A 72,089-nucleotide genomic window follows, 5' to 3' on the forward strand; every position below is an offset into this window, starting at 1 on the left:
TATATAATTAATCTTTACGACATATTTTGTTATCTGGGATTCCATAATAAAATTTGCAACAAAACGTCCATTAAATGCGAAGCGATGTTTTTTTTATTATAGCTAAAAAAAAATGCATAAATAGAGATAAAAATAGAAATAATAAAATTTTAAAACAGTATAATACTCGCCTATTTATGTAATAATTCTATCTTTCTTTCTTTATTTCTATCTCTTTTATCTCTAATAGGTAAGTAGGGGAGGGGGGGAGGGGGTGCGGAAGACAACCCCCTCACTTTCAATTGTAGTTTAAAAAAAAAGATTTCGGCACCCTTGTACGAACAGAAGTTCATTAAGTCATACAGTGGCTCCACCTAATGGCACTTCAAAATATTTTTGATATTTCTTTCTAGAGAACGATTTCTTTTAAGGGGATAGTGGTACCCTCCCCCATTATAGTCAATAACCTTCCCAGGACCTATGACAAGATACACTGTTAGCAAGATCCTTTGGTACAGACAGGCATCATATAACTTTTATATAAAGATTACTTATTTTTGATTGAAAGAAGAAAAAAAAGAATGGCAACATCCATAAAAAACAAAAATATAAAATGGAAAGCCAAACTAACATTAACACTTGTGTAATGTAGGAACTAAATAAACAGCAGACAAACAATTTTAAGAACTTAAATAGTTACATTTTAAGACTTTAATATAGATATGCTTTGCTTATAAAATTGCAGCTTATACCAATAACGAAATTAATTCGGAAAAAAATCACGAAACCTATACGTATTTTTCAGCTGTCGTTGGGGGGCAACACATCGTAAAATTGACGACCTCTCCATTCGCCCCCCCCCCCCAAATATTATTTTAGATTCATTTCGCTTGTTGGTTATACCTTATACCTAATACAATTGTAGCTTTTTTCTAAGAATCATTATTCCTAAAATCATATTAAGTGGATAATTACAAATATCATACAAAAAAAAAAAATGCTTTGAATGGACGTATGAACTTTCTGGTAACGAATATAGAGTTGCTATGCTCTCTATATCGTGTCAGAGAGGGAGGGAAACATGGGATGTTTATTACACTAGTCCCCAAAGTCTTATAATAATGTTTTCTTATTTGTTTGCTTAACAGCCTTGGGGACTATGATTGAAATTTTGAATGGTTGGTCCATTAAATTGAGTGTCCTAACGTTTTTACCACTAATTGTAACCTACAGAAGGGGTAATTTCGTGTATCATAATTGAGTATGTACGTAAATTTATCGGCCATTGTCTTATCCTTTCGATCCCTCTTATCGTGTACATAATTGAGACAGGATTCTCATTCATACTTGATTTTGAAATCTATAGGACAATTCTAACATGCCTATATCAACGATAAGAAATATCCGGACGTACAATCGGACGAACGAACCAACCCTAATCAGAGGAAAGCTACGCTCTTAATGTAGAACAGAACAAGGAAAACAATATCCATAAGCTAAGAATAAAATAAATCATGGAATAGTTAAAAGGACAAAGTAAGTTATAGATAAGTTATTTAAGTTATAATAATAAAGAAACAGGATGTCTGTTTGTGTGTCTATCTGTACCATAGTATCTCGTTAACCGCTGAACCGATCGGATTCTCCTTAACAGGGTAGCTTCTCATAGGTCCTGGGAAGGTTTATAACTATTTTGGGGTAGGGACAGGGTACCACCACCCTCCAAATATTTTTTTAAAACTTTTACTTTTAAGATTGGCCGTTGGAATTCAACTTCCCTCTTCAGTAGTTCCTCTAGAGGCCCCTAGGGGCTTAGCCGCTAGTAGAGAAAAGAAAGAGATAGAATGTGAAAAAACTGCTTTAATATTCTTAAGAATATGCATATTAAAATTAAGGTTTATGTCGTCTAAGCATGACTGACAGACCTACGGACAAGTTACAAATAGTGTTACAAACAGTCTGACTGACGGACATACGGACGGACAGCCAAAGTGAATTATAGAGTAGCTTCGCTAAAAAAGATCTTGGAATCTAGAGGCATCTAGCGGAACGCAAAATGTTTTCTTTTAAATCTATGTTAAGATCAGCTCTTTACCCGCTAAGCAGCACTAGTTTCGTAGAATATGATATTTTGACGATTTATCTTGGAAAGGTGGTGGCACTCTCCCCAAAATTAATCATTAATCTTACCATTACCTATGAGAAGCTAAGCTTTAAAGGAGAACCATATCGGTTCGCCAGTTAGCAAGATCATTCGGTACATACGGACATACACAGATCATGTTATTTAAAATTGAGATGTTTTTTCCCTAGTAACCGTGATTATACTATTGATACATATGATGCAGTTTCCTAGTAAACTAACGGGAAATGAAAAATAATGATTCCAATTTGAAAAGAATCTCCTTTTTTAACTTTGGACAATGCCCCCCCCCCCGCAAGCACTTTCCACTTACAAGGCTAACCAAAAACTAGGTATTTAAAGGGAAAAGACAATGGTCGAAAAGTTAATACCTTTTCGGTAGAAAAAGTTATGCGTGGAAATCTTTGGACACTTTTAGTTTGAACCAACTAATTAAAGTCCAAAATGTTTTTAGCTATGCCAAACCAGACTATCGTGTGCTAAACTATTCATTCATGACTAGCGGCTATGCCCCTAGAGGCCTCGGGGTGCAATGAGGTGGGAAGGAAATCAACCCCCCACCCCAATTTAATTTTTTGTTATCAAAAAAGTAAAAAATTATGAAGGGCCTTTTTTCCCTAGGGGCGATTTCTCTTAGGCGGGTGTTGGTACCCCTCCCAAAATAGCTATAAACCTTTAAGAACCTATGAGACCCTACACTGAGAAGACGAAACCATATCGGTTCAGCGGTTAAAGAGATCTACCATGGAACTGAGACTATTGTTCAACTGGAAAGGTTCTTTCACGCATAGAACCAACAATTTAATGTATCAGCAGTAGATTTTTAAATCTCTCTTGTATGACGCAGTGTGTGTCGGACTTGAAGCTGACACTTGTCTATTCTCCCCCCCCCCCCAATCCTAATTTTTGAAAGTAAGTACTGTAGAGGAGGGCTGCTAAAAGTGATTCACTTTTAAATATATGGATTTATCTAAATTTAGTTCCCACGTATTATAACAATTTCTGACATAATACATAATAACCCTATATGTACTTAATATCCATAGAAAAACAGGAATAGACAGGAAGCCGGAGTTACAATCCTTGTATAAAAGTAAGGGGATGTAACATGTTTGTTTGTCTTAATGCACAGAAGGATCTTTATAACCGTTAAACTAATATGGTTCTCCTTCACAGTTTCTCATAGGTCCTGGAAAGGTATATAAATGTTTTTGGAAAGGGTATCACCACCTTTCGAAAAGAAATCGCTTCTAGAAAAAGATGACCACCCACTGAATTTTTCTTTTTCTTTTTAAAACTAAAATTGAAAAAGGGGGGTGATTGTTCGACAGCACCTCCCTTCCCCCCCTCTCCCCACCAACCTCAAGTGCCTCTTGAGGCTTCTAGTGGCGTATCCGCATTTAATCAAGATTTTTTGGCTGTTGTTACTTATCTAAACTTAAAATTCCATGTAAAAATACACTTTACATTTTTGTGGTCATTATGTGCAACTGTTTGTTTATTTAGTTACTGACCTTTTTAAAAGCGAAGCTTTTCTATAATTAGGGTCGGTCCGTCCGTAATTCCGAGACGGATAGCTTTTTTCGTTAATTTAGGCATGTTAGAATTCTCCTATCAATTTCAAACTTTGCATGGTGATTCCTGTAGTAGTTAGGCACGATTTAGAAAGCGTAGCAACTCTATAATCATTATCAGAATGTCCGTACGTCTATTCTAAACATGTTGATTTTTTACTTTTTTAACAACAAATTTTTATGTGATCTAGTTATCCGATTGTTCTAATTTTGGGTATAATGATTCCTGGGAGAACAAATTACAATACTATGAGGAAAGCAACTCTATAATTAAGTAAAAATGTAAGCATGTCCATAAAAATTATCCTATATCAAGAAGTTTTTCAACAAATTTACTCACAATTTGGCCTTTATTTATATTCTGATTATTCAGTTCTGACACTATACAAGTGTTAATGTCCGTTTGTCCTACTGTTTCATAAATAAATTTATTGTTTCATAGATAAACTTTTATGGATGTTCCCATTCTTGTAATGGTAGACTTTTATTAACAAAACAATTATTTGATCATTTTATTGATATTATTATATAAAAGTAACAGGATGTCTAGTGTGTTTGTATATGTGTAGGCTAAGTATATCTTTTACCTGGGAAGGTTTATAACTATTTTTGGGGAGGGTACCATCACCTTCGAAAAGACATCACCTCCACCCTCCCAAAAGATGTCTTTCCCAGAAAAAAGTCCCCTCATTAATTTAAAAAAAAACTTAACAAGAATGACAATATCCATAAAAGCGAAGCTCTAAAATGTAAGGACAAACGAACACTTGTAGAGTGTCAGAACTAAATAAGTAGAATATTAATGCTTAATACATAATACTGTTTATGGACATACTTACATTTTTAGGACTTGATTGTAGAGATGCTTTACTTATAACCCTGTACCAGTGTTTTAAAAATCTTAGAATAGGATGGTTTTAATATATAAAAATTTGTTGTAAAAAAAGTTAAAAATCAGCATGTTTTAAATGGACGTACTCCTATCTTGTAACGCGATTATAGGTTTAAAAGTTTAAAATCGATAGGAAATTTCTAACCTGTTTAAATTAACGAAAGGATCTAACCGTTAAGGCCGTACAGACGGTCAGACGGCTTCGCTTTGAATAAAAAAATCATTGTGAAAGCGTAGCCGTTAGTCATTAAATAGTTCCCTAACATTACTTAACTTCCTCATTTATTGACCAACTTAAAAAATTTATCTCTTGCCGACCGAGAAATGTTTTATTACAGGCAGCTGCAGCTGCTTTTATCAAATGTAGCAGTTGTGGTGGCAGCTTACTTATATAAACTAAGCCGCTCTTTTTTTCTTCAATCGTTGGGAAAATTTTTATCATTATCGCATTTCCTTAACAATAATGTACAGTTAAAAAGGAGGGAGGGATGGGGACATTGGCCTGTTTATTACACTAGTCTCCAAATTTTTGTAATAATGCTTTATTATTCGTTGGCTTTACAACTTTGGAGATTATTAATGAATTAATTAGTTGGTTCATTAAGTTTTAAGTGTCCAAACGTTGCTACCACTAATTGTAATGATGTTTATCATCATTGTGGATGTATATCAGTTTATTTTTCATTGGCTTATACCTTTGAATCCCTGTATAATAACACTTTAATTGTTAGAATTAAATTTAGTTTCCGTAAAATAAATTCTTTAATTCTGAAACTAGTGGCGATATTGGATTGACGAGAGTATACTAAAGCACTGTATTTACATTTTTATATATCCCACACAAGAGCTTGTTGATTATTTTGAAAAATTGGAGCTTTTATATTTTTTTTAAATTTATAAGTTTTTTTTAAATAACTTTATTAAATCTTTTTTTAAAGGTTCAGGGAGGGGGGGGGGGTTTAGGACTCATAATTTGTAGTGATTTAGTGTAACTATTTTATATGCTATAGCACTAATATTTTTTTAGGCATGTTTGAATTGTCCCATTAATTTTAAACTTAGTAAAATGATTTCTCTACAATAAAATTTTTCTTTAATATACTTTGTAATATTTTTTTGTGCATAAATTAAAAAAAGGAATATGTATATTTAAAAGCCCTCATCGTTTAAAACGAATGGAAGTTGAGAAGAACTAACTATACCCTAATCAACCTAAGGTCCTCACTATGGAAATAACAATCAACTATGTTCTTATTGAAAAGAACACGCAAAATTTTATTCAATCATTTTTTTATTGTAAGAAGTTTTTAAGTACTTTATATCCGTAAAGGGGCATTAGAGATTGGGGGGGAGGAAGGGGGATTCGACCCCCATTTCAATTTCATTTGTAGTTTTAAATAATTTTTTTTTTTTTTTGGGGGGGGGGGGTTGAGCGTCCGAAGGCCCCGGCTAACAAAACTGGTACTAATTTTATGGTTTTATTTTAATATGCGTAGAATATTGTCAGTAATACGATGCTAAACATGAAGATGATTAAAGTTCCTCCACAGATTATGACGTCAAACGATAAAAGAATCAATGAGATGCCAGCATAAATTTAACCATTGGTCAATACAGTGTATACTGGCCTCTCATTGGCTATTTTATCGTATGACGTCATAATCTGTGGAGGGACTTTAATCATCTTCCTAAACATGATTTTTCAGTATGGCTGGGAACATCTTCTAATCAAGAAGATATTAATCGTTTTCGAAGCCTTACTGGAAATTATTTAAATGAATCAGATAAAATTTTATTCAGCTCGTCATGACAATGTTAGATTTGTTAATGGTATGTAAAGGACAATTCTTTTTCTGCATATAAGCAAATTTAAGGGTTTGCAAGTGCCAAATTTTTAGATCTGCACATTTTTAGTCTGCCTCTAAATATCCCGCAGAATAATCATAAATGATAGGGTGCCTGCTTGCCGCGGTGATGGGTTAGATTCTTGACGACTGCAACGCGTCATGCTAGATATGTTATAAATGGTACTTACAACCAGGGATCTAAAGGGATAAGACAATGGCCGATAGATTGAAGAACATTCCCAATGATGATACACAGAATTAGCCCATCTCTAAATTATAAATATTGGCTGAAATATTTGAACACTCAATCAAAATTCCAAAGTCTCCAAAGTTGTTGAGCCAACAAATAAGAAAATGTTATTTTAAAGCTTTGGGGACAAGTGTGAAAAATAGCCGAATGTCCCCTCCCTCAATGGCAGTAAGGACTGCCAGATACTGATTGTCGAATAATATGGCTGATCGTTGGATGCGTATTTCTTTAACAAATACTAGTTGCTTCGCTCCTAGCCTTTAGGTAAGGGTAAGGACTGGCAGGAAAATTGCTTAAAACCACCAAAAGACATTTCTAGAGCTTCACTGAAAAGTATATCCAGTTATTGTCTGGACCAAAAACATTAAAGCTTTTTGCCCCCCCCCCCCCTTAATGTGTTTATGAGTTACCCTCCCCCCACCCTCCAAAACAAGAATTTTTTAGGGGGGTTAAAACCCACATTTTTATGTAAACTGACCAAAAATTTACCTTTTACTTTCGAACTGAATTTTAGCAAAGATCTGTTGTTAAAAGATAAATTAATTAGCACCAAGAAGGTGTTGACTATAGAGATTTATATCTATTGTATATACAAAGATAGAGATAAACTAATTCAAGGATACTATGTGTAAAAAAAACTTATGTTTCCACCATGAAACATATGACTCAATAGCAAGGTAAATTCACTAGAGTGCAACAATAGATATTTATCGCTTCGTATTATACACAGCTTTTTACGGATACAAAAATGTACAATTATTTAAGATGGAAACAAGTTTTGTTAGCCCCGAAATGCCTAAGGCGAGGTCTAACAAAACTGGTTTTAATAAAATGATTGTTTATTTTTATATTCGTTGAAAACTGGAGGTTACACGATACGATACATTATTTTTCAGTGTGACATAGAACCTGTTCCTATCCATCGGATATTAATCAGTTTCGAAGTTTTCATAGTATTCATTGTAAATATATTTGGGTGAACATTACCCTCTTTAGTCTATTGCAGCTTAGCTAAATGTTAAAACCATGGGGGTATCGTAACTTATCTATATTACCCTTAACTTATACAACTTAACCTAACCTAAGGGCTATTTTATGATATCAATTGCTGTTTAATTGCATAATTAGAAAAGAGTTTAACTATTAAAATTATTAATAGCTTTCTCACCAAAGTAAAGCTTTAAACAAAATGTTTGAACATCTGAAAAAAGTGATTACACTGCACATGCCTTTGTCAAACCAACTCTATCAAACCATTAGAGTTATACTAGAGATAGATGACTCCTCACTCCCACAAACATACGCTATTTACTCTAATGACATAACAACTCTTATTTTTGTTTTTCTATAACTCATGGCAACTCTTATTCTTCTTATTCTATAAATATTTACTTTAATGCCATGACAACTCTTATTCTTCTTATTCTATAACTATTTCATCTAATGACATGACAACTTTTATTCTTCTTATTCTATAACTCTTTACTCTAATGTCATGACAACCCTTATTCTTCTTATTCTATAACTCTTTACTCTAATGTCTTGGCAACTCTTATTCTTTTTATTCTATAACGAAATTACTCTATTGTCATGGCAACTCTTATTCTATAACTATTTACTTTAATGCCATGCCAACTCTTATTCTTCTTATTCTGTAACTATTTCATCTAATGACATGACAACTCTTATTCTTCTTATTCTATAACTCTTTACTCTAATGTCATGACAACCCTTATTCTTCTTATTCCATAACTCTTTACTCTAATGTCATGACAACTCTTATTCTTTTTATTTTATAACGAAATTACTCTATTGTCATGACAACTTTTTCTCTTCTTATTCTATGACTATTTACTCTAATGTCATGACAACTCTTATTCTTCTTATTCTATAAATATTTACTCTAATGTCATGACAACTCTTATTCTTCTTATTCTATAACTTTTTACTCTAATGTCATGACAACTCTTATTCTTCTTTTCTATGTATAACTATTTACTCTAATGTCATGACAACTCTTATTCTTCTTATTCTATAACTATTTACTCTAATGTCATGACAACTCTTATTCTTCTTATTCTATAACTATTTACTCTAATGTCATGACAACTCTTATTCTTCTTATTCTATAACGAATTACTCTATTGTCATGACAACTCTTATTCTTCTTATTCTATAACTAATTACTCTATTGTCATGACAACTCTTATTCTATAACTTAACTATTTACTCTAATGTCATGACAGCTCTTATTCTTCTTATTTTATAACTATTTAAACTAATCATGACAACTCATATTCTATAACTATTTACTCTAATGTCATGACAACTCTAATTCTTCTTATTCTATATCTATTTACTCTAATGTCATGACAACTCTTATTCTTCTTATTCGCACTTGAATTTAAAGAATGAAAAGACTAAATTTATAGACAAACAAGGAAAAAGCTCTAAAAATGTAGCGCGGCAATAACAAGAATAAAATCTAAAGCAATAGATACAGTAAAATAGTCTAAAACCATCCCGTGATTTATATACAATTAAGAAGTTAGCGAAGTGTTGACATTAAAGTAAAACAACAGAGGGGAAATGGGTTAAATAACTGTATATCCCCACCCCGTTGACCCTGTGCCGACTTTCAATTGGGTCTTTGAATTTCAACCAGTAGCTTTAGAAATATTACTACAGCTAAGTGGCTACAAAAGAGGATTTTCTAGCAGACGCAAAAGCTCCCCAAAACTGGATCCATATATATGTAGTTATTAGGATTTTATATCTATAATTATAATTAGTGAATATTATAGTCACTGAATGTATAAAAAAGAACAAGGATGAAGTGACATCATCCATAAAGGCGAAGCCCTGAATCCATAACAATGAATTGGTATGAATATTTGTAGAGCAACACAACATAATATAAGCAGAATATTCATTGTAAAACATAATGAGCAGTAAATTAATTCAAAAGTATCAATATAAATTATAAACAAAATTGCCTTAATAAGAATACTGTTTAAAAAAAACATTATATTAGGACTTAGCTTATAATATTGTACTTTGTTGTCCTATGAATCAGTGTTTCAAAAATCAGCATGTTTTAAATGGACGTAAATGCTTTGTGATTAAATAGTTGTTTTAAAAAAACATACTTGTTATGGGAATCATTATCCAAAGTTTGAAATCACGAGGAAAATTACAGCATGCTTTAAATCAAAGAAAGTGCTAACCGTTACGCACGGACGGAAGCCAAGACCCTAATTATAGAGAAGCTTCGCTTTAAATAAAAAGAAAATGTAAGATTAAAAGGAAAGTCCCAATCTTTAGTTCGCAATGAAACTTTTTTTTATATCTTATAGTACCAAGTAAAACGTTTTCTGTCTGTTTGTTTTTACCGAAGAATCTCGCTAACCGCTGAACCGATCGGATTCTCCTCAACTGGGTAGCTTCTCATAGGTCTCGGAAAGGTTTACAACTATTTTGGGGGAGGGTACTACCACCCTCCCAAGAGAAATTGCCCCTAGAAAGAATAACCCCCTCCAAAAAAAAATTAAAAATTGCTGGGGGGGGGGGGGGCACTTAAAAATATTTTTTAATTACTTTTATAAGGATGATTTATCTTGGGAGGCTGGTGGTACCCACCACTATAATAGTTTTAAACCTTCCTTGGACCAATGAGAAGTTACTTAGTAAAGGAGATCCATACCAGTCAAGCTTCTAGGGATATCCTCTGTTATAGAAAGACACACACCTGTACATACAGACATCATGTTACTTTTATATAAGGATAGTTGCTAGTATAAAACTTGGCCAAGGAATGTCCCGCTATTATAAGGGTGGGAAGTGAATTAAAAGTAAGTAAGTCATGCAGTTCACATTTTCAATTAACAAGGTTAAACAAGGATGAGCCAACATCAATTCAAGCACAGCAACAACAAGAATAATTAAGACTAACAGTAGCGAAGCTGTTTGATATTATAAGATAAACACTAAGTCATGCCAGGAAGGGAGGGGACATTGGGCTGTTTATTACACTAGTCCCAAAAGTTTTTATATTAACGATTTCTTATCCGTTTACAGAGGGGGCAATTTTGGTGATGTTCATCAATTTATCAAACATTGTCTTATTCCTTTAGATCCTTGAAAGCATACATTAATAGAACGATACAAAGTTAAAAAGAAAAAAAAATGATAATTTGAGATTTCTCATGAGATGACCATACCTTGTCTCAGGCTCAGTTTTCTCCTTAGTATGCAAAGATCTAAAGTGATAAAAAAATGGCCGATAAATTGTTGTACATCCATAAAAAAGATTCACAAAATTAACCCTGCTGGTGATTACAATTAGTGGTTGAAACGTTTGGACACTCAACTTAACTAACTAACCAAATAAAATTTAATAAAAGTCCCCAAAGACGCTATGCTAACTAATAAGAAAACGATATTATAAAACTTTGGGGACAAGTTTAATAAACTGCCCTATGTCCCATCTTCTGCTGCCTTTTATGAGTAGTGAATATTTATAGTGCAAGCTTATTATAATTCTGATCTGACGAAAGGGTAGGAAATGTATGTACATCCATGCCCTAGTTATTGAGTAGCTCCGCTTCTATCAAGAAATAAATGACAGCCGTATTTTTTTTCATTATCATCATTTCTTTTTATATTTACTAGTGGCTACGCCCCTAGTGGCCTCTGAGGGAAGCTAAATCCTAAAACTTAGTTTTTATTTATATTTTTCTGGTGGGGGGGTCGAACCCCCACCCCCCTTCCCCATTGTCTTATTCCTTTAGATCCCTTAATATATATAGCAACAGCGCATTTAATATTCAACAATATTTTCTTGGGATGATTTCTCTTAGGAGGGTGATGGTACCCTTCCCGAAATTAGTTATAAACCTTAAACAGTCAGCAAGATCCTTCAGTACACAGACAGACAAACATTTTGTTACTTTTAAACATCTTTGCTAATTATAATAAATATTATGCCTAGTAGTCCTAGGAATCAATATTCAGAAACTCAAGTGAATAGGATGATTATATAAAATAAAATATCGGTTTTTAATATATAAAAATCATAATGGTCAACAAAGACATTCAAACTTTCAAGTATAGTCCCTTTCGTGGCAACGCCTCTATCTATAGTGGCGTTTCTTCGTAATTACACAGTACTTTTTGATAGGTAATTTTAGGTTAGGTTAGGTTAAGTTAAGTTAAGGTGATCCCGCAGAGTTATAGGCAGCTGGCCCCGCAGGGTTAGAGCACCCGCAAGGCTAGGAATAGGAGACAATCTACTGTGAAATTACGCCGAAACGCCCCTTAAGAGGCGTTGCGCTTTCTACTTTGTATTTAAATGTTACAGGAATCCTGTCAGCATGCCAAGTTTAATCGACATAGAGCTATCTGTTATTGGTGGTACGGATCGGCCCTAACTGTACAGCAGCTTTACAACCAAAATATGTGAAATAGTCTTGTAATTAATTACCTTTGTCTAGATTAGATAAGTAAATAATTACCACGGAAATACGTGCTTCTATGTGTGTGTGTGTGTGTGTGTGGTGTGTATAAAAATAATGATTTGAGAAATAGTTCAATTATTTTGCAAAATTCCACTGATATAATTATCAGATAAAAAAGCTCTGAATTGAAACGAAAATTAACACTTGTAAAGTGTCAAAACTGAATAATCAAAATATAAATGTATAAAAGTATAAACAAAACTGTAAGTAAATTTGTTACAAAACTGCTTAAATAAGGTTATTTTTGAGGATATGCTTACATTTTTTAACTTGATTATAGAGATGCTTCGCTTATGATATTGTCCCAGGAATCAGTGTTTTAAAAATCAGATCATTTGGATAATTATGTCACATTAAAATTTGTTATAAAATAAGTTAAAAATCAACATTAAATGAATTTTCTGATAACTATTACATAGTTGCTACGCTTTCTAAATCTTATCTACTATTGTTTGAAATTGATAGGACAATTCTAACATACCTAAAATAAATAAAACAGCTATCCATTCCAAACGGACGGACGTACAGACCGACCCTAATAACTCTATCTGGACTAAGGAGAACTATATCAGTCCAACGATTAGCAAGATCAGAAGCTACACAAACACACATCCTGTAACTTTTATACAAAGATTTTAATTTTAAATGACTTAACTCTCCCCTCCTTAAGTGCTCCTAAAGGCCTCTAGTGGTGTATCTGCTACTAACTACATACCCAATAAGTTCATGATTTATCTTCAATTAATAAGTTGTTAAAATTGATAACAATTCTGCCTTACTGTTCATTGACTTAGACGGGTTACAACTTTCATGGTTTCCATTTGTATGACTAACATTTAAAAAAAATCTTTTTAACCTCCTAAATACCTAATTCACTCCTTAACTGTAAGTTTTTTACTTGTAACTAGCGACTATTACTAAAGAGGCCTCAAGGGACATTTTAGGAAATGAGGGAAGGTAAGTTAACCCTCCTCGTTTCATTGTAGGAAAAAAGAAAAACTGAAGAAAAAAATACTTTTTTAAGGGGTGATATATAACGTACATCAAAAAAGCTAGCCTCAAAACTTTGGGTAATTTAGTCCCCAAACTTTTCAATCAATTATTTTAGTTTACAAAAGAGGTCATTTTTTTTTACTTTGGGTACGAATATAAATTTATTGTATATTATCTTATCCATTCAGATCCCTGAATAGTTTTGTAGATATTAGTTCTGGTCTAAAATTTAGTCGGCAACCGTTATTAACATTTGTTTTGTAAGCAAGAATTATTATTATTTCAATAGTTTTTGGGTGATTAAATCTCTAGTAATTTAATAATCTTTACAAATTTGATTATTTTCAATTATTTATTTGTTTATATTTTAAAAAATATTTGGATCATGGAAAGAAAACCAAGTAGCGGGTTTCACAGTAGCTTTTCTCCTATTTCTAGTCCTTGTGGGGAGGGGGGGGGGATCTAACCTTGCGGGGAGTACTGCAGGGCATAATATTTACCTTATTATTTACTTTACCTAACCTTACCTAAAATAACCTATCAAAAGTTACGGTGAAAATACGACGAAACCAGCTTCTTCGTTTTCTTTCCAGATCCAAAGATCTAAATATTGTACGGAAGCTACATTATAATTTCATATTGTATGTCCGTCAGTACGTCCTTCAGAAACGCTATAGGGAAAATGTGATTTTCTCGGCTTCTATTTAAGATACACCTTATTGAATGGTCCGTCGATCTGTCGTTCATGCAACGAACGCCGTATGATTTTAAAAAGGTTTTGTGAGCTTATATTGTATATACTAGTCAAATATTCTCTCTCTTTCTCCATCTTTTTTTTATAAATACTGAACATCTGCGCTTTGATGCATTTTGTCCGTTTTTCCATGATCCATCTTTGATTTTTTGGTGCTTTACTATCTATCTATGTTTTATTTACTTCAAAATTTTTAGATTTAAGTTGTTTTAACTTGAATTTTCCCCCCAACCGACGACGAGTAAAGCACAGAACCCCCCCCCCCCCCTTCATATTTATAGCGAAGGTACTCTATGATTCGAAATGTCCGTCCGTTTATCCGTGGTGATTTCTAGACATCTTTTAATGTTTTTGTGCTTCGCTACATATGGACGTTGTCATCCTTGTTTTTTTAACTTTAAACCATTTTTTGTAGGAAGAATGAAATTAAAATGGTCTGTTTGGAATATTTTTATTTTCTTATGTTTTCAAAGTAAGTTATATTGTCAAAATCGTTAAATCGTACGTCCGTCCGTTACAGATAGCTTTTTTCATTAATTTAGGCATGTTAGAGTTGTCCTATCGATTTCAAAATTTGCATGGTGATTCCTGTAGTAGTTATGTACGATTTAGAAAGCGTAGCAACTCTATAATCACTACCAAAATGTCCGTACGTCCAATTTTTACTTTTTTAACAACAAATTTGCATGTGATCTAATTATCCGAAGCATACTTTATAATCAAGTCCTAAAAATGTAAGTATGTCCATGCAAATATTATCCTGTATCAAGCAGTTATTCAACAAAATTTGGCTTCGACTCTTATACATTTATATTAAGGTTATTCAGTTCTGACACTATACAAGTGTTAATGGCCGTTTGTTCTACAGTTTCAGAGCTTCGCTTTTATGGATGTTTTCATCCTTGTTTTTACTGATTTTTTTATAGCAAATATACTCAACTTAATCTTCCAGTCTGTCTGTGATTTTCTAGGGGCACATGAGGAGGATGGTGGTAGGTCTATTTTATCTAAATCGAACAAAAACTTGGAAAAGTAACGGCTGTTAGTCGTTTTTTGCTTATTTTCAGGGTAAATCCATCATCAATTACGTAGGAATCAACTTTTTAAAACATATTTTTGGTTTAATTCATGTTAAATAATAGCAACAACCATTTTTAAAACTTCTAGTACCAACAGCTACCGTCTAGAACCATTTGATAGCGCTTTGGAGTGGAAAGAGCATATGTGGAGATAGGTTTCTTGACTAATTTGCAATATAGATATCCAAAAAATGACAAAACGGATGAGCCGCCAGCCGTTAGCCGTTTCTTTTCCAACTTTTTGTTCGATTTAGGGAAAATAGATCTACCAAGGATTACTCATGCAAAATTTCAGATGGAAATTCGAATTCTAAGTGCCATTTGCTCACTGATTACGAGATGGTTGCATTAAACCCCCACCCCCTTGTAATCTATATAAGGGGTAATTTTGTGTATCATCATTGGGGATGTACAAAATTTCTTTGGCAAAACGGGGCAATTTTCAACATTTAGGGGGGGGGGCAGGGGGCGTTTTGGTCGTTGGGGGGGGGGGGTTGCCCCAAATGCCCCCTTAGGTTCGCACGCCACTGAGCGAGATCCTTCTGTACAAACATAAACACAGACAAACAGACAGACATTCTGTTACTTTGTTATAAGGTTTTTATCCATCTATCTTTCAGTAATGTCAGTTATTTCATTTTACACTAGCGGCAACGTCCCTAGAGGCCTCTTGGAGCTCTACTTTAATTACTTTAATTTAGATTTTTTAGAGAAGTATAAAAAAAATTTAGGGTTAAGTTTTTTTTTTTAATCTAATTTAATTTTTTTGTGGGAGGGGTAATTTTTTTCTAGGGCGATTTCTCTTGGCAGGGTGGTGGTACCCTCTCCCAAAATAGTTATAAACATTCCCGAAACCTATGAGAAGCTACTTTGTAAAGGAGAACCCGATCGGTTCAGCGGTTAGCGAGATCCTTCGGTACAGACAACAGACACATAGAAGACTAACATCCTGTAACTTTATTATAGGGATAATGATACGAGATAATTATAAATTTATATTAAGATTTGAAAGCAGAAAAACCTACGTCCAAGCCAAATATTATCATTATGAACATGGATGATTTAGGTAAAGTAATTTTAAGCAGGCAAGCTTCTATATATTTCACTTTGTCTGTCCGTTCGGCCGTCAGGAATGTCCGTATAGACAGGGTGTATTTTAACAGGGAAGAAGGGGACAATGGGCTGTTAATTACACTAGTCCCGAAACTTTACAATGACGTTTTCTTATTCGTTAGCTTTAAATACTTTGAAGACTTTTAATGATTTTTGATTTTTTGATTCATAAAGTTTAGTTGCCAAACATTTCAACCGCTAATTCTAATCTACAGAAGGGATAATTTTGTAACATTATTTGGGATGCGCATCAATTTATCGCCCATTGTCTTATCCCTTCAGATCCCTGGTATTTTACAAACCTAATATATCCTACAAACCCAGGGATCTAAAGGGATAAGACAATCGCAAATAAATTTATGTACATCCCCAATACACAAAATTACCCCTTCTATATATTACAATCAGTGGTTGAAATGTTTGGGCACTCAACTTTATAAGCCAACCAATTAAAATTTAATAAAGGCCCCCAAAGTTGTAAAGCCAACGAATAAGAAAACTCTATTACATAACTTTGGGGACTAGAGTAATGAATAGACCAATGTCCCCTCCATCCCTGGACAGAACAGGGTTTTGCCAGGGGTGTTTTTTCTTGAGGGGAAGGAGATAAGGGGGTGTTGAATATACCCTTAACACATTTCTCTACTTGAAATGTATAAAAATATTCTTCTATCATCTATAAACACATTGTCTTATTTGTTAGCTGAAAACTTTGGGTACTTTATTATGTTAACTAGCGGCTTCGCCCCTAGCCTCTAGGGGCTTTTTTTCGTCAAGGTTCAGGAGAGAATTTTAAAAATTTTGTTAACATTTTTTAGATATTTTCTGTATTTTATTACTTTTTAGATCTTTATAACTTTTTATATTCATTTATATTGATTTATATTTTTTAAAAACTTAGAATTTTTTTTCTTTTTTATGTTTTTGAAAATTTCTTTACCATTAGCCTGTTTAAGGCTTCGCCCCTTCAGGAGAAGTAAGGTTTCACGATCCTTTTGAATTTGATAAAGCAAAGAAGAAAAAAAAATCAAAAAGAAGAAAAAAATTTAAAAATATAAAAAAGTACAAAAAATATAAAAAAAACATTTAAATTAGAAAAAAATAACAATTTCTTTTTTTTTGGGGGGGGGGGGGTGTCCCAACCCCCCCAAGAAAATAGCCTAAAACCACCGCAGAACCAATAGGTATATTCCCTGAAGAGTAGGATCCAATCGGTTTAGTGGTTACCAAGATCTTAAGTTTCAGACGGATAGACACCAAGCTACTTTATATGATAGATATCTTATTGATCGTTATAAACTTTTCCACCAATATTTTTAATTTATAAAATCTAGGTTGGGGAGATCTTGGAGTTACAGGAAATCCAGCAAAGTAAGAATATTTACAGTATCGCCTCGAAACAGATTAATATACGGTGGATTAGAACCGGTTCTCACCAATACAGAAAAAAATTATGCATATCATCGTGATTAAAGACAATTTTCCACGACTATTAAAATAAAATACCAGTTTTGTTAGCTCAGGCTGAAAAAAAACAAGCTAACAAAACTTGTGTTATTCTGATAATTCTACATTTTTATATAAGCGCAAAATTGTTTATGCGAAAAATAACTATTCCAAAACTAGGCAGCAACAGCAACATTTAAATTGCCTCCACTAAAATTTTTGAAAGATCCTTTTAATAAGAAACAGCTTTTATCCGATAAATTTGGCATAGTTTTTTTTACTGTAATTAAGAGGTTTCGCGATTATTAAAATAAAATAAAGAGCAATTTCATGTTAAATTAAAATATATCCTTTTATAAAAGTTACAGGATGTCTATTAATCTTCCTGTTTTATTTGTAAGATTTCATTAACTGAAGTTTTATAGGTTTAGTTTCTTTATATATTTTAGGAGAGAGCACCTCCATCCTCCCTACAAAAATTACCCCTAGAAAAATGTCAACTTACAAATTTTTTACTTTTTCATTATAAAACTAAAATCTAAAGTTTAGAGCTGATGCCTAACCCCCTCCCCTTTGCACCAAGAGCCTCTAGAGGCAAGTGTATATTTCTAATAGGACTGTCATACTTAAATTAAATACTGCGCAAGTCAATCTTTCTTTTAAATTTCCAAGAAACATTTAGGGTTTTTTATTCTATACTTTATCTTCTGTATACATTTTTATGCTCTAAACAAATTTCATTATAGAGAGACACCAAATTTGGACGCTATGGCTGCAGAAGGACTGTTCCATTCAGATTTCTATTCATCAGCCGCCATTTGTTCACCATCGAGGATCATACAAACAAAAGCTGCTCAATAAAAGAATAAATATGGAAAGCAGCTACTAATGCCTAATAAAAAATGACGTCATACATTACAAATGACCAATGAGGGGCCAGTATATATATATTGACATTGGTTAATTGTATTGTAGGAAGTCATTTTTAATAAGAACTATATAAGCTGCTTCTAGATATGGATACAGGGATCAAACGTATAAAACATGGAACGATAAATTGTTATAAATCCCCAATTATGTTAAACAAAATTACCTTTCATGTAGAATAAAACTATGGTTGAAAAGTTTAGAACCAACAATTCAAAAATACCCAACGTTTTTGAGCCAACAAATAAAGCTTGGTTACCAGTGTAATTTACAATTAAAAATCACCCAACCTTGCTTGACAAAATTTTGTACTGAAATGAATATTAATTTGCGTGAACAATTCTGACAAACAATTCTAAGCGAAAATTTCCCCACAATCTACTTTCCTCTCCCCCCCCCCTTTTATCCACTTCCGTTGGGTTGCAGAACAAAAATACACAAAAATATCCAAATCTTAGGCAATTTCAATTAAAATTAATTCACTGAATCTGCACGGCTCCTGATAATTTTGTATTATATTGATTCAGGGCCTCACTGTTGACAGGACGGCTACCAATAAGGTCAGTTCACCCTAAGATATGAAAGGGGTGGGGGCGAGGGGGGATGCCCACCTCTCTTCTGTTTTAATGTCCTATTATTTTTTTGTGAAAGATAAATAGATAGCTCTAGATTTGGATTTAGGATTTTAACATCCCCGTAAACCAAAAATGAGAGGACTCGACTGTAAAGGGTTGTGAAACAAGCCTCCTTTGATTTTTTTGACATTCCACTTAAATTTGAAGGGAGCATGACTCTTTTAATTGGACACCACAACCCTTTGGCTGTTTTAGGGTAAAATATAACCTTTTTAAGGGAATCTAATAGAGGGGTTTATTGGGTGAACACCTTAACTTTGCAAGGGGGGGGGGGGGGGATTAGGACACCCTCTTTTGTGCACGCTTCCTTACATTGTAGTGTAGTGGAATAAGTTCTATAGAAACCTAAGGCCAAACGAGTGCGAATTATACCTTAGTTACCCAAATTAGGGTGGTTTTAGTTGGGTAACTAGGCAGATTCATTCTATTTTGTAATTTCAAAAGAAATCATTACATTTCTCTACAATAGATTTATAGTAGAGATGTATATGCAGACAATTACCCCCCTTCCTTTTTAAAAGACCTCTTTCGTCTGCTTATAAATTATTTTCTGCTACTTGGCTGTGTTAATATAAGCGACACCATTGGTTGATTTTCAATGACCTAATACAAAGGTTGCTGCACAAGGTGGTTGCGATGGGGAGATACAGTTATTTAACCCTTTCTCTCTCTAGTGTTTTACTCTAATTTCTACACAATAAATAAATAATCAACATTGGCATATTGTTTAACAAGGAATATACATTAAGAGGGAGCGCAGCTAGCCAAGAATTAGGTCTGGTCACTACAACATTACCAACCATGTTTTATTTAGAAATGGTTTTTACCAGAACACGTATCCTGGCAGAAATGCTTACACTCCACAAGAAATTATGGGGGGTATAGCAGACAATGAGCTGTTGATACCAGAACTACTTGAACAATCAGGATTTGAAAGATTATCAAATTATAAAGGATCTTAAAGGATAAAACAATCTATAATACAAAGTAGTACGATGTCTGTGTGTCTGTTTGTCTGTTTGTTTGTTTGTAGCAAAGGATCTCGCTAACCGCTGAACCGATCGGGTTCTCCTTTACAGGGTAGCTTCTCATAGGTCCCGGGAAGGTTTATAACTATTTTCTTGGGGGGTGGGACACCCCCAACCCCCCCCCTAAATTTTTTTTTCTTAAAACTAAAATTAAAATAGTGGGGTTGACTACCCCCACCCCCCATGAAAAAAAATTCCTCCCCCCCCAAAGAAAATATTTTTTTAGATTTATTTTTAAAAATCTAAATTACGAAAAATTGGTTTGATCAAACCTCTAGATGCAAAGCCCCTAGAGGCTAGGGGCGAAGCCGCTAGTTGATTATAAATTGATATACATCCCAAATGATGATAAACAAAATTTACCCTTATTTAGATTAAATTATTGGTTAAAAAGTTTCTTAGCCAAGTTTTTGCGCCAACAAATTACGTGTTTAAAAACCTTGGGTACCAATGCAATGTAATGTTCAGTCCAATGTCTCTACCCTTCCTGCAAATATAGATTGCACATTTTAAACAAGGACAATTATGTCCACAACAATAACTGACTAAAAAAAATTTTTGTTAAGCTATAAAATAAATATCAAAAATAGTTTTAAATCACCAAACCTTTACTTGTTTGCTATTTAAAGTCCTTCTACGACATTCAAAATTACGATCATTTTAGCTATTGTAATATGTATATATATATATATATATATATATATATGTTGAAGCTTAGTTTTATCATAAAGGGAGAGGGACATTGGTCTGTAAATTACACTGGTACCCAAAAATATATAAGAAAACTATCTTATTCATTGGTACAAAAACCTTGGGTACTTTTACTGAATTTTATTAAGTTTTAAACTAACTTGTGCAATAAAAATACACAATAGAAGTAATTTGTTTATCATCATTGTAAATCTATATCATTTTATCGTCCATTGCAATTGTCTAATCTCTTACAATCCAAGAGTTTTATTTAGATTGTAATTCATAAAATCTATGGAGCAACGAAACTAGCAAAAGCTTTACCAGAATGTCAGTTTGTTTATAGGCCATGTTCTTTAAATGACTTAGGTTAGTCTATAGAACGAGTTAGGATATCCCTAACCTTTACTTTACATATGAATAAAGGAATACTACAAAAATATATAATTGTTACAACATACAAAAACTTATTCATAAGGTTTCGTTATTTTTCCCAATAAATTTAGTTTTTATTTATCACTTTTTACATCTGCTATTTAAATTACTTTGTCTCTAGTAACATTCAATTTTTTTGTGCTTTGCTACTTGTGAATATTGGCATCCTTATTTCTGTTCTACTTGATAATATTTTTCTATGAAATCAGGCTACAGAACTAAGATTGTGGGTAAATGGCATCTAGGACACAGGGTAGGTATCATAATTATTCTTTGAAATCAGGCTACAGAACTATGATTGTTGGTAAATAGTATCTAGGACACAGGGTAGGTATCATAATTATTCTTTGAAATCAGGCTACAGAACTAAAATTGTAAGTAAATGGCATCTAGGACACAGAGTAGGTATCATAATTATTCTTTGAAATCAGGCTACAGAACTATGATTGTTGGTAAATAGTATCTAGGACACAGGGTAGGTATCATAATTATTCTTTGAAATCAGGCTACAGAACTAAGATAGTGGGGATATAGTATCTAGGACAAAGGGTAGGTATCATAATTATTCTTTGAAATCAGGCTACAGAACTAAGATTGTTGGTAAATGGCATCTAGGGCACAGGGTAGGTATCATAATTATTCTTTGAAATCAGGCTACAGAACTATGATTGTTGGTAAATAGTATCTAGGACACAGGGTAGGTATCATAATTATTCTTTGAAATCAGGCTACAGAACTAAGATTGTGGGTAAATAGTACCTAGGATACAGGGTAGGTATCATAATTATTCTTTGAAATCAGGCTACAGAACTATGATTGTGGGGATATAGTATTTAGGACACAGGGTAGGTTTCATAATTATTCTTTGAAATCAAGCTACAGAACTAAGATTGTCTAACACATTTACTCACAATTTTGTTTTGACTTATGCATTAATATTTTGCTTATTCAGTTATGACAACCTACAAGCTTAAATGTTCGTTTGTCTAATCATTTTAGATATTTGCTTTTATGGATCCTTATCTAAATATATTTAATTTTAAATTAAAATACTAATTTAGGAACAGTTTCTACCATTACAGCATGGGTTTCAGGAATGGTTTGGAGCACCTAATTGTCATTTTCAGGTAAAAAAATGCAAATTTATTACCCCTTTTAATATCCTTTCATTATAAATTATGACTTTGCTTAATAGTCTACCTAATATGTTGATGAAGGATTGACCTTTTTGGTGATCCACCGAAACACGTGACAACTATTAGTAGCTACTCTATAACCAACTTTGTCTTTCAGTCAGTCTAAAACTCTCTGTGGGGAAAATGTTTTTTTTTTTATCACTATTATTTTTCCCCAAGCAGGGAAAAGGGAATGTAATTCTGACAAACAATTCTAAAGGAAAATTATCCCACAACCCCCTTCCCATTTTCTTCCCCCTTCTTACCCACCCCTCTTCAATTACATAAAAAAATATACTTCTACCTTACTTTTAGAGGTTTCGTGATTATTTGTGGAATTGATTGTTAGAATAGCTACCCATGTGCCCAAGGGAATAAAGGATGGAGCAATATGAAGATTTTTAAGACTGAGAAAAAATATTTACTACAAAATTTAGGGGTGTTTATATGGGAATATGACTTTCCTGGGAGTCAAGATAGAAGTCTAATTTTTTTGTAAAGAAATCTTATACCAATGAGCATCCATTATTTAATTTGTTTGAAACTTTGGTTGGTCTGTCAGTTATGGTACAACAACATAAACATTGTAGATAATACATATATCAATCATCTGATAGGTTTTCTGAATTACTAAAATTTTATTTTGATTTTTGATCACTGAACAAATAATTCATATAACGAAGACGAAGAAAGTCCCTCAATGACGGCATAAAAATTGTGGATGAGGAGAGGAGGTGTGGGAAAGAAAACCCATAAAAAGAGATGGATAATCCCTCTTTTTTATGACGTAACATGCTGATTTTTTGAGGGACTTTCATCGTCTTCTATAAAACTCAATGTCCGTTTGTCTATAGTTAGTTTCTTATTGCTTCGCTACTTATGGATGTTGTCCTCCTTGTTTTTCTTTTTAGTATAATGTTACATGGAGGCAAGGACCTAATATACCAGTGTACAATAATTCTCTCATAATTGGGAGGTAAGCAATGTAAAGTAATTATGTATCAATCACCAGGGATCTAAAGAAATAAGACAATGGCCGGAAAATTTATGACATCACCAATGATAATACACTAAATTACCCCTTATGTAGATTACAATTTTTGGTTAAAACGCTTGGACAACCAACTTAATGAATTAAACAATTAATCAATATGGAATAAATGTCCCCAAAGTTGATATTTCAATTAATAAGAAACCATTATTATAATACTTTGGGGACTCGTGTTATAAACTGCCCAATGTCCCTTCCCGCCCTGATAATAATAACACATTAAAGTATAAGACCAAGCAAAAGCTTACATCCGCCACGCAGCCTTCAGAAGCGCAACCGTCAGCCACGCGGCTTACTCATCACTCATTACTCAGCGAAAGTCACCAAAATATTTAATCAGACAACCTCAGCCACCTTAAGCTTGATCAGCTATAGCCACCCATAACAAAATCCTTTTTTGGTCAGTAGCCGCTATAGAAATTTTTCAAACAACTAAGACAAACTAAAGAATCAACCAAATTTGACCTTGCGAATTTGAGAAAACTGTCCTCTTGCAGGAAGAATAAGCGACTGTCAGCCACAGCCACCCTAAGCCTACTATCATTCTCTAAAACTCTTTTGTCCGTTTGTCCATCCTTAATTTAATTTGCTTCGCTACTTATTGATGTTGTCGTCCTTGTTTTTGTTTATTTTCAGGTATTATGAGGATATAAAAATTGACAGAGGACTAGGTTTATCAAACTATACACAAATAATGGTGGAACAGGCCTTAGAATATATCAATAGGTAATTTTTTGTGTGTTAAACTTTATTATCTTAAAAACCCTCTTTCTATGGGGCTTCAAAAATATGTTTCTATTTTAAGAGGATTATGATATTCTCGGATCCTATTCATGAAAAATTTGGGAGGATTTTCTATGTATAAGCAACCATGATTTACATGATTTAATTCAACAAAAAATTAAAGTATAATTATTTATAGAGATTTGGTGATTGTATATTTTTTTTAGCGTACTTTCCTATTTGTCCAGCCAGGTTTTTTCTGTGCTACTCATGTATGCATATTATTTTTTTTGCTATTTTAGAGATACTGAAGAGCCATATTTCTTATATTGGGCCCCAGATTCAACTCATGCACCATCTTATTCTTCTAAGAAATATCTACATTCTAGTATAAGGTAACTCCAGGGCCCCAGATTCAACACATGCACCATCTTATTCTTCCAAAAATTATCTACATTCTAGTATAAGGTAACTCCAGGGCCCCAGATTCAACACATGCACCATCTTATTCTTCTAAGAAATATCTACATTCTAGTATAAGGTAACTCTAGGGATCTTAAAGGATAAGACATTTTTTCATTCACAAGGATGAAAAAAAATATTATGTAGATTAAAAAACAGAGGGTTATTTTTTGCGTATTTCTGGAACACAGTAATAGTGTCTGACTGATTATGACGTAACAAAATAAATTAGCCAATGAGAGGCCACTATAAATTTTACCATTGGTCAATTACGGCCTCTCATTGGCTAATTTTTTTTATTACGTCATAATTAGTCAGACACTATTACTGTGTTCGTATTTCTGTAAAGTTTGAAGTTGGGTTGTGGTCAAACGTTCTTATTAAGTCCAGCTGTTATTATATATATATTTGGTTATAATTAAGAACTCTTTGACTTAATGAGAGCATTTGACTAAAACCCAACTTCCAATTTTACGTAATAATGTTAAACATGACTCTCTTGTTCAAAGCTCTTGTTTCTTATAAATCAGGTAAATTTTGACACCATTTAGGGGGAGGTGGGACAAAAAAATAATAGGCTTTACATGTCATTTTACGCACCAATAAGATAAAAAGCTTAAACATCTTTTAAAATCTAACATTGAAAAAATTAACATAAAATTATACTTTTGTAGATTATAATTTGTGTTAAAACATTTGGAAACTCAATTTAAGGAACCAAACGATCAAAATTTGAAAGTCCTCAAAGATGTTAAGCCAACGAAAAAGAAAATGTTATTATAAAACTTTGGGAACTAATTTAATATCAGCCCAATGATCATCCCTGAAAGTTAATTTACTGTTTTCTTCAAAATATGATTTAAGATTTAATTTCAGAGATTCATATTATGGAGATGCGGTGAGAGAAATAGACGGTGGTATTGGTCAGATATTAAAGTGAGATTTTTTGTTGCGAATTTGATCTTAAAGTTTTAAAATTAGTCATATCAGCAATGGTCTAAAGGGATAAAGCAATAGGCGATAAATTGATGTATATTTCTTATTATGGTAAACAAAATAACTCTTCTTTTGCTTACAATCAATGATTGAACAGTTTGGAGACTCAACTAATTGAATCAAGCATTAAAATTAATAAAAGTCTTTAAAGTTGTTGAGTCATCGAATATGAAAACGTTATTATAAAACTTTGGGGACTAGTGTCATAAACATCCCAACGTACTCTCTATTCGTACACATTAAGGCTAGTTGGTAATGATCAATTCTACTCGTTCTGGCTAATAATTTCTTTTTGATAATTGAGATATTAGAGGGAGGAAGTGGTTCAAATGCCATAGAAAATGATTATATAATGTTTAATTTTAGAGCTGCAAAAAAGGATAAGTCAAGAGATACTCTAGTTGTTTTTACCTCCGATAACGGAGCTGCTCTAGTTTCTAAGGTAAACAATAAACACACTAGCAGCTTCGCCCCTAGCATCTAGCCGCTCTGTATTCAAAGGTCTAAAGAATGGGGGGAAAATAGCCTAAAACCAACCACTGCACTGGCTTAAATAAAAAAGAGCCTAAAACCATTCTGGAACCTAAGTGAAGCTAACCTAAAATGATAAAACCGATCGGTTCAGTAGTTATCGAAATCTTAAAAAACTTACTAAAATACGGATCATTAGGTCCTAGATCCAGGGGCGTCCAAGCTTTTAATTTTGGGGAGGTAAAATTTTTTTAAGGGGGGGGGGGGGGGGGGGTAAAATGGCGCGCGAAACGCGCCGCAAATTTTTTTTACCCCCCCCAAAATTTTTACCCCGGGGGTAAAATTTGCTTGGGGGGGGGTAATTACCCCCCCTGAAATCTGTTGGCAGGGGTAAAATTTGTTTATCTCCCCCAAAATTTACCCCCGGGGTAAATTTTTTTGGGGGGGAATTTAAATTTTTTGAAAAGTTTTGTATAAAAAATGCGCGCGGAGCGCTCAAAAATTTTTTTTTATAGAGATTTTTATTTTGGGGGGGGTATTTACCCCCCCTTAAAATTGCTTGGGGGGGGTAAATACCCCCTTCTAAATGGTTGGGGGTGCCTACGGCACCCCCAAGGTAGGGGTGAATTTTAAATGGGGGGGGGGGGGTAAAATGAAAAAAATTTTGGGGGTGCCTATGGCACCCCCAAATTCGTTTATGGGGGGTAATCGCTCCATTACCCCCCCCCCCCTTGGACGTCTATGCCTAGATCCTTTCAATAAACGGTGAGCAAAAAAAATGCGTCGATTTTTAAAATTCAAATTGCGCGGCTTGTTTTAATAGAACGATGTCTGTCTGTCGGTCTGAATGAAGCTTAAAATCTCGCTAACCGCTGAACCAATTGGGTTCTACGCTTCAGGGATTATACCAACTGGTCCTGTGGTGGTTTTAGACCATTTTGTTGGACCAACCTACCCACAAAAAATTTTTTTCAGGGGATAAGAAGTTTTTAATATTATTTTTTTATTCTCAAAAAATCAAACCCACTATATTACTCTTGGGGCAAAGAACCTAGAGGATAGGAGTTAAGCCGCTAGTATGTCTATAAAATGATACATATGTCACTGTAAAGATTAACTCTATTCCGTTTTAACGGTAAATAACGGTGCCACGGCGGTAAAACTGATTTCAATCTTTCTGAATTTTAGAAATCAACAACTTTGCTTTTTATTTGTGTCTTGATATCTCATATAGTTTCTGAGATAGATGGGAGAGGGAGCGTTTTAAGCACACTCTCATAAAAATATCTATCTGGACGCCCCCCGGAGTAGGGTTAAATATGAATTCTTTAGGACCTTGCTGGTTCAAATGGACCTTTACTCTGTGGGAAACAAACTACATTTGAGGTGAAAAAAAAACGATACTAATAAAATTTACTTGTACTTCATATTAATTTTTCAGACTAAATTAAATTTTTTGGATTACAACATCGGTAAATTATGTTTTAAAATGAACATTTGGACTTTCTCTCAAAGTGCCCAACGAGCTCAGAAACCCAAGATCTTATTTTTAAAATCTATCGACAAATTAGGAGCGGGGGGGAGGAGTTTACTTTTATTTATGCCTGAACCCTGCGGGACTTTGAGGGAAACCGCCCGCATAAGTGGATAAGAGAGGCAGGGAATTAAAAAGCGATACAGACTAAGCACGAGCATGTGATTTTTAGCACCTTCCAGCAGTGATTCTATATGTTTTTTTTTTGGTGAATATTCTAGGGTTATGTTTATATTTAAATATATAAATATATTTTTAAAAGAAATGCGTAACATTTCAAAGTTTTATTAATAGAAACCATGATGAAACTTAATTTTTTTAGTCGGTATAACAATATCAAACATAACCCTAGTATATTCACAAAAAAAGATATTTAAAATCACTGCTGGAAGGTGCTTTCTTGATTTAATGAGCTAGTTATGTTCAAACTAAAAAAAACTTAATAATAAAATGATGTAGTCAGTAGATCTGACTAGCGGATACGCCCATAAAGGCCTCTAGGGACACTTGAGATGGGAGGTGTGTGAAGGGGGGGGGGGGATATGATGACTACATACCGACAGTTCCCTTATTATTAGACCCAATTGTCCTAGTAATCCTTGTATTTTTCAGGGTGGATTTAGAGTACCAACCATTTCCTGGTGGGCTCATGGAGGTCCAAGGTAAAACCTCTTAGGTAACTGTGTTTAGTGCCGTAGGGAAATGGGGATAGATGTCACCCCTTTTGTACTACCTATTCTATTGACATCATAGTAGAGGGAAAGAGAAAGGGAAGGGGGAAAGAAATCCCTAGAAAAGAGATGGGGTATATGGTATTTCCTGACGTCAATAGAATAGGTAGGCCAAAGGCAGTGACATCTATCCCCATTTTGCTAGGACACTAAACACAGCCACCTTATAAGTAGCGAAACTATTCTATAATTCACCATAAATACAATGGGGTTTGCTTTTTAAGGTATATGACTGATAATTTTGGTATTGGTTCCCTGTATCAATCAGCTCTGGATTATTTTTGTGCTTCGTTACTTGTAGATGTTTTTATTCTTGGTTTTAATTTTAATAAATTTTAAATAAAACAAGAATACTTATGTCAAAATACAAAGTTTTTTAAATTTATATCCATACAGTAAAGTAGGTTTAACTCTTTCCCTTAACAAAAGATAAGTTATTACAGACAAACCAATGAGAATTTAAGAATTATAGGTAAGCCACTTGACCATAACCAATAAGATCGATTTTTGACCATTGGTATATTAGAACAAAGCTGACTTTTAAAATAAATTTTAAATGCTCCCATTAATAATTTTAGTCATTTCCACATCAAATAAATGTATCATTTTTTCGTACAATCAAAGTGGCTATGCCATTAATTGCAGTATGACTTTGAAAACGAGTAATATCTGCTGGATTAGAACTGATTCAAATCATAATGGAAAAACATGTATCATATCATATTGTACCTAGTTTTCTATCAATATAAAACTTTACAATCATAATATTAAAACCAGTTTTGTTAGCTAGTGTCTTCGGCATTCGGGGATAACAAAACTGGTTTTAATCTTATAATTGTACAGTTTTGTATCCGCGGAAAGCTGTTTATAATACGGTGAGATAGATAATTGTTAATGTATTTCCATACAGGGGGGTATCATCCGAGGCTGGTAGCCACATGGACCTGCTCCAAACTATTGCTCACATGGTTGGCTATAACCTGCCAAGTTCTATAGGTAAACAATTAGGATATTTAGGTGCTTTTAAAGAAATTGAGCAATGATATCCCTTTTATTTTTGGCGTTAGTTCTTTTAAATTGCTAAGTCAAACAGCAAATTAATGGCTAAAAAACTTTTCCTCTTCCATTTATTTTTACTTTATTTCGAGGGAGGTGGGGGGGCTTTTAGCGTTTAACAAGGCATTTTGTGGTAAAGCACAAATATATATTTATCAAATACAGTCAAAGCTAGAAATATTGATAATGTGTTTATAGTTTTTTTTTGTTATCCTTTGAAGTAGGGCTTAAGCGAACCCGCGACTGTGGCTTAAAATGTAGCGTATCTGATCATAGGGGAGGTGATAGGTTCGAATCTCTGCCGCGTCACAACTTAAGATGTGTTAAAAATGGTTCTTACAACTTTTATGTCAGGTGCGCGACATTAATAGTCAGAGCAGGGGGAATGTCTTAGCCCATAAACAGCGCAACTCATTACCATGCACAGTTAAGACTGTTCAGTAAGTGCAGTCAATAATTTTTTTTGGGTGGAAAATGGTTGCAGCTACTTTAAAAAAGGTAGTTAAATAATAATTAGTTTATGAAAAAGTAATTTTATGGTAAAAGGTCCATCTAAATCACATTTGTAGTTCAAAAATTTTCTTAGAGTAAAATTTTCATTTCGAAGACGACATTATTATATTTATAATATACGCAGCATTTATAACAACTTTAAAATCATCGTTACGTGACAACCAGTGGACGGATTTTAGATTGGTCAACGGATTTGAATTTATTACAACCAGGACTATTTTTTTGCCACCTTGGCCGACTAAATCGGCCAAGGAATAACCGGCTACGGTATTTTTAAATTTTACTTCTATTTTATGCAATTATTATCATGTCTACAACTTTAAAAACATCGTTACGCGACAACCAGTGGACGGATTTTAGATTGGTTAACAGATTTGAATTTATTACGACCAGGACTATTTTTTTGCCACCTTGGCCGACTAAATCGGCCAAGGAATAACCGGCTACGGTATTTTTAAATTTTACTTCTATTTTATGCAATTATTATCATGTCTACAACTTTAAAATCACTATTACGCAACAACCAGTGGACGGATTTTAGATTGGTCAACGGATTTGAATTTATTACAACCAGGACTATTTTTTTGCCACCTTGGCCGACTAAATCGGCCAAGGAATAACCGGCTACGGTATTTTTAAATTTTACTTCTATTTTATGCAATTATTATCATGTCTACAACTTTAAAAACATCGTTACGCGACAACCAGTGGACAGATTTTAGATTGGTCAACGGATTTGAATTTATTACGACCAGGACTATTTTTTTGCCACCTTAGATGACTAAATTGGCTGAGGAATAGCCGAATACGATATTTTTAAACTTAACATGAAGAAAATTTGGGCAGATTATGTTAATAGGCCGAATCCGGCCGAAGTCGGCCGATTTCCGGCTGGCCGATAACGAAAACAGCTTGCTAATACTGTTCCAATTTGGTTACACTTTTAAGGGAAGGTTTATAAATGTCATAGGGTTGGTTTTAGGCTTTGTTCCTGACCTCCATCAGACTCCCCAATAGGATAAGGATCAAACAACTAATATTCTAATATTATAGCTTCTAAAATCCTTATTTCTGAACCGATTTTTAAAAAATAAAGGTCTAGCAGCACAGTTATGGGACCTGGAAAAAGATTAAAGGAATCGTTATATGCGTGGATTGAATCATAACAAAGATATTAAAAACCGCATGAAGATTTAGGGTTGGCAGAGTTATAAAATTAAAAAAAAAATTTTAGCTGAAGGATATAAACATTTCAGATAATTGGCAATTAAAATCCTTATTTGTATCATAAAAGGTAATAGCTGCACTATCATTCCAAATGTTATAGCCATTTTAGAGAATATTGACTGCACTTACTGTTCAGACAAAGGTCGTGCAATCAAAGGGTTGTTTTTATGTTACTTAGGGAAATAGAGTATTGCATCGCATTACAAGCGGATGATGCACTTGGGTTATTAAGCTCGAAGGAGAATCCTGCTCCAATTAGGTAATATGTAATAGGGCATAAGCGAACTATCTAACATTATTTGTATTCAATTTGTAACCTGCTCTATTTGTAATCATTATCTGTTTATATTTAGTACTTGATGGACGATCTATTTTACCAATTCTGAAAAATAATTCCAAGCTAGAAGACCATCCAGTATTTTACTACAGAGGAAATCTACTTTATGCTATGAGGCTGGGGGCTTACAAGGTAATACCCTATTCCAGATCGCTTCGGAGATTAGAACCGGTTCTTAGCCATACCTTAATATTATGTATAGCATCGTTTTTTATCCAGTTGTCTACGAATTACAAAAAAATGTACAATCATCTATCTATCTCATTTTTCGCTCTTATGCAAATTATAACTTAAACATATGAATTCCAAAAATCTGTTGTCAAAATTATATGTTGATTTTTTAGAGGCCTGGCGCTAAGTAAGCCAGTAGAGAAATTTTGTACATGTATTTCTAGACCCCTAAAGTAAAAATTTAGGTTATCAGAAGAATGAAATTCGGAAAAGTGTTTTTTTAATATAATGTTTAAACTTTTTAGGTTCATTGGTACACCTGGACTACTCCTCCATATGAATTAGATAAGGTCAATCCTTATTTAAAAGTAACAGGATGTTTATCTGTGTGTCTGCAGTTTAAGGTCTTGCTGTTATCTATTTTGGGCAAGATTCTCCCAAGTTCAAGTGATCATCTAGAGAACCCAAGGGCATCATCTGCTTGTAATGGGAAGCAATACTCTAACGCCCACTGGTGGATATTAGGTTAAGTAACATCCAACAGACAACCAACCCTTTAATTGCACGACCTTTGTCTGAGAAGTCCTAACTATTTATGTCGCACACATGACATAGAAGCAGAAGAAACATTTTTAACATCTTAGTTATGACGCGGCATCGGGCCGAGATTCGAACCTCCCGGCCCCGATAACGACTGGATTCACTACGTGTAAGGGCACGGGTAAGGTCTTGCTAACCGCTGAAGTTATGGTGAAGTTTCATATAAGTCTGAGAAAGGTTTATAACTATTTAGGAAAGTATACCTTCATTAAAAAGCCCATGAAAAATTCTCCTAAAACTATAAGTGGAGGGTCGACATATTCACCACTCTTTCTCAATCAAGTACCCCTAGAGGCTATGTTTCAAAACTAAATAATTCAATGTGGGGGGAGGGTAATTACCTTCAAAGAGAAAAAGCCTCTGAAAAAATTGATTGGTTCTTAAATGCCCCTAGAGGCTATGCTTTAAAACTAGAGAGCTAAATTTTAACTTGTTTTTAGGGAATTGATTTTTGTCCAGGAGTTTACATGCCGAATATAACAACTACTCATATTCAAAAACAGGTTTAGATTAGTTATTTATTTTACAAAAACAAGAATAATTTATATCTCGGCCGGCAAGCCTCATTTCACCTTTAAAAACAGCAACCCCCTAACCGCTAAAGACAACAATAGGAGCCTACATTGATGTACAACCTTTATATATATCCTAGAAAATATTAATATTTAGGAGCCTACATTGATGTACAACCTTTATATATATCCTAGAAAATATTAATATTTAGGAGCCCCCCTTGATGTACAACCTTTTTATATATCCTAGAAAATATTAATATTTAGGAGCCTACATTGATGTACAACCTTTATATATATCCTAAAACATATTAATATTTAGGATCATACATTGATGTACAACCTTTATATATATCCTAGAAAATATTAATGTTTAGAAGCCTACATTGATGTACAACCTTTATATATATCCTAGAAAATATTAATGTTTAGAAGTCTACATTAATATACAACCTTTATATATATCCTAGAAAATATTAATATTTAGGAGCCTCCATTGATGTACAACCTGTACAGAGATCCCGGAGAAAAATATCCTATTCCCAACAAATATAAGGTAAAAAAACAGTTTCTTTTTACATAAATTTTTTTCTTAATCTAGAGAGGTTTCGTGATTTTTACTCTGTTTCTCTTACCAGGATTTCCCTTTTTCTTACTTTTAATAATGCTTTAAACATTTAGCATTTTACTAATTCATATTATAATAATTTTTAGGAATATAGAGCTAATATCCAGTTACTAGAAGACACTGCTTCAAAGCACAAGTAAGTTTTAAATTTATTTTAATCAAATCATTGGTTCTTTAAAATAAATAAACTCTATTTAAAACTATTTTCCTAGCAATCGATCATAAAAAAAATACTAAGTGTGATATAAACAGAAAAAGAAACAAAATACTGCTAAATTTAACCCACTCATTCTTGACAGAAATTAGATTAAATATCTCGTTTTCCTGTCAGAAAAAAATGTAATGGTTTTCAGCAAAATATGACTTAAAAACTTGAATATTTAAAAACTTTACTTTAGAAATATTGATAGTCAAAACTAATTAGTGGTGCATCCAACTGTAAGATTATACCAAACCTTCTTTCATTATAGTTGAAAGAATTATAGTAGAAAGAACAAATGAAATCAAAATCCTTAGATCCATTAAAACAAAACCTGAGAAAAATTAGTTATTAGTTCCAAAATGATTTATTCACCAAACCTTTCTAATTATTATAAAACTTTGGGACTAATGTAATAACAGCCAATTGTCTCTTATTGAATTTCTTAAATCATACCAAAACTATACCAAAAACCGTTTAGAGCGTTTTTGTGCGCTGTACACTTCCTGTACATTTTTAGTTATTGGTTATTCCAAATTTCTTTAAAACCTTATACATCCGGTTCTATTGGTGTGAAGAGAGAGAATGTGCTGCCAATCGCCAAACGTTTGGTAGCTAACTGCATTTAAAGTTATTTTGTCGAAACAGGAACCTTATAATTTGGTCTTGATGCATCAATAGAAATGATGAAAAAGTTGCCAAATATATGTTAATCATAAAATATTTATTTATCCTTCTGAAGCGCGGGAAATTGTCACGTGTGACGTCATACAAATACTTATATTATCATTCTCTTTTTTGGGGGTTTCCTTTCCAACTTCTCTCATCCCTCCTTTTTAGACGTATTTTTATGACGTCACACATGACACTTTCCAGCGCATCTACCATTCTTTGCTTAAAATCTGCCAATCCCTGAATATTTAAATTTATTTAGATCTGAACTTGTACCTGGAAAACCTGTCCTGGAAATGTGTGATCAGGAAAATATGATTATTAGTTTTTACAAACCTCTTGCTCAGAATAATCAATCTTTTACAACTTAAAACATCAGATGGAAGTATAAACCAGACCCAAATATGTCATTCTCACTTTTTAACAAAAAATTAAAAGCACTCAAATGTGTTTAAATTTTAGGCTTAGTCGCAGCTAACGCGCGTCTGTGGAGCTCTAATGATCATATTTTCCTTTACTATCAGGCAGTAATGAACTGGTCCCCTCCAGGTTGTGAGGCCATCAATAGATGCCTGAAACCACCTCCATCAAAACCATATACATGCTATTGGCCACATTAATAGTGTCTGCAACCACCTCCATTAAAACCATATACATGCTATTGGCCACATTAATAATTTCTGCAACCACCTCCATGAAGACCATAAACATGCTATTGGCCACATTAATGATGTCTGCAACTACATCCATCAAAACCATATACATGCTTCTAGTCACATTGATAATGTCTGCAACCACCTCCATCAAAACCCTTTACACGCTAGTGGCCACATTAATAATGTCTGCAACCACCTCCATCAAGACCATACACATGCCATTGGCCACATTATTAATGTCTGCAACCACCTCCATCAAAACCATATACATGCTATTGGACATATCAATAATGTCTGCAACCACCTCCTTCAAAACCATATACATGCTATTGGCCACATTAATAATGCCTGCAACAACCTCCAACAAAACCATATACACGCTATTGGCCACATTAATAATGTCTGCAACCACCTCCAACAAAACCATATACATGCTATGGGCCACATTAATAATGTCTGCAACCACCTCCATCAAGACTATATACATGCTATTGGCCACATTAATAATGCCTGCAACAACCTCCAACAAAACCATATACATGCTATGGGCCACATTAATAATGTCTGCAACCACCTCCATCAAAACCATATACATGCTACTGGCCTCATTGATAATGTCTGCAACCACCTCCATCAAAACCATATACATGCTATTGGCCACATTAATAATGCCTGCAACAACCTCCAACAAAACCATATACACGCTATTGGCCACATTAATAATGTCTGCAACAACCTCCAACAAAACCATATACACGCTATTGGCCACATTAATAATGTCTGCAACCACCTCCAACAAAACCATATACATGCTACTGGCCTCATTGATAATGTCTGCAACCACCTCCATCAAAACCATATACATGCTATTGGCCAAATTATTAATGTCTGCAACCATCTTCATCAAAATCATATACATGCTATTGGCCACATTAATTATGTCAGCAACCACCTCCATCAAAACCATATGTATGCATTGCAACCACCTCCATCTTATTTTAAATGTTACTGATTATAAACTAAAGCCTCGCTGTTTGGGTATTAGCATCCCTTATTTTATTCGCAGGGATTTAAAGGGATAAGACGATGGCCAATAAATTGATGTACATCCCCAATGATTATACAGCAAATCATTCCTCTTGTAGATTACAATTAGTGGTTGAAACGTTTGAACACTCAACTTAAACCAACCAATCAAAATTCATTAAAGTCCCTAAAGTTATTAATCCAATGAACAAGAACACGTTCTTATAAAATATTGGTGACTAGTGTAATAAACAGCGCAATGTCCCCTCCCTCCCTGTTTTATTCTACAATTGCCCCTGAATTCAACAGATATAAATATTAATATTCATAGCAAAACATTTCCGCCACCCAAAACATAAATGTTTATTCTCAAATTGTTTTCAACATTCACATATCTCCATACATTGCGGCAAAAAAAAGTAAGAAAAAGCTAAAATCATATTATCCAGCAATTTTAGAGTAAGATGATACCTCAGAAAAGCATGGTTTCGAATCTAAGTCTCACTGCGTCATAAACAAAGACGTTAAAAACGCTATGTATTCATATAAATATTGCTTAAAATAGGTACATATCAACGGCTTATCTTTAAAACGATATTATCAACCATCCTTGCAAAAATTGCTTCTGTATACATTTAAAATTATATTTAAAAGAGTCAGCAAGAAAAAATTTCAGGGATCTAAAGGGATTAGACAATGGTCAATAAATTGATGAACATACCAAGCTATGTTACACAAAATTACCCTTTCTGTAGATTACAATTAGTTATTGAACCAACAAATAAGAAAACGTGATTATAAAACTTGGGGACTAGTTTAATAAACAGCCTATTGGCCCCTCTCTCTCTCTGCAAAATAAATGTGTATATTTCAACTGTTATGCAAAAACACTAGCAAACATACATAAATCGTGCGTTTTTAAAACAGGCGTTTGGTTTTAGGTGGAATTATTTTGTAACCAAAATCATTTAATATTATTATTCAATAAATTATCTGTGTCTGAATAAATTAAGCAATAGGATGTTTGTTTGTGTGTGTTTCTGTTTTTCTTAAATATACAATTGTTTTTATAATTTTTAAAATTAAGCTATAGATTGGTCCATATATTTCCTAGGGAGGGGAGAGTAATGGGGTGTTTTGTTTATCCCCCTCAAACTTTGAAAACCCTCATTTTATCCCCATAAAAAAATAGAAATTCATTAGCTTACTCCCCTCTAAACTTTGAAACCCCTAATTTCACCCCCCCTTCAGTAGAAAAACTTGGACGTCCTTCAATTGGTCTTATGCGGATCTTGGACAAAGTAGCTTCGGACAAAGTAGCTTCGGACAAAGTAGCTTCAGGACAAAGTAGCTTCCGGACAAAGTAGCTTCAGGACAAAGTAGCTTCCGGACAAAGTAGCTTCCTAAGAAAAGTAGCCTCCACTGTTAATAAAGGCCATGGTCGCAGCGCTCGGCCCCCTGGCCTGCCTAGCCGCGGGCGCTCGGCTCCCTAGCCTATAACCTAACCTAACCTAACCAAAAAATTGTAAAAACATTATTAAAACTTATAAAAACAATATTAAAAATTGTAAAAATCTATCAACCACTTTTTGCAAAATCCACGAAATTCTAAACCACCTATGTATTATCAGTTGATGATATTTTTCTTAAATAAATGTTCTGAGGCTAACATAGGTTAGGTTAGGTTAGGTTATAGGCTAGGGAGCCGAGCGCCCGCGGCTAGGCAGGCCAGGGGGCCGAGCGCTGCGGCCACAACCTTTATTAATATTAGAAGCTACTTTTCTTAAGTAAATGTCCTAAAGCTACTTTGTCCGGAAGCTTCTTTGTCCTGAAGCTACTTTGTCCGAAGCTACTTTGTCCGAAGCTACTTTGTCCGAAGCTACTTTGTCCAAGATCCGTCTTATGCATGTAGGTTTTATCCTATTTTCTAAACGAAAGATCACCTCATCTAGAAAACTTGTCAGAAAAACAAGAACAAAAATCATTATGAAAGGCAAAATTGAGAAAATTTGACAATCTTGGGGGACTTTTATTGAATTTTGATTGGTAGGCTCGTTTTTGTTGAGTGTCAATACGTTTCTACCACTTAATGAAAGTTACAGAAGGTTTAATTTTGTGCATCACCATTGGGGATGTGCATTGTCTTATTCCTTTAGATCGCTGATATTCATACAATAAAAGACAATTTTTTATGACTATAATTTCAAAAGTTTATCATTTTGATTGTTCTTAGGGTCTCAAAAAATAATTATGCTGTTTCCTAATGTTATGTGCTGCTTTTACCAGATATTCTGCAGTATTACTTTTTATCTCTGCAGTTTTAGAACCATTATTATATATTTTCAGAATATAAAGGGATAAGACAATGACCGATAAATTGATTTACATCACCAATCACTTTATTACCCATACTGTTGATTAAAATTAGTGGTTGCAACGTTTGGACACTCAACTGAATGAAATATGCATTAAAAATTCAATTAAAGTCCACAAAGTTGTTAATAAAACTTTGGGGACTAGTGTAATAAACAGCCCATTGTCCCCTTTCTCTTTCTGATATATGTCAGTAATGCAGTGTGCTAGATGGATTTTTAGTGTTCTTACAATGGATGTAGAATATATAAGTGGATATTATGACAGCGGGATATTTTTGGTCAATTTAGGTTGCTAACATGGAACTCGGCTATTGGTCAGTTCATTCATCCAGTACGATATGAGGAGATAGGGTAAAGAGGGGTATCGTTATTTCAGCCCGCTGCGAGTTTAACTTATAGTAGAACATGAAATTCTGGTGTAAGATCCAAGTAATAATATATAAACTGTTCTTACAATCTCAAAAATAATAAGTAAAAGGCAAAACAATAATCTGAAATTTTGGTATTTGTTTGGGTATTTTATTTCTAAATATTTATTTATTTATTATAACTAAACATATTTTCTTAAAATGACTTTGTCCATATGTCTATCCTTTCACACGTGTTTGTGCTTTCCTTATTATGTATATTGCCACTCTTATTTTATGAAAAAGTCTAGTTTAAAAAAATATAAATTTTACTTGTTTTAAAGAAATACTTTTGGCTTGTTATGCATTAACAACATTATACAATACAATGTTTCATAGATTAAATGTATAAAGAGTAGAACATAAACAATATTATACAATACAAAATATATGTATGTTTCATAGAGTAATTATATAAAGAGTTTATCATAAAGAATATTGTACAATACAAAATATAATATACACAGAGTAAATATGTGAAGAGCAGCTCATAAACAATATAATACATTACATTACAGGGTGCGCCACATAAAACCGGACTTTTTCTAAATTGTAAACAAATGAACATAAAATTGTCAATTTTAAAGATTTTATTAAATTTTAAAAACTGGCAAGCAAACTAGGTATATGACTATTAGATCATTGAATAAAATCGCCTCCAGCATTAATCACCGCCTCTACCCGCCTCCTCAACCGCAGGCAGTCCCAGGTCAAAATGTACCTGTCCAAGCTGGCAAAGTTCTCCTTGATAGTGGCAATAAGGGAGGTCTTTGTGGTATGAGCACGTCTATTGGTGCATGCTTCAAAGTAGCTCCAGGCCCAAAAGTCAATTGAATTAGGATCGGGCTGCTGGGAGGCCACATTTCCTTAGGATTGTGAGTAACCGCAGGATCCAAATTCACCCAACTTTCAAGCTACCCTTTGACACGGAGGCCTTTATTTGGACCACAATTGAGCTAGAACGACGCAGGGATAAGGGATGGGAAACCTGACTGAAAATTAGGTCTCAGCCTCCTTTTTAAAGTGATGGGGCAACTTTTCTTTTTTGCCTATAAAATCAACTCATTTTCGCCAGTTCATTATTGGCTGTAGGCTAATATCCAATAGCCTGAAACTTGCTTTTAGCATTAACCAATTAATTAATAACCAACGCTTCCCCCAGTTCCTAATTGGCTAAATTAATTCAAGCAAACATAAATTTCTGCTATTAGAATGAAAACAATGGAAATTTTCTGCTATCAGAATGACTACAATATATATGATGTTCAATCACATCAACTTATTATTAAATCTACACATTAATAAATGTCCATATAGCAAAACATAAACAGAGAGATCGTTTTTTGAAGACTGCGTAGGATTCAACATTTTATACTTCAACAATGTGAAAAACTCATGTCTTTAGACAATTTAAAAGTTATATTTCATGTGGAATTGATAACCCACCTAAATGATTACAAATACAAAACTAGTTCAATATGTAAATAAAAAGTGTACTGTGTTTTGTTAAAAAAAATTTTCATTAATTTTGGTAAAAATTATTGCACACTTAATTAAACTTTTCTGTTAATTTTTAACGTAAATTTTTTTTTTTTTAATTCTTAATTTATATGTATGCTATGGAACAATTAGTTGATAGAATGTTAGCCATGTACTTATTCAATTCTACTTAATTTATTTATTAAAGCTGGGGGGCTAAAGCGGTGTTTATTTCTATATACAAATTTTGGGGTGAAGTAGATCCCCCCTTAAAATGTTTGAAAATAAATCAGATTTAACCATCTCAAAAAAAAACTTTTTTTTAAATGGGGGGGGGGGGGTGGCGAAGTAATGACCATCTTAACGGGATTCTACTTAAACCCACTAACATATTGGTTCTTTGAAAAGTTTTTATTATATTTTATTTTAGGTGGAATCAACTACCTGAATTCTATTCTATACTTTTTTTCTTTGCATTCATATAATAGCTATTTCATCATTGTTCATATTTTTCAAATCTAACTACTGCGTCATCCCGAAACTAGTTTTTTAGGCCTAGTTGGAAAATAGGCCTGGAATAATTTTTTCTTACGTTTCCCATCCCTTATCCCTGGAACGACGTTCTATACCTTTTTGGAAATGGCATGAAGATTCAGCTAGGGTTGTCAGCACAATCCATAGTCTAAAATGAGTTTTTAAGTTCCATATGGGTCTTTAACGTCGAGAACCGAGAAATTTTCACGACTTTACACGATTTTTGACGTTTTTGACATCTCTAAATCTGTCACATTTCATTTTGTTGGAGTACTACAGCCAAGCCATTTTAGATAGAGAGCTCTAGTGTCTTACTTATGTATCTAACAGTATACCCAGCAAGTTGCATAACTCTACCTCACCTACAGATGGGCTGAGGTCTGATTTAGTGGGCTCTAGTCGAGAATCCAGATTATATCACCAGCGCATTTCGAATCTGCCTTGTTGAACATAAGCGCGGCCAGCTCGGAGTACGAGCCCATCTTCGTCCAAAGATTTTTTTGTGCTTAAAGGTCATTACCTAAGCTTTTTATAGTGGGGTCAAACGTCCTGATTGGTCAAGTAGTTTTGACGCTATGACCGTTTAAAAAAGTCCGGTTTTATGTGGCGCACCCTGTATATATTACACACAGATTAAATATATAACCATCACCAAAGAATAACCATGTATTTTATGATAAACAAGGAAATCCCCTAAAAAAAATATAAAAAAAGGGGGGAGGGGATTTTTTATTTTTTTGGGGGTTGGGGGTGTCCCACCCCCCAAGAAAATAAAGAAAATAGCCTTAAAACACTACAGCTCCAGTAGGTATATTCCCTGAAGAGTAGAATCCGATCGGGTCAGTGGTTACCGAGATCTTAAGGGACGGACGGACAGACAGACAGACAGACGGACAGACATCGTTCTACTTTGTATTATAGATATATGTAAATTTAATCAAATACATTGATTTTAAAAATAATAGCGGATACATCCCTTGAAAACTAAAAGGGTTAGTGGGAAAATAAAATTGCCCGAAACCATTCTTGAACCTATATAAAGATTACTAAAGTGGAGAACTCAATTAATTCAGGGGTTAACATTATCATACAAACAAACAAATCATTGAACTGACATGCTTCTCCATTACAGTGAAGCTTCTTATAGGTCCTAGATGGTTTTATGCTACTATATTTCTATAATTAAGCCTAGGTATAGTTTTAAGCTATTTTTCTGCTCTTTTAAACCTCTTTGAATACAGAGCCCCTAGCTTCTAAGGGCACTACAACTAATTATACTCTAAGAAATGGAAATCTTAAAATTATTAAAATATCCATCTCTTATTATATTTACTCTATGCCAATGTATCATACTATTACTAACTGACATTTTAAAGATATTTCTTCATAGTGACGAAAACTAAAAGTTAATAGGTTTTGTAGTTTTAAATCTTGAAGCAAAATCTAGAAATAAATTTTGTGAAACAAACAAAAATAATACTTTTATGTAAAGTAGTCCGAGTTTTTTTTTATCAGAAGCCTAAGATCTCAATAATTAGTGATGCAACTGGATTCTCAACTTTAAGTAAGCTTCACATAGGTCCTGTGATGGGTTTAGGCACTTCTATTTCAGACTAAAATTTTGGGATGGTTTTAAGCAATTTTTCTAGCAACCTTTTCACTTCAAATGCAGAGCCCCTAGTTTTAAATAAAGTGAAACATTTGATTACTTGAAGAAAAGAGAAACTATGATTATGAGGTGACCAAAATACTCAAAAAACACTGCTAGATTTTTTACTTCTAATTATCCCAAGTCCATTTCTTAAACCTACAAAACCTCTCATTACGTATTCAGTAAAGTAAAAAAGCTATTGTGAAAGTAAGAATAAAACCGCTACTTCGTTTTCTTTCCATGATCCACAATTTTTTTAAAATTAGCTTTCCGCAATATTTGTTGTTTCGTAGGAAAATCATGAAACAAGCATTTTGAATAATATTTAGGGCAAATGAGGTGGTTCACAATTTTGCATGTTTTTGAGCAGTTTGTACAAAGTTGTGAAAGTTCGATAAAAAAAATTGCTAATCCATAACAATATTTTGGGGGGCAACTAGAGAATTTAGCAAAAAAGTGCTTTTTTGCTGGATCATGGAAAGAAAACAAAAGTAGCTGGTTTCGTCGTATTTCCTCAGTAGCTTTTGATAGGATATTTTATGTTACGTTAGGTAAATGTTAATAATTGGCCCCGCAGGGTTAAAATTAGAAAAAAAGGCACTGTGAAAATACGAAAAAACCCGCTACTTCGTTTTCTTTTGATGATTCCTTTAGTTTAAGTCTTGGACTAGACACTTAATACGACATTTCATCAAACAAAATAACCTTTTCTGGAATCTACTTCCTTTTTACTATGGGGATAAATTACATAGATTTTAAAATATTTTTTTTGGAGTTGGTGGAGGGGGGGGGGGGGGTTATAGAATATGTGATTATGTTATCATGTCATTCAGTTATTGGTTAAAATAAATAAATAAATACTATAAACCTATTGTTTTTTTTTTATACTTTGGGAGTAAAGCAGCTTTATGAGCCGCTATCTTTATCAGTACTAATGGAGCTACTCTAAAATTCGCACTCGTTCTGCCACCCGTTTCGTTGCAATATTCACGCCGCAACGCTACAATTACAATTGGAATTAGATGAAAATTAGTTTTAATGTAAGAACATTAGACTGGCCCAAAAAAACATGAATTTTTAAATCTTTACCATATTAATTTGCGGCTACCTTGAAGTTGTTACCGGCTCAAAAGTAGACCTTTTAGTGAAAACTAGACCTCTCTACTATGAAAATTGATCTCGAAATTTCAATCTTAAGCTTTTTATCAAAAACTTCATATTTTCATGATTTTAACAAGAAATAAGTAAAGAACTGCCAACCTAAAATAATGTAACAAGAGTTCAAATATAAAGCAATCATAAAAAGTAGACAGAACCGCCATTCCTGCCGAATAATTCCAAAAAACGTCTAAAAACATTGTTTTATTTAAAATGATAATTTGTGTAAGAAATTGAACTAAAACAGTAGTTATTAGTCTTATGAGAAGAGAAATGATGAAAAACTCTAAAAAATCTACATTTTAAAGACATAAAATAGGAAAAAGAGTTTTTAATAAATTTCATGGCTCAACAGACATTGTCGCCAATAAAGAGACAATTTATTTAAATAAAAAATTAAATGAAGGTAAAAAAATATGTAAAACACTTATTCTCTTATCCAACTTTAAAAAAAAAGGATACTAATAAAAAAATTAATATTGCAAAAAATAATTTGATTGTTTATTATCAAACCAGGAATAAAGAGTAAGGCATATCTTTAATTATTTTTCTTCAATGATTTTGCTGTATGAATTAGCTTTCCCAAATTATTGTAATTGTACATAAATAAATTTAATACTTTCTTTCTTCATATGTTTATTCCTGGTGATTTTAATATTTTATTTCAATGTTTGTAAACAAACAGACAGAAAATTTGATGTTTTGCTTTATATCTTGGTGTAGGGCTATATTAATTGGGGAAGAAAGAATGAAAATAAAAATGCATTTGACGAGATAGCGATAGATTTTTTCTTAGAATCTATTATAGGGCTAAAATCTACAAACAATGCATAACCTATTTTTACTTAACGCACATTGAAAAGCGATTTAGACCTTCATTTGGGCCACACTAAAGAACATATTGAAAGCAATCTTATTCCCTTCCTTCATCTTTGCCAGGGAGGAAGAGGTCATTGCATTAAAAAATTTTTTGGTCCCTTAAGTCTTTTTTAAAACACGTTCTCTTATTCGTTAGTATAAAAACTTTTATTGAATCTTGATTGGTTGGTTCAAATGCCTTAACTTTTCCACCAATGATTTTAATCTATAGATGTGGTAATTTTGTTGACCAATTTCTTTTTCTTGCTAAATAATTCTAATGAAGTAAATAAAAATAATTATTATTCGGGGAGGGAGGGGACATTGGGCTGTTTATTACAATAGTCCCTAAAGTTTTATAATAAAGTTTTATAATAAAGTTTTTTTATTGGTTGGCCAACTTTGGGGACTTTTATTAAACTTTGATTTGTTAGTTTATTAAGTGTCTAAACGTTTCAACCACTAATTGTAATCTACAGAAAACGTAATTTTATGTATCATCATTGGGAATGTATGTAAATTTATAAAATTATTATAAAATATTAAAACTTTTATCTATTACTGCTATATCAGAGGTATGACATAAATTGTATCAGGACAGTTTTGGCAAAAAATTAACAACTGGCACCTATAAACAAATGTCCTCAAATCAAAGAGTATTTGCCGTTTATCTTAAAATTTTTCCGCTTATATTGAACATTATTGTTCTTGTTCATCGTTATTCTTTCATTAAATTGATAACTCCATTCTAATAATTATGGAATAGATAGATTTATAAGATCGTTTATTTATAAGGCAAACTATTAATTGGGCAATTATTTACTAAGTATATTTGCGATAACTTTTATTTAATAGATTCTTCCAATTTTTAACATGTACAAAACAGCCTGCTCTATTGCTTCAAGATCCATGTCAGATCTATATAGGAATTAAATGTCTATAAATGAGCTCAAGTTTTCCAAGGAACAAATGTTCAAAACTCATAGTGCTCCAATAATCCTCATTAAATTCTCATTGACCAAAGCGATAAAACCTTTATTCTATTTGTTTATGGAATAAATAAAGTTTTTCAATCCATGTTGATGTTTGAATTACATTGACGTATTTAATTTTGATTTATTAAACAAAAAATATACGTTCATAATATTGAAAATCAAAGAAAACTCTGTTTTAAAAGAATTCGATTGTTGCGACACTTCCGTAGTGTTCAAATATTAAAACTAAAATTTTAATCATATTAACCCTTTGGTGATGGTAATGTAAATAAAAAATATAATTGAAGAAATTTTTTTAAAATCATTTAAAATATTAAATATTTACGATAGTAATGGCGAGGGAGGAAAATTTAAATAGATAAATAGATATGTACTTATAGAAAACTAGCCAATAGTGAGATAGTTATATCGAGCCAACTCTAGTTATTTTATAGCGGTGCAGAATACCATTAAATATGCATAAAATATTAATCCACATGCACCTTTATTCTATTGCTTCGCCTTTAGCTTAGTTGCTTCACATTTGATTGTAGCCCGTAACTAGACAAGTACTAGGCTTTCCTTAACATTAAGTTAGTTTAGACTTAATTATTTTGCAGTGGCTGCGCCACAAGCATCATATCTCGAGGCTCTGCTTATTAAATATATAAAAGCCTAAAAGAATCTACAGTTTTTCGATCATGAAGAACCCAATCAGTATTGGTAGACTGAATCTTAACTTACAAAACAATTTTACTACTTTCTATACGACTACCCTGTAAATGAGAACCATATCGGTTTAGAGGTTAGTGAGATCCTTTGCGCGCAACTTTGCCCCACCCCCATCCAGATTTTCACACACACCCAAAACCAAAGCTTGGTTGTCCTTGCTAAGGACTTGTTAAAAGGCCAACCAAGAAACAGAACAGCCAAATAAATGTTCTGTATGTATGTATAGTCTTATATAAAACAAGGATGACAACATCTAAAAAGCGAAGCAATGAAATGGTAGGACAAACGAACACCAAAACTTGTAGAGTGTCAGATCTGAATATGCAGAATAATAAAGAATAATTCTAAACAAAATTGTAAGTAAATTTGATGGAAAACTTTATGCTACAGGATGCTGTTTAGGGTACACATTACATTTTCATGACTTAATGGATAATATAGTTGTTACTCTTCCAAAATCGTATCTAATTGTTACAGGAATCATCATGCAAAGTTTGAAATCGATAGGACAATTCTAACATGTTTCAATTAACGAAAAATTATAATTGTTTGTTACGGACGAACGGACGGATCGAACCTAATTATAGAAAAGCTTCGCTTAAAAAAAAGATTATTTAACTTATGCATTTTATTTTAACCTTTAATTATTGTATAATAACCATGAAGAATAAAAAGCTTTTGTTTAAAATAAGGAGAGTAGCTTCTCTATAAGTTACTAGATCTTTTTCAGAAGGTTTATATAAACTAGGATGACAACATCAATAAAAGTAAAGCATAGCAATTGAAACGATAGAACAAACGAAAATGAATACTTAACTTTTTAAAGAAAACACTTACATTTTAGGACTTTGACTATAGACATGCTTCGCTTATATAATTGTACATTTTGTTTTAGGAATGATTGTTCCAAAAATAGATAATAACATTATACAGTTGAAAGTTTGAAACCAATAGGACAATTCTAATAGCAATAAAACGTATAAGGGGAAAGATTAATTTAAAGTCAATTAATCCCTCCCTAAATGTTTAATCGACAATAACTTTCTGATCTTAGATTTGATTACTCTGAATTTTATCTTATTAGTCATGCTCAGCTGCGCAAGCTATGAATTCAATGATCCTTGTTAGTAGCGTAGCTACTTTATAACGTAGGTTTGCCCGTCCGTACATCCTTTTATAAAAGTAACAGAATGTGTGTACCGAAGGATCTCGCTAACCGCTAACCCTATATCGTTCTTCTTTACAGTAAAGCTTTTCATGGGAAGGTTTAAAACTATTTCGGGGGAGAGGACCACCATCCTTCAAAGAGAAAAATCTGAAATAAAAATGAAGGTTCGATTCATAAATCGCATCGTATCATAAAGAGCTTTCCGCATATATAAAAATGTACAATTATAAGATTAATGCCAGTTTCGTTTACCCTCGAAATGCTGATTACATTGGTTAAAAACTGGTTTAAATCTTTCGATTTTACATTCTATATTCGTAGAAAAAGGGATATTTTTCAGTATGGCTGAGAACCGGTTATAATCCAGCGGATATTAATCGGTTTCGAAGCGATACCGGAAAATGTTTTAATTTGTGCTGCGCTGCTCATGAAGATGATTATTCTAGTTGAAGATATCATTAGTGCTATCTACTCTTCCTATTTATCATTTATTGCCTATTGTTTCATAATAATCAGGGACATTAGGGGATAAGATTATGGATTTCTAGCGGCTTCGCCTCTGGCTTCTAGGGGCTGTGCCCCAAGAGGTAATTAAAAAAAACATCAGGTACGTGCCTAAAAAAATGATGTTAGTATGGGAATTATTATTTCTTCTAATACCTACCCAGCCGAAAAAATTGCGATTTGGTCGCAAATTTACGCAAATAAATTGCGAATTCGCAAAATATATGCGCAAAAATTCTTTAAAAAATTGGAGGGGGGGCTGGGGTGTCCCACTCCCAAAGAAATTAACCTAAAACCACCACAGGACCAGTAGGAATATTCCCTGAAGAGTAGAATCCAATCAGTTCATTGTTTACCAAGATCTTAAGGGAAGGACAGACATAATTCTTTTTTTGTATTATAGATAAATTGATATACATTTCCAATGTTGTTAAACAAAACTATCCTATCTGAAGTTAAAAATTATCTATTTAAAAGATTGGACACTGAATATTTAATAAAATCCAACGAATGAGAAATCATAAGTACAAAACTTTGGAGACAAGATTAATTTCCAGTCCAACGTTCCCTCCCTCCCTTGTAATTACAGACACAGACAATTGTCCTATAAACTAAGGTTTGAAGTTATGAAAAACAATAGTTGGCTTAACATCTTTGGGGTCTTTTATTCAATTTTAATTGTTTGGTACATTAAATTGAGTGCCCAAACGTTTCAACAACTTTTTGAAATCTACAGAAGGGTTAATTTTTACAAATATCATTGGAGATGTAAATCGGCAATTGTCTTATCCATTAAGATACCTTCGAAACCTCTCTTTCAATTTTCAGTAAAGTAAAAAAGTCCTATCGATTTCAAACTTTGCATGAAGATTCCTATAACAGTACTTAAGATTTAGGAAACGTAGCAAATCTATAATCAAGCAGAATGTTCGTACGTCCATTTTTAACATGTTGATTTAAACCTTTTTATGTGATATACTTATATTATGTTCGGCATACTGATTCCTTATACAACAAGGTACAATGTTATAAGCGAAAAATCTCTATAATCAAGTTCTAAAAATGTAAATATGCCCTAAATCAGTATCTGGTATTCAAGCAGTTTAGCTACTAATTTCGTACAATTTTGTTTCGACTTATAGATTTATGTTTTGCTTATTCGGTTCTAACACTCTACAAGTGTTACTGTTAGTTTGTCCTATCATTTCAGAGCTTTGCTACTTATGGGTGTTGTCATCCTTGTTTATATGTATATTTATTTTGGTTAGGTTATTGATATTGTTATATACCTTCTAATGGTTTTCTTTACAATATTAAAAATTAACTAATGCTGCAGTATATTTCTATATTATTCATGACGTAAAAAAGAACACAGTAGGGAGTTTTAACTCTGCAGCCAGAGGAACAAACATTTTAGAGTTAGCCACGTTAAAGATTTGGTTTATTAATTGACAAGTAGACTACTATTCTGCACTACCTCTCAGATTTTGGTAATACTCTATATTATAGTCTGTTGGGTGGTTCTTACTTTCAGGAGGATAGAAAAAAAGTTTCATAATCCCTATATGTCTAGATATCAAGCAATCCATGAATGTAGGTATCGAAAATAACACAAAAACAATTCTTCACCATTAATTGAAATTAATTTTTTAGGTAATCAATTATTTATCATTCAAAATTATACATTTTATACACCAAAATGATCGATTCTTTATATCTTTGTTTGATTGCAAGAACATAAAACGAAAGGGGGTAATGCCTGGTCCCGAAAACAGTAGTCATAAACATTACAATGGCACTATATACCATACACAGTAAGAACTTATAAACAAAGGTTATGCAATGCATTGATGATCTAACTGTTGACTGTACGAATAGTCTAACAATAGCCAGGTGGATATTTAGCTATACATAAATTTGTGCTGAATTATAAAAATACCAAGAAAAGATATGAAGACGGATATATTTGTTATGGTTCTATGTATAGGCACAATTAGACAATATAAATATATAGAACAAGGATGGCAACATCCATAAAAGCGAAGCACTGAAACGTTAGGACAAACGGACATTAACACTTATATTGTGTCAGAACTGAATAATCAGAATGCAAATGTATAAGAGTCAAAGCAAAATTGTAAGTAAATTTGTTGAAAAACTGCTTGATACAGGATAATGATTATGGACATACTTACATTTTTAGGACTTGATTATAGAGTTGCTTCGCTTATAATATTGTGCTTTGTTGTCCCAGGAATAAGTATACCAAAAAATCAGACCAATCGGATAATTAGGTCACATGCAAATTTGTTGTTAAAAATGTAAAAAAAATCAACATGTTTAAAATGAACGTACGGACATTCTGGTAATGATTATAGAGTTGCTACGCTTTCTAACTCGTACCTAACTATTACATGAATCACCATGCAAAATTTGAAATCGATAGGACAATTCAAACATGCCTAAATTAACGAAAAAGCTATTAAAAAAAAGTAAAAAAATCAACATGTTTAAAATGGACGTACGGACATTTTGGTAATGATTATAGAGTTGCTACGCTTTCTAAATCGTACCTAATTACTAAAGGAATCACCATGCAACCATTTGAAATCGATAGGACAATTCTAACATGTCTAAATTAACGAAAAAATGTGACCGTGACGGACGGACGGACGGACCGACCCTAATTATAGAAAAGCTTCGCTTTTAAAAATAGATAAGGAATATTAAGTTCCTCTCTATCTCTATATCCCTGATTTAGTATAATTTTTCATATCTCTTCTAAATCCCTGGTTATATTTTATTTGTATAAATCTATCTTGAAATTATTACTGAGATTTAGCAAAAACTTATCTTATATCCACTAGCGGCTTTATACCTAGCATCTAGGGGTTCTATATTCGATGGGATAGAGGAGGGTTAAAAAATTGCTTAAAATCCAAATACAAAATAAAATTGCCGTTATTCTTATATCATTGTTTATCTATCTCGCAATGATTGATATCTTTATCCATCTAACCAAACTATCTGTCCCTAAATGCCTGAATACCTGCTTTAAATAGGCAGTCAAGATTCTGACTGAGAAATATTAAAAACCTACTTTCTCTATCCTTTTATTCCTGTAGATCAATCTTTTTAAGATCAATAATAAGTTTTCTATCTATCTTTTGTAGATATCTGTTTGTCCCAAAATCTGTCCATCTATCTAAAAGTCAATTGTTTGTTTTCTATCTATCTATTGTAGATCCATTGTCCATAAATCCCTGAATACCTACTGATATTACTTTTTTATCCTTATACCCCTGTCTATTCATCTCATTATATTTATCACCTTACTATCTGTCCCTAAATGCGTGAATACCTGCTTGAAATAGGCAGTCAGAGAATTGTGACTGAGAGATAATAAAAACTTAATTGCTCTATCCTTTTATTCCTGTAGATCAATCTTTTTTAAGATCAATAATAAGTTTTGTATTTATCTGTTTGTCCCAAAATCTGTCCATCTATCTAAAAGTCAATTGTTTATTTTCTATCTATCTATTGTAGATCCATTGTCCATAAATCCCTAAATACCTACTGAAATTACTTTTTTATCCTTATACCCCTGTCTAGTCATCTCATTATATTTATCTCCTTACTATCTGTCCCTAAATGCCTGAATACCTGCTTGAAATAGGCAGTCAGAGAATTGTGACTGAGAGTTAGCAAAAACCAGCCCCCAAGCCACCCCTCAAACCTCCCACTCTACTACCTCCCACTATGGTTTCAAGAAAAGAGGGGAGGGAGGAAGATAGAAGAGACACAGTAAAATATTTGTAGACCTTTTGATATTAAACTAATAATGAAAATTTTTACAATTAGATGAAACAATGAACAAAGTAAAAAAAGTGATGTTTACTGTTTTGTTATTATATTAGGATATTAGTTTATATAAGTATATTTTAAATTAATACATTTTTAATATATTTTTTGATTGTATTGTAGAAGTAAAACTGTGGTAGTTTTTCTTGAAAATTTGATATCATTCATCTTACAATGTTTGTTTTTTTAGCAAAAAAAAAAAATGAATTCAAAAAATTTGAATATTTTGAAATTTTCAAAAGATTTTTTCATTACTTTTAATAATTATTATTGTAAAAGTTGCTAAAAAAAGATTTTAATAAAATATCTTTTATTATGAAACATGTTATTTTCAAATTTTATTATTAGGATATAGGTAAATGAAATATAAAATAAAAAATTCTCTTGATTGATTTGTATATAATTTTATGTTGCACCTGTTTTAAATTAAAGACTATGCAATTTTCCTATAGTGTGGTAGAGTAAAGGGAAGTGGGGGGGATAAAGGAGGCAGTTTTGACTTAACTCAGTTTATATATACATAATACCAGGGGGTGAGTGGGCAATGGCATTTAAAATTTCCACACTCTATACAATAAACATCCCAAAATGGTTATAAACTAACAAAAATATAATTATAAAAATAAGCTATATGTGGGAATTATTAATTATTATTCATTATCCTACTCCTAGATCCCTGTATCGCTCTTACTTCGAGAGAGGAAGAGAGAGAGAGAGAGAGAGAGAAAGAGAGAGAGAGAGAGAAAGAGAGAAAGAGAGAAAGAAAGAGAGAGAGAGATAGGAAGATAGAGATGGTTAGGGTTGTAGAGAGAGAGAAAAAGAGATATCTCTGCCTGGTTCCGCAACTCATAGAACATTTGACTTGCTGCTTGGATAGGGCTGCAATTTTAGTGTGACACAACCAATACTTGAAGACTATGGGGACTAGTATAAGTGTGTATAAGGGCGCCCTCTCTCACTCACACTAGTTGGTGGAGACCATTTCAGCAGTGCAGGCAACCAACCCAATTGTTATTACTTTAAATTTACACTCATGTGAGCCTTTTTGTGTGTTTGTGATATTAAAAAAATCATTATATTTCTATATATAACACACAAAAAATTAGTTTATACATATTAGAGTGATGAAAAATAATATACATATAAATCTCCATGGGGAGTGAAAATGGTGTTGAAGAAAAATGGGGGTGCTGTTGGGGGGGATTCAATCCACCCCGTCACCCCCACATATGCTATAACGGCGACGAGTCAGCCGCCGCAGCAAAAAGTTAGATGTGAACGGCGGCGGCGGAAACGGCAATGGCCCTACTGCCTGCTTATAGTGAATATTCTGCAGACTGTTCTTGTAACGGTTTCTGTTTCTGGTGAGAACTTTGTTTTTTTTCTCTGTGTCTCAAAATTGTGCTGACTTGGGCAAAATTAGGCTGCTTTTTTACTCACATTTAATCTGATTTTTCATATATTAAATTATGGAAAAATGTTGAATTGTTAAAAAATATATAAATAAAAAAAGTTTTTAAACTTTAAGAAACTTTTCTCTTAAAATACATGTATGCATGTATGTATAATGTATATGATGTAATAATATATACTTAAAATATAACATTTATATATACGAAAGAAATATGTATACATATATCCTATCATATAGCTTTATTAGTCTGTAGAAAAGGATTTCACTAATCGCTAAACCTATATGGTTCTCCTTTATAGTGAGGCTTCTTACATATGGTTTCGGCTATATCATTATTCTGAATAAGTCTTGGTATGGTTTAGGCTATTTTTCTGCCCTTTCTTAACCATTTAAATATAGAGCCCCTAGATGCTAGGGTTGCAGCCACTGGGAAATATATAAACAAGGATGACAACATCCTTAAGTAGCAAAGCACTAAAACATTTTAGAATGGACAAACGGATAAAGTAAGTTATATATCAGATGTTGATTGGTAATAACAAAAAAAAAGATAGAGAGAAAATATACAAAACTCAAAGAAAATCACGGAACCTTAAAAAAAGGTTAATGTCTTTTGAATCATAACTGACAGACAGACGGACAAAACAACGTATAAACTAAGGACGCATTTGTCACAGGAATCTTCACTGACAATTTCAGCTATTCTTTCTTTCTTCTATTTTTTCATATATGTAGATCCTAACAAAAAATCAAAATCAAAATAATAATAGTTATTTATCCCATCGTCGTATTATAAACAGCTTTCCGTGAATGTTAAAGATTAAAACAAGTTTAGTCAGATTTGAGAGGCCGAATGTCTGGTCTAACAAAACTGGTTTTAACTTTATGTTTTTTTTATTCGTAGAAAATTATCTGTAATGCGATTCTATACATAATTTTTCAATACGGCTGAGAACAGGTTCTAATCCAGCGGATATTATTAAGCCATACTGGAAATAGATTAATAAAAATATTTTAAAATATAAATATAAACATATCTAAGAAGATAACTAGAGTCGTTAAGAAAACATTGAGCATCATGAAAATATAAACAAGAGATACATACATCATTTGGCTTTTAGTATTTTTTGTGCTTTTACTGACTGAATGTTTTTTCCCCTACACAATGATGTAGAACCATTAACATTATACCATTAATACATATGTTATCGACAGTATTTACATAAGTATAACCAACACAGGGATCTAAAGTGATAAGACAATGGGCGATTATTTAATGTAGATCCACAAATAACAAACCTTTCTCTACAAGACATTTAGTGGTTGAAACGTTTGGACACTTGGATCAAAATCCACCAAATGTTCCCATAGTTGTTAAGCCAACTAATTAGGAACCGTTTTTATAAAGCTTTAGGGAATAGTGTGTTAAACAGCCCAATGCCCCCTTCCTCTCTGTAACCAACAACAATGATTTTGTACATTAGTGGCAAAGCAATAAAAAAACGACAAGTTTTATTAACATGTTCTTTAATAAATTCGCTCAAAAGTTAAGTTTGGGAACTTTTATTTTTGCTTTATTAGTTGGCTCAAACTAGCAGTGATTTTAAACATTTAACATTGTATATTCTTGTAGTATTAATATCTACTATACAGTTTACTATTGTTTATTATTGATAAAAATGTACAAGATGTATTTATTACAAATAAAAATATTTAGATGTGAAGTTGGCAAGAAATAGATGTATAATTGACAATTTTGGATGTTTAAATGCCTGTGTTAGATGTATATTTGTCAGGGTACCTACGATATATGGCAAATTACTGTCGAATTTACATCTAGACAAACAATTTTGACAAAAATACATCCACTGTATTTATGCCAGTTGCAGGAACGGCAACGTCCCGCAGTGACAGTGTTTTAACTTTCACACTAATAATTTAAATATATTCAAACAATATTTATCGTCCATTCCCTTATCCCTTAAGATTCCAGAGGTTAATTGGCATAAATACAGAGGACTAATTGATGTTATAATGTTTACGTAGATGGACGAAAAAAGATAATTTAGAGAACCATGAATACAGGAAAAGTACAAGAAAACAAGGATGAAAACATCCTTAAAAGCGAAATATATCATTATGAATAAATAGAGACAGCGCTTTTACATTGTAAAAGAAATAAAAAATAGTATTATATAAAAGTAACAGGATGTCTAAGTGTATCGAAGGAACTCTGTAATTCTGCTGAACTGATATGATTCTCCTTTACAATGTAGGTTCTCATGAGTCCTGGGAAGGTTTAAATCTATTATGGGAGAGGAAACCACCACTCTGCCAAGTTGCAATTGTCCCTAGAATAAATGACTTGAAATCGATTGAACAATTCTAGCATACCCAATATTAACAAACAGAGCTGTCTGTTGAGGACGTATGAACATACCCTAAGTATAGAAAAGCTTGCTTTTAAGGTGATTTTCTAATACATTATTGTTATCATATTTCCAATTAAAGATGTAATCAAAGTATAAAAAAGAATAGCACAAATTATTAAAGCTCTAGAAAAAGTTACTTTTTTTTCTGACGTATGTCAAGCTATTATGAAGATAGGTTTTTAATCCTATATAAAGTAGTAAGTTTTGTTCTCTGAAGATTAGGATCTTAGGAATTGCTGATCCGTAGAGGTTGTACTTTTCCAGAAATTTTTTAAAAAGAAGTCCTGTAGTGGTTTTAAGCTATTTTCCTTACTTTTCTTAATCTTCTCTGGAGACTAGGGGCGAAGTTTTGAAATCTGTGGTCTTTTTTGTTTCTACAATTATTAAGTCATTCCTTTATGGCTTTAAGGTCGATTAATATCTGCTGTTTTAGAACCGGTTCCTAGCTAAACCGAATTACCATGTATTGCATCGTATTATAGATAATTTTCTGCGAATAACAAACTAGAAAAAATTTATAGAATGGGGAAAAACTTAACATAACACAAATTGTATAATTTTAAAAGATTTTGTTAATACACACATTTAATGACATACGATATATGATGTGACTTTACTGAGATGAAACCAGATTTTTTGGAGAACATTTTAGAGAGCCCTTTTTTACCACCATTGCACACACACACACACATACACATACACACACTTACACACACATCCCTTGCTTGTGCAAAAGCCTTACGTTATTTACCTCTGTAAAGCATATGTGTGAGTGTGTGTGTGTGTGTTTTGGAAGTTCGCTGTACTAAGATCGTATTGGTATATGTTGAATCAAAACTGCAAAAATAAGCAATATATTTACATCAGCGGCGGCTATGCCTCTAGAGGCCTCTAGGGACACTTTATAGAAGGAAGAGGTAAGGTAGGGGGGTTACAGGGTGTTTAATTTAGGTGGTTGGAGGTACCTTCCCCTGAATAAGTTATAAACCTATCCTGAACCCAAAAACAGATTCACTGTAAAGGAGAACTATATCGGTTTAGCGGTTATTGAGATACAAAGACATAAAGACATCCTGTTACTTTTTTATGTACTAACGGCTACGCCCCTAGAGGCCTCTAGTGGCACTTAAAATGTTTGGTTTTAAAAAAATAATACTATACCTTGCAATGTTTCGAAGGAGTCTCTATCAATATTCTACGATACTTTGCAATGTTACGTAGGAGTCTCTAATCGAGAGAAAAAAATTTCGATTTAATGTGATTTCGTTCTTAAGAATGTTTATTTTATTTAAAACAAGCTAAATTATAATTTTGGTTATATTGTACGACAATATTACCGTCGTATAGTTCAATGATGACGGGTAATAAAAATCTGAAAATTGAAATGACGCAAATGACGCAAATTCTGACGCAATTCTGAACGCAATTCTCACGTTTATCTAAAAATGCAACATATAATAATAGCTATTAAAACAATTTTCAAGCATAACTTTTATCTTATTAGGATAACAATTAAAAAAGAAAAATATTTTTACCATATGAAATTCGTGATCAAACACCTAATTGAAAAAAATGCAAGACATAGCTTTTATTTTAAGAAAGACTAGGGGCAACGGACGCCCCCCAAGAAGCCTCTAGGTGTTTTTAAGGTGGGAGGGGGATAAGTCAACCGCCCTTCTACTTTTTAACTGAGTTTTAATAAGAAATATTCAGAAAAAAAATTGGGGGTGTGATTTAAAATTGGGAGGGTAGAGATACGCTCTCCCAAAATAGTTAAAAACCTTCCCTGTACCTAAAAAAAGCTTAATTGCAAAGGAAAACCAAACAGATGTCATTTTTTAACAATTTTATAAAAAAAAACATTGGCGCACTTGTATAAACACCTTATCGCTATCAAGTTTTGGAATAGATAATCCAGAAAAATCCAGTTCAAAGGGGAATGCATAAAGAGATGGGGCGAATCGAACCGAAAATAGTTATGATGGACATCTTCCTTCATCAGTTCAATAGGTCTTGTATGGGGCAAGCAGGGCTTGGAGGGGGTGCGATGGGGCATGGGGTTCTTTAATGGTTAGAGGGTGGGGCATGGGGGGGGGGTAGCTTTATAGTTAGAGGGGTGGGGCATGGGGTAGTTCAATGGTTAGCAGTTCCTTTTAACTTCTTGGTTTGGGGTTTCTGCTGTTGTAATGGTTTGATAAATAGATAGATAGGATGACAATATCCATAAAGAAAAGCAAAAAACAGACACAAAATAGACTTAATCCATCCCCTCCCCTTTCCATGTTGTATTTTTTAAATGCTTTTCTTATGCTAGGTCGTCTAAAGAATCATCATTTTAACAATGAAAAATAAGCCAATAGCAAAAAATTATAGAACCCAGAAAATTTGGTGTCAATAGAGATGAAATTCATTACAGAAAACATTATGCAATGTTCAAAATCAATAGGGCGATTTCAACATGCCACAATATTGCATTAGGTTGAAAATGTTACAATATTACAAATCCTAATTATAGAGCATCTACGGCTTTAAGAAAGATAGTTAGATAGATAATTTATTGTATAAGAAAGAGGAGACATACTAAGCACTAAAGGGGGCTTTGTTTAAAATGTTTTCTTCGACTAATCTTTATCTTTCTGTGGTGTGTGTGTGTGAGTGTGTATGTGTGTGTCTGAGTGTGTGTGTGTGTATGTGTGTGTGTGTGTGTGTTTACACACTAAGCATTTTTTGCACAAAGAAAAGGTTTTTAGCATCGTTTGTTTGCTATTATAGATAGATAGATAGATAGTTAAATTGATAACAAATGATTTACATTTAAATGGATATCCAATTATCTATCTCAACATGTAAAGTAGTAAGGTTTTTTTTGTATTAAACCAAATATATCTCATGAGTAGGGTTAACTTGCGTCTATTGGAAAAAAAAGCCTACAACCAATTTAATACCAAAGTATTTAAATAATTTTATTTGTTGGCTTGACAACTTTGGAGGCTTTTTATTTGTTGGCTCATTGGATCAAGTTGAGTGTTAAAATGTTTCGACCACTTATTGTAATACACTTTTGGGGATGTACATCAATTTATATGCCATTGTCTTATCCCTTTAGATCCATGAAAGAAACTAAGTTCTAGCTGAAGATATAAAAAATTCGAATGGTTTACAACTTTGAAAATTTTAGACCACAAATTGTGATAAAACGTGGACAATTATATCCATATTAAGCAAAGCGATAATTATAAAAAAAGGACCCAAATGTTTGTCTATCTGTCTGTCTGTTTGTACCGAATTTTGCAACCAACTACCTAACCGATATGGTTCTTCTTTACTGTGAAGCCTCTCATAGGTCCTGGGAAAACTTATAACTATTGAATGAAAGTTGAGATTTGACTTCCCCCCCCTCTTCTTAAAGTCCCCTTAAGGGCCTCTAGGGGCGTAACCACTGATAACAATATAACATTTTAAGGTATATTTTTCTTTATTTATATAGGGATAAAAGTTATAGGTATAAAATGTAAATGAATATGTGTACAAAAATTTTCATTTCAAAACTAACACACATATTCAATTTATAAAGTAGCTACGCCACTAAAAACCAGTTGTTTTAGTTTTCTTTATAATCTTTATAATCTTCATAATTGCATTTAGTGCAATTCTAAATATCATCTGAGACAATAAGATATTTTGTAGTAAATATTCTCTATAATAATCAATTCTTTTAGCTGTTACAGTGATCTTTCGCTGCATTCGGATATTTAAGTTTTCGAAGCATGTAAAGCAAACATTTTTCTGCAACTGTTCATATTTTTGTAGCAAAGCAACTCTACGATTTAAAAAGTCCGGCTGTATGTCAGAAACTGTATCATCTCGGCTACTATTTGAAACAAATGTTTTAATTGTGTTGTGACTATTTCCTAGCGATTTAAAGGGATAAGACAATGGCCGATAAATTAATGCAAATTCTCAATGATTATACACAAAATCACCCCTGTTGTAGATTACAATTAGAGGTTGAATCGTCTGGAGACTCTACTTAATAAACCAACTAATCAAAATTCACAAAAATCCCCAAAGTTGTTAAACCAAAGAATAAGAAAACGGTATTATAAAACTTTGGAGACTTGTGTAATAAACAGCCGAATGTCCTCTCCTTCCCTGGGCAACGAAAAGATATTTTTATACCGTTGTTTGTCCGTTTAACCCTGACCAGAAAAACTCTCTATATCTCACAATGCCTATCCGTCATTCCGTTTAATATTAATATTTTCATCTATAAGCTTCACTACTTATGGATGTTGTCATATTTGTTTTAGCTTAAGCCTGTTATGCAAAAACAATTATATCTTATTTCATTTTAAATATTATTTTACTTTGCATTTTGTTAGTTACATATTACGGTATGCTTAATATTATTTTTGTGAAGCTATTTAGGTTATATAAATTTATAAAAGAATTCTTAAAAATTATGGTTAATTTGTTACGTCTTAAAACTTGACCAAAATATGCTTTTTATAAAAGCTTTATATAAGTCTCTTAACGAGTCAAGAATCGCTGGAAAGTTTCATGTGTGACGTCATGAAATACGTCTAAAATGGAAGGTTGAGAGGAGAAGTGGGAAAGGAAACCCTAAAAAAGAGATGGATAATAGAACGTTTTTATGACGTCACGCATGAAACTTTCCCGCATTTCACGAGGGGTTGAAGTGGCTAACAATAAAAATGGTAATTTATGATTTTTTTTATATTCGTGGAAAATTGTTTTTAATACATGATTTTTCAGTATGGATGAGAACTAGTTTTTATCCATCGGATATAAACTTTTTTTTTGATTGTGATTCCAAGACGTGGATTTAAAAACTGCACTAGTTGTACTAGCTAACAAAAACCATAATGATCATTTGTTAATAGGTTTTTTTTTCTTCACGTAGCGTAGCTTTTCTATAACGTGTTATTCTCAGTCAAAAGTATTAATGACAAATTTTGTTAACCTACCATTTTAGTAATAGCAAGGAGGGAAGGGACATTGTTTATTACACTAGTCCCTAGAGTTATATAACATTTTCTTATTTGTTGGCTCAACAAATTTAAACATTCAAACACAAAATGTTTTATTTTGTGTTGATATTCTTAAATATTATTTTAGTTTATTTACCAAGTTTTTTAGTCCTTATCATGTAGATGAATTCAAAAAAACTTCCATAATACAAAATATAAATAATTAGCTTAAGACTGTATTAAAATCTAAAATCTTTCTCAATGTCGTTACTTATTATAAAAAGGCAAGATTACCTAACATGAATGTTGTCATCCTTTTTTTTTCACAAAAAATATAAAAATTCAGAACTCTCTCTCCAAACAAAAAACAGGTTCCTTTCTTATTTTTTTATCCTGGACACAATTTTTTGACCAAGATATTTTTCTTGGTTTCCTCAGAAATCCGCCAAAAATCGTATTAATTCAGCGGATATTCATATAACCTCGTAGTACTAACATGCAACGTGCCGGATATACGGAAAGTGTCATGTGTGACGTCATAAAAATAAGTCTAAATACATCTCTTTTTTAGAGGTTTCCTTTCCTACTCCTCCTGGCATCCCTATTCTAGACGTATTTCTATGACGTCACCCATGACACTTTCCGTATCTCCGGCAAGTTGCCTAATATTTGTAGAAATATATTAGCAAAGTCAGTTTAATGGACTAAATCATATAAATATGCAAAAAATGTTATTCAGCATAAGAAAATAAACAAATCAAAGCAAAAAAATTTACTACATTAAACAAACACTACGATATTGTTCTTTGCCAAAATAAGCAGAAAATTAATAGCAATGCTTTCTTCTTGACTTACTGGGTTACTTTTGAAAAGTTAGATATTGTATATATAAACAAATGAATGGATAGATATGTTGATATATGGAGGGTTCATTGGGCTGTTTATTACACTAGTCCCCGAAGTTTTAAAATAAAATAATTCGTTGGCTTTTGGAACTTTTATTTTATTTCAATTGGTTGGTTTATTAAGTTGAGTGTCAAAACGATTTAACCTCTAATTGTAATCTACAGATGGATTAATTTAGTGTATCATTGTTTGGGATGTTGTACATCAATTTATTGGCCATTATCTATAGATATGCCTGTGTTAGATAAATAGTAATAGATAGAAATTTTTTTCTTCAAATTTGACCCTGGAATCAATAATTAGGTAGATCAATGTTTAATAACAACAAAATTTTAAAATCGAACACAAACACCAAAAAAAAGACAAAAGTGGCCCAATGCTGCTGAACTGCTGTCCGATGGGAATGTTGACGCAAAGTTTCAGTCGTCTATCTTGAATAGGAGCGGAGAAAATCATGCTACCCCATTCCGTAGGGTAACGGAAGGAGGGACGACATTTAGAGTATAGATTAGCTTTGCTACTAAAAAAAACATAAGAATAGAAAAGAAGAAAAGATAAACCAGGAATCTAAAGGGATAAGACAATGACCGATAAATTAATGTAGTTTCCATTCCATGTTGATAACAATTAGTGACTGAACGATTGGACACTGAACCAACCAATCAAAATTCAATAAAAGTCCTCAAAGTTTTTAAGCCTACGAATAAGAAAACATTATTATAAAATTTTGGTTATAAGTGTAATAAACAGTCCAATGTCCCCTCCCTCCCGTGTAGATAAACCTTGACTAAAGTCAGTAGCGTTGAAGTTAATGTTAGCTCTTAACAAAGAATCTTAATTCTCTTTTCAGCCTTTTTACAAAGCGCCTAATTAACACCTCTTTTTAAAAAGTGAGTTCTGGAGATATTAATTTAATAATATAACAGTATAATTTCAATATAATCCAGCTCTTAAGTTTGTTGTTAAACAGCTGTTACAATGTCTTAAGAAGCCATGTAATTATTTTTTTGAATGTAATCTTTTGACAATCTGGTACTGTAAAGTTTATTATATTTTTATCATCAAGCTTTTTTATGGACGTTTTTGTTATCAAACAATTTTAAGAAGCGACGAATTTTAGATTTAAAAAGAAAAATATTCGGTAGTGGCCTTTTTTTAGGGAAGATTTGTCTTTGGAGGGTAGTTATACCCTCTTCCAAATTAATTATAAACCTTTCCTGGAAGTATGAGAAGCTACAGCGTAGAAAAAAAACATATTTGTAATGAAATAAATTAAGCTAATGATATAATATACAATATAACTTTCTTAAATAAATGATAACTGTTACTAAAAATCCTGAGAATCAAAAAGATAATACCAAAGTATATGACATAACACAAAAATTAAGCTTTCGATTCAATCTATTAATTTTTTCTCTATTCAGATTAACAATTATTCACTAATAAATTCGTTAAAATAGTTTATAGAAAATGTTTGAATTTAAGAATGGAACATAAAAATATATGAACACAAATTCCTTTTCTAAGGCAAGAAAAGTCTTTTCTTTAAAAGCATAGTTTTCCTTTTGGCAATCTACACTTTAAACAAGGATATAATATGCAACATCAAAAATAACGGAGCTAAAAATATTTTTTTAAAAGTCGTTAATTAATTATCGTTCTGAGAGTTTCTAGTTTTTTTTTTTATATCTAATTAGTAAGACTTTATATTTAAAGCTTAAAGTTTTCAAAACATAAGAACCAAATAATTACGTTGCACTTGTAAGAGAATGGTTCGAAGCTATTTAGTAAGTCTAAGCGGCCATGGGTTGTCTCTACAGTTCAATTTTTGGATGCGCCTTGGATGGTTTAATTCTGTTTTTTCTTTTTTAAGCAGAGCCCAAATTGGCTAAATTGAAAATGGCTTGTGTTTTTTTATTATCAAATTGCAATATATTTATACACAAAATTATAAAAAGTTTAATCATTTTCATGTATGAAAGACAAATTATAGAAAAGCTTCGCTTTAAAGAAGCTCGTTACGCACATGAAGGGATTATGGCCTTAATGACCTTTAAGATAAATTGCAATCACTTATTACAAAGAATTCCAATTTTCCGCAAATATCTGTTTGCGAAATGACTTCTTTTTTTGTCTAGATTGAAACAATTTGTTGAAAAGTTTAGACACTGCCAACCAGTTAAAATTAAATAAAAGTTTTCAAAGTTTTTGAGCCAACGAATAAGATAACGCGGTTATAGAACCAGTGTAATTCTTAGTCCAAATGTCCCAGAGAAAGAGGGGACAATGGGCTTTTCATTACGTACACAAGTCCCCAAAGTTTTATAATAACGTAATCTCATTCGTTAGATTAACAACTTTGGGGACTTAAGTGAATTTTGATTTGTAGCGTCAATTAGTTCAAATGTTTCAACCACCCATTTTTATGTACAGAAGGGGTAATTTTGTGCATCATTTTTGGGAATGTACGTCAACTGTCGTCCATTGTCTCATCCCTTAAGATCCCCGCTAATGTCCCCTCCCTCCCTGTTATTTTTAGAAAATTAATAACTATTCCTTTATCCCTCTATTTTTTTTTCTGCTGCAGTTGGCGGAAAAAAGTTTAATCTTGAGGAAAATTGGTCTACTAAATATAGTTCAAAAAAGAAGCATGATTAACAATAAAAGTTATTTTTATAAGTGTGTTTAATTTATTTGTTGAGCTTTATTATTATTACCTATTATTTAATTGGGGCAGGATTATTCTTCGATTTCAAGTGATCATCTAGATAACCCAAGGACATCATCCGCTCGTAATGGGATGCAATACTCGAACGCCCAATCAATGGTGGATATTAGGTTAAGTATCATCCAACAGAGAACCAACCCTTTGATTGCACTACCTTTGTCTGAGAAGTCCTAACTTAGTTTCGGGCTATTTAATGAGCTACTTATCCTTGTGACATTTTAAAGTTTTAAGATATTAAATGTTGCATAAATCACAAGAGTATAACTTCAAATCAACATTTTGTCAAAAATATGGTAAACAATGATGACAACATCCATAAGTAGCGAAGCTCAAAATATCTATCACAAATAGGAGTAAAGAAAACCATAAAAATCTAAAAATCTAGGCATCGAACTAGCACCACAACCAATAAGAAAATCACGATAAAACTTGATAAAAGTATGCAGAATATGAAAGTATTCAATCCCTCAAAATTTCAGCCGTCTATGTTGAATAGGAGTTGAGAAAATCATGAAAAATGTAGGAATCAATCTAGCACCCCAACCAACTGACAAATCTTAATATCTTTTATAGGAGCCGAAAAATTACGTTTCCCCTATTCTGTCTCAGACGGACGGACAGACAGACGGACATTTCGAATTATAGTGTAGCTTCGCTACTAAAAAATAGTTCTTCATAAAATTTGATAAGGAATGTTATTTTGAAAATGAAAAACGTAAAAATTAAAAAAAAAATTTATTTTTTGGAAGTAGTAGAATTAGATTTGGTAATTATGTTTTTGGCCTCCCCAAAATTATCTAAATTATGTAAAAGATTGAAAACCTGAAAAGCTTTAAATGTCAAATTTTTCAATAATGAAGATTTAACATTTTCCTTTTGTTATTAATCTATATATCTATCTATCTATTTATCTGTTTATTTATCTGTTTATTTATCTGTCCATTTATTATCGAATGCTGTATATTGGACATCTAATTATTTGTATGTATTTTTCTTTTAACATACAGATTAATTGGACATTCCAGTATAGCTTCAAAACTGATCAGTACTCTGGATTAGAACCGGTTTTGAGTCATGCTAAAAAAACATGCATCGTATTGCATTATGATCAATTTATCAAGAATAATAAAATGAGAAATCACAATATGAAGTTTTCTTAGACTGGGCCTTTGAACCTTAGGGGCCAACAAAACTGAAAATTGATTTTTTATGTTTTTCATTTTACTATCTGTGGAAATCTGTCTTTAAAACGATAGAATAGATACCCAACTATTACAAGATTCAAGTGATCATTAATCTCCCATCTCCCTCATCCCTGAGATACATATTATTACTTTATTTCATCTCTCTTATCCTTTAGATACAGATTATTACTTTATTTCATCTCTCTTATCCTTTAGATACAGATTATTACTTTATTTCATCTCTCTTATCCTTTAGATACAGATTATTACTTTATTCCATCTCTCTTATCCTTTAGATACAGATTATTACTTTATTTTATCTCTCTTATCCTTTAGATACAGATTATTACTTTATTTCATCTCTCTTATCCTTTAGATACAGATTATTACTTTATTCCATCTCTCTTATCCTTTAGATACAGATTATTACTTTATTCCATCTCTCTTATCCTTTAGATACAGATTATTACTTTATTTCATCTCTCTTATCCTTTAGATACAGATTATTACTTTATTTCATCTCTCTTATCCTTTAGATACAGATTATTACTTTATTCCATCTCTCTTATCCTTTAGATACAGATTATTACTTTATTTCATCTCTCTTATCCTTTAGATACAGATTATTACTTTATTTCATCTCTCTTATCCTTTAGATACAGATTATTACTTTATTTCATCTCTCTTATCCTTTAGATACAGATTATTACTTTATTCCATCTCTCTTATCCTTTAGATACAGATTATTACTTTATTTTATCTCTCTTGTCCTTTAGATACAGATTATTACTTTATTTCATCTCTCTTATCCTTTAGATACAGATTATTACTTTATTCCATCTCTCTTATCCTTTAGATACAGATTATTACTTTATTTCATCTCTCTTATCCTTTAGATACAGATTATTACTTTATTTCATCTCTCTTATCCTTTAGATACAGATTATTACTTTATTTCATCTCTCTTATCCTTTAGATACAGATTATTACTTTATTCCATCTCTCTTATCCCTGAGATACAGATTATTACTTTATTTCATCTCTCTTATCCTTTAGATACAGATTATTACTTTATTTCATCTCTCTTATCCTTTAGATACAGATTATTACTTTATTCCATCTCTCTTATCCCTGAGATACAGATTATTACTTTATTTCATCTCTCTTATCCCTGAGATACAGATTATTACTTTATTTCATCTCTCTTATCCTTTAGATACAGATTATTACTTTATTCCATCTCTCTTATCCCTGAGATACAGATTATTACTTTATTTCATCTCTCTTATCCTTTAGATACAGATTATTACTTTATTTCATCTCTCTTATCCTTTAGATACAGATTATTACTTTATTTCATCTCTCTTATCCTTTAGATACAGATTATTACTTTATTCCATCTCTCTTATCCCTGAGATACAGATTATTACTTTATTTCATCTCTCTTATCCTTTAGATACAGATTATTACTTTATTTCATCTCTCTTATCCTTTAGATACAGATTATTACTTTATTCCATCTCTCTTATCCCTGAGATACAGATTATTACTTTATTTCATCTCTCTTATCCTTTAGATACAGATTATTACTTTATTCCATCTCTCTTATCCCTGAGATACAGAGTATTACTTTATTTCATCTCTCTTATCCCTGAGATACAGATTATTGCTTTATTTCGTGCCTGACACTCCTTACTCTAATTTCATTTCCAGACATCAAGATAGATAGATAGATATACATTCGCATGGATAGATAGAAAGGTAGATATTTGGATAGAAAGATACAAAAATAGATTTTAAAATTGCTGTGTAGATTGATGGATATAAACAACACTTAAAGGAAAAGTAGAAAGATAGATAATCAGATACAGAAAAAAAATATTGAAATGCAGCTAGATAGACAGATATACAAAATGGATATAATATACTTGGATATTATGACAAGGGAATTTAGTCGTTGATTTAGGTTGCTTTTTTAAAACCTTCCTCATTTATTGTCCAGTAGGTGGGGAGGGGATAGGGTTATTGGGGTGCATGGTTGGTATCGTTATATTAGCCCGCTGGAAGGACCATTTTATTAGAGTAGGCGTAAATATTGTGCAAGATTCCATTAATTATTTATCGAATTATACAAGTAAAAAAAGATAAAATATATAGATGCACTGATTAAAATAAAAGGCTGGCACTCCTTTATATCTCTAATTTCACCCCTCAGACAAACAGCAGATTTCTTCAGGGAGGGAGGGGACATTGGCCTGTTTAACACACTGGTCCCCAAAGTTTTAAAATAACATTTTATTATTCGTGGCTTAACAACTTTGGGGACTTTTAATTTTGAATAGTTGGTTTATTAAGTTGAGTGTTAAAAGTTTTCAATCACAAATTTTAATCTACAGAAGGATAATTTTGTGTATTATAATTTGGGAAGTACATTAATTTATCGGTCATTGTCTTATCCCTTTAGATTCCTGAGATTTCCTAACAATAAAGATCATGAAAGAAATCCCAAAACTAAAGACACTAATTATTACTTAGATATTTTTTATATGGTAACAAATATGTCATTGAACTGTATTTTTATTAGCGCAACTATTCAATAGTTTCAGTCCCTCGTAAAATATGATAAAATATATACATATATAAAGCATTTCAAAAAAGCATACTACTGACCGACTGCCTTATTTACTTGAATGAAACATTTTCCAAATTCTAACTGAAATTAATTTTATGTAAAGGTGCAGAGAGAGATAGAGAGTGGACAATGGGTTGTTTATTACACTGGTCCCCAAAGTTTTATAATAACGTTTTCTTATTCGTGGCTTATCAACTTTAGGGACTTTTGTTAATTTTGATTGGTTGGTTTATTTTGTTGAGTGTTAAAACGTCAAAATCAGAAATTTATACCTAAAGAAAGGGTAATTTTGTGTGTCATCATTAGGGATGTACAATGTAATTGTACATTAATTTATCGGGCATTGTCTTATCCCTTTATATCCCTGGTACTGATGTCTCACGCTAATGTCATATGTCAACTTTTACCTACCAGTCTCAGACGTGCCTGCATAAATACGAAAAAAATTGGCTGTTTTTGAAAACCCAAAGATTCATAAACACGTTCTCTTATTGGTGGGCTTTAAAAGTTTGGGTACTTCAATATCTATTGGTTTCTTAATCTGACGGTGTCCGACCTTTTAAACCAATATTATTTTTTAAATTTATTTTTGTTTATTATTATTGAGGATTTGCATCAATTTATCGTCTATTGAACTATCCCTTCACTAGCTGCTACGCCCCTAGAGGCCTCTAGTGGCACTTTAAATGTTTTTTTTTTATATTTAAAATATGTCTAGGTTGCGTTTGACGTTTATGTTTGCGTTGAACTCTCTTTCTAAAATCAAGAAACGTAAAAAAATTTAGATTCTTTGTGATTTCTACAAAATAGTTAAAAACCTTCCAGGGACCTATGAGAATATACCCTGTTAATAAGAACCCGATCGGTTCAGCGGTTAGCGAGATCCTTCGGTACAGACACACAGACAAACATCCTGTTACTTTAGTATAAGGATTCATCTTGAGGGAGGGTAATCGGGGATAATGGACTGTAAATAAAATTTTCAGTTTTTCGATCAATTATTTTTATATATAAGAGGTATCTTGATTATCATCATAGGGGATGTACAATAAGAGATATAAGTTTTCCGGAATTATAATGTAGGGAGTAGATTTGAAATCTGCATCAAATTTTAAGGATTTTTTTTTATAAAATTCGTTTTTTGTATAATTCTTTATCTAAAAGCGGAAATACAAATTAAGTTAATTAATTTTGGCATCTGTGATTGGTGGATTTAAAAAATCTGCGCTCTGATTGGATGTCGTACATCATTCAACCAATTAGAGCGCAGGTAGTTTAAAATCCACCTATCCTATTGGTCAAAATTAATTAACTTAAAATGTATTTTCGCTTTTAGATAAAGAATTTTACAAAAAACGAATTTTATAAAAAATCCTTAAAATTTGATGCAGATTTCAATTCTACTCCCTACATTAAAATTCCGGAAAACTTATATCTCTTAATGTACAATGTACATGAATTAAATAAATCTAAATACTTGTGACGTAAATAATCAGCCCTGTAAAATCAATTTAAAATTTTTCCCCATTTTTGCACCAATACTCACAGCATCCATTATCTTTCCCCTCATCCTTTAAATCGATTTATTTTAATTCTCAGGGAAACTTTATCTATGTCTTGAAAGGTATGAGTAGGTAGAAAGTTACACACAGACAACAAGGATGCCACCATTCATAAAAGGGAAGCTCTTAAACGGTAGCACAAACGAACATTAATTCTTGTAGAGTGTCAGAACAGAATATTAATGCATAAGTTTAACAAAATTGTAAGTAAATATGTTGCAAAACTTCCTAAATACAGCATACTGTATAAGGACACTCTTACATACGGACGTACGGACGGACCGACCCTAATTATAGAAAAGCTTCGTTTTAAAAAAACAGCAAAGGAAGATACAACAGTTAAATTACAGTAGTTTGGCTACTATAATAAATTTGCTGGTCCATAGAAACTTAATCCCATTCAAAGAAGTAGAAATTTTGGAAAGAGAAAAATTAATAATTTCATTAGCTTTAAACAGAAATTATTTGTATAAGCTTTACAAAGTGTCTCAAAAAATTATCAATCTGACGTCATAAAGATTAGGGATGAGAGTAAAAAGTGGGAAAGAAAATCCCCTGAAAAAAGATAGATAATCCATTATTTTTATGACGTCATATAGCTGATTTTGGGGACACTTTGAAAGCTTATTATTTGTAGATTTTCTGTAATGAAATTTAACAAAACACAAATGACTATAAATTGGTCTTTGAAAAGCATAATCTTTATAATATATATACTGTTTTAGAAATTTTAATTTTAATATTGCTAGACATCGTAAATATGTTATGGATTTTAAAATATAAGAGTTATAATATAAATGCAAATGTTTGTCTTAATAGTATTTCGTATCAAAGACATTTTTCCGCGGATAATGAAATGGAAGAATATATGATTAATTACTGTTTTATTGGCCTTAAGGGACCAAATGCTCGATCTACCAATTTTTTTTTTAAACTGGAATTGCCTATGAAGGGTTGACTACCCCTTCCCCCCTCCCTCCTCAACAAAAAGTGCCACTAGAGGCCTCTAGAGGTTCAGCCAATAGTTCTAAACATAAAGAGCTTTTAAACTAGAATGTGAACAATGTATTAAAACTAAAATACACAATATTATAAAAATATAGGTCATATACAGACAAACACATATTTCAACTTAAGTCCCATTTCCGTATATCTCTCAATGCAGCCTATGATATTGGATTTGTATTCTGAAAAAGTTAAACAGTTTTAGGATAAATAAAGGCCGCTTATAATAAAAAAAAGCCACCCCCCGCCCCCCCCCCCCACACCCCACTTATTTATAAAATCGTTTTCAATATATGACTTATTTGGATGATTGTTTTTTTTTTTAATTTTTTTCTATGTATTTGTTTATAAGAATAATTATCTCTTAGTAAAAGCAGAAGAGTCTTTATGCAGTAGACTGGCTCAAAATAAACAAAACATCGAGAAAAATTTTAATCAGACTAAAATTTATTACTTTCTCATCATCGTGTGACAGACAGGCTAACCGACCAATCAATAAAAACTTTTCTTTATTATAGAAACTAAAGTGTAAATTTTGGGAAAGGCTATTTTATGTTTTCCCGACGTGTCTACTTTAACAGGATGCTAAACAATTAAAGGGATGGCTTTCCTGTGCACGTCCCAGTTTTAGTGCGCAGCTACATATAAGTAACACTGCGTTTGTCTGTCTGACTGTACGCATATTAAGTAAGATGTTCGTATGTAAATCTATTCTCACAACTTTAAGTAAGATGTTCGTATGTAAATCTATTCTCACAACTTTAAGGGAAGTTTAGTTTTGTTCCATTCTAGGTTTTAGGCTATTTTTTTAAAAAGTAAGGAAAGTATCTTAACTCTATAAGTGAAACCCCTTGTGACTAGGGGCGAAGCTACTTGTTGTAGATAAAGTAACAATAAATCAACAATGCTTTTTTCAACTTAGAAAATTAACATCTAGTATTTACTTTTTCCAACTTACAAACAACAGAAAAAAATGGAGATTCTTCGCTTATAAAAAAAAATATATTTTGATGAGTGTTAGAATTATAATATAAAAAAAACAGTTGTTCAAGTGTCATTCACCTATAAATAGGTGTGGTACATAGAGTACATACTTTTTATTAGCGAAGCTACTCTATAATTATCATTGTTTGTCCGTCAGTCCGTAACGCTATGGGGTAAACTTAATTTTCTCGGCTTCTATTCAAGATTGACAGCTGAAATTTTTAGGAATCGAATATGTTCACATTCTACATATTACTATCAAATTTTCTCTTGATTAGAACCGGTTCTGAGCCATACTAAAGAATCATGTATCGTATTGTATTTTGGACAATTTTTACGAGTAAAAAATTAATACTATTTTCGAATTTCCTTTCTGCTGAAAGCTCTATATAAAATGATGATAAAATAACTAATAATTTCTTTTTTATATTTTAGGTAAGTTTACAATCTGAAAATCAGCACATTGCTAAATAGCTTTTGTAAATTATCGAACAATTTGTATATTGGCA

At 32.4% G+C, this 72,089-nt stretch overlaps 3 protein-coding genes across 4 annotated transcripts in view; all 3 read left to right on the plus strand.

Annotated features, from left to right (window-relative positions):
* The first annotated feature begins 14,337 nt into the window (after positions 1–14,337).
* On the plus strand, positions 14,338–20,110 carry LOC145330835 (N-acetylgalactosamine-6-sulfatase-like). The gene is made up of 6 exons (XM_080175499.1): positions 14,338–14,420; positions 16,031–16,093; positions 17,475–17,511; positions 18,333–18,417; positions 19,039–19,073; positions 19,963–20,110. The coding sequence occupies exons 1-6, from the start codon at positions 14,369–14,371 to the stop codon at positions 20,108–20,110; spliced, it is 420 nt and encodes a 139-aa protein (XP_080031625.1). The 5' UTR covers positions 14,338–14,368.
* A 1,326-nt stretch (positions 20,111–21,436) lies between these two features.
* Positions 21,437–35,019, plus strand: LOC145330144 (N-acetylgalactosamine-6-sulfatase-like). The gene is made up of 17 exons (XM_080174729.1): positions 21,437–21,554; positions 22,363–22,428; positions 23,388–23,452; positions 24,164–24,253; positions 24,553–24,645; positions 25,589–25,648; positions 26,075–26,150; positions 27,512–27,565; positions 28,326–28,375; positions 29,355–29,440; positions 31,594–31,709; positions 32,054–32,098; positions 32,789–32,851; positions 33,348–33,416; positions 33,575–33,624; positions 34,622–34,662; positions 34,879–35,019. The coding sequence occupies exons 1-17, from the start codon at positions 21,501–21,503 to the stop codon at positions 34,977–34,979; spliced, it is 1,179 nt and encodes a 392-aa protein (XP_080030855.1). The 5' UTR covers positions 21,437–21,500; the 3' UTR covers positions 34,980–35,019.
* A 17,698-nt stretch (positions 35,020–52,717) lies between these two features.
* Positions 52,718–72,089, plus strand: part of LOC145330148 (uncharacterized) — a 199,265-nt gene continuing 179,893 nt past the window's right edge. For both annotated transcript variants that reach the window (XM_080174733.1, XM_080174734.1), the window contains exon 1: positions 52,718–53,106. In XM_080174733.1, coding sequence (XP_080030859.1) covers positions 52,908–53,106 — 199 coding nt within the window. In that variant the 5' untranslated portion in view covers positions 52,718–52,907. The remainder of the gene's footprint in view (positions 53,107–72,089) is intronic.

Source organism: Acartia tonsa, chromosome 10 (genome assembly GCF_053477335.1).
Source record: "Acartia tonsa isolate MP-2025a chromosome 10, ASM5347733v1, whole genome shotgun sequence".
Lineage (NCBI taxonomy): Eukaryota > Metazoa > Arthropoda > Copepoda > Calanoida > Acartiidae > Acartia > Acartia tonsa.

Coding starts and splice junctions, on each gene's coding strand:
- LOC145330144 (XM_080174729.1), top strand. CDS start 21,501: ATGAAATCAGGCTACAGAACTAAGATTGTGGGTAAATGGCATCTAGGA. Junction 24,646..25,588: donor TATCTACATTCTAGTATAAG/GTAACTCCAGGG, acceptor ATTTAATTTCAG/AGATTCATATTATGGAGATG. Junction 32,099..32,788: donor CTCCATATGAATTAGATAAG/GTCAATCCTTAT, acceptor ACTTGTTTTTAG/GGAATTGATTTTTGTCCAGG.
- LOC145330835 (XM_080175499.1), top strand. CDS start 14,369: ATGAAATTAAAATGGTCTGTTTGGAATATTTTTATTTTCTTATGTTTT. Junction 16,094..17,474: donor TATGAACATGGATGATTTAG/GTAAAGTAATTT, acceptor TATAAAATCTAG/GTTGGGGAGATCTTGGAGTT. Junction 17,512..18,332: donor GTTACAGGAAATCCAGCAAA/GTAAGAATATTT, acceptor ATTTCATTATAG/AGAGACACCAAATTTGGACG.